Genomic DNA, 57,886 nt, shown 5'->3' with positions numbered 1-57,886 from the left:
CCCACCACCCCAGCCCGTTCTGCGGGGTGGGGGCTAGGTTTTGGGGGGCTGCATGGGGAGGCCCCCCCCCAGCCCCCCCCCCCCCCCCCCCCGGCCCCCGGGCACTGACTTTTCTAGGCTTGTCTCTCCTGCTTCCTTTCTAGTTGCAGGGACACCAAAGTCTTCCCATCTACTGCTTCTGGCTGTTTTCATGCTGACCCCTCTGTCTGGAGAATGTCTTCTCCATGCAGCACCCCAAACCTAGCCCCCATCCTGCAGAACCACCTCTCAAGCCAATTCCTAGTCATTCTTTAAGATTCAGCCCAGTGTTAACTTCCTCCAGGACACTTGCCTAACTGCTTGATCCTTGGTTAGGAGTTCCATCCTTTTGATTCCCATAATACTTTCTTTGTATCTCCATAATTTCATCTACTACATGATAAACTGTTTTATAAATGTCCCTGTAACCTCCTTGGGATTCACTGCTGCATCTTCAGTGCTTAGCACAAATGATTAAATTTGAACAGAAGCTGCTCTTAGTTTACATATATATAACCTCACTGAATCCTCACTATGCCCTTTGCAGTAGATACCAACAGTATCTCCAACTTACAGAGGAAGAAACAGGCACTGGGGAGGTTAAGTAATTTGCCCAAGGTCATGTGCATACTGGGTTTCAGGTATTCACTCCCAGTTAGCCTGGCTCCACATTTGGCATCTGTCATCACTATATTACATTGCCTGTCTATAGAGTGGACACTCAGTAAATGTTAACAATAATAGTTATGCTTAGTGATTGCATGAATACGCACCAGGCTCTGTGCTAAGTGCTTTACCTGGACTATTTCAACTCCACAACGACCCTATGAGGTGACTACTATCATTATTCCCATTTTACATAAGAAAAAACAGGTTTAGAGAAGTTTGGCAACCTCCCCAAGGTCCTAGAGCTAATGAGTGACATAGCTTCACTCACAACTAGTCTTAAGCACTATATTCCACCATTTGAGACCAACAGCTCAGGAATGGATTGACATCCAAGATGAAGACTAGACCTAGGACACCTACCTCTGAAAACATAGTTCAAAGCCTCAGGCATAAAACAGAATCCCTTACAAGTGGGGCAGAAAGCGACCGGTCCAGAAACAGTGACCCAGAATCAAAAGGACATAGACATAGATGCCAGCACAACGAAAGCCCCTCCTTGACCCCATGCCCCTCATCTCTAGGGGCTCAGGAGTTGAGCGGCTCAAGCGGCTCAAAGGTCTTGACGATGGCGAACGCACTTCCTGGGATCCCAAAGCGGTGATCCCGTCAGAGTTCATTCTGAGCCTCGACAGCCTGGTGCAGACTCCGTGGCTGCCAAGGAGGGTTAACCACCCAGGAGGGTCTCCACGCGGGGCGGGACCTCGGGGCGGGCGCTAGAGGGTAACCGTCCGGGGATGGGTCCTGGGTGGGGGCGGGTCCTCGGGGCGGGGCGTGCCCTCCGCAGCAGCGACCCTACTGGAGTGTAAACCTCCCGCGAGGAGCCCCGCAGGGGGGTGGCCACGGGGCGGGGCGCGACCTGGGGCGGCGACGAGAGGGTTAACAGCCCCGGAGGGCCCCGTGGGGGCGGGGCCTGGGGGCGGGGCGAGGCCGAGGGAGGTGCTGGAGGCGGAAGCGGCCGGCAGTCTGCGCCCTGCGCGGTTCGGCTATCTTCGGCGGGGTTCCTCCTGAAGGCCTGTGACTCCCGGCCTGGAAAGCCAAGCGAGGTGCGGGGGCGGTGACGGGGCACGGGGTGGGCGGAGGGGACGACCCCTGGAGAGATCCAAAGGGGGTGAACCCGCGAGAGTCTCGGGAGACCGGGACAGATGGGCGAGGGCAGGGTGATGGGCCTAAGAGCTTTGGGGCGGGGGTGGGGGGCGAAGAGGGAGTGGAGCGGTGGTGGGCAAACATGCACGAAAAGATGAGACGCCTGGGTGAGGGATCCCCGCCAGAATCCCGCCCTTTACACCCTCTTCTCTCCCAAGTCCTCTCCAGGTCAATCCCGAGCCGGAGATCAACTTTCAGAAGAGAGGAGCCCCAGCAAGATTCGGGGAGTCCTCCAAGCTCCTCACCTCCATGGGCCAGACGGCCCTGGCAGGGGGCGGCAGCAGCACCCCCACCCCACAGACCTTGTACCCTGACCTCTCCTGTCCCGAGGGCTTGGAGGAGCTGCTGTCTGCTCCCCCTCCTGATCTGGGAGCCCAACAGCGCCACGGCTGGAACCCCAAGGACTGCTCGGAGAACATCGAGGTCAAGGAAGGGGGGTTATGCTTCGAGCGGCGGCCCGTGGCCCAGAGCACTGATGGGGCCCGGGGTAAGAAGGGCTACTCGAGGGGCCTGCACGCCTGGGAGATCAGCTGGCCCCGGGAGCAGAGGGGTACCCACGCCGTGGTGGGCGTGGCCACGGCCCTCGCCCCGCTGCAGGTTGACCACTATGCGGCGCTGCTGGGCAGCAACAGCGAGTCGTGGGGCTGGGACATCGGGCGGGGGAAGCTGTACCATCAGAGCAAGGGGTTCGGGGCCCCCCAGTATCCAGCCAGACCTCAGGGTGAGCAGCTGGAGGTGCCGGAGAGGCTGCTGGTGGTTCTGGACATGGAGGAGGGAACTCTGGGCTACGCTATTGGGGGCACCTACCTGGGGCCAGCCTTCCGAGGACTGAAGGGCAGGACCCTCTATCCGGCAGTAAGCGCTGTCTGGGGCCAGTGCCAGGTCCGCATCAGCTACCTGGGCGGAAGGAGAGGTGAGGCCTGGGGCAGGTGTGGGGAGAGTGTTCTGTTACTGGTGGCTGTGGTTTGGGATGGAAGCTCATCACCTTACAAGAGCAGAGGGAATAGCCTGACCTGCCTCCAGTGTGGGGAATGGCTAAGGGTCTTCACGCATGTTACCTAATTGTCCCAGCAGCAATAGAGGTGAAAGTGAGGCTTGGGAAAGCAACTTGCTAGTAAGTGGTGAGTCCTCACAACAGAGGGAGGCGCTCCAGGGATTAGGGATTCACCGCAGATATCAGCTTCCGGAGCAAGAGGTGCACAGGGTTAAATGGGTGCTGGGCGAGGGAGGTGTAGGAAGAGAACTGGCAGTGCCAGATGCCCAGGGTGTGTACCAGATTCCCTGGGTTCTGATCTGTCTGTGCTACTTCCCTCCTCAAACCCCAGTAAGGGGCCTTTGGGGCCCTGGGCACCTGGAAGGAGAACACCCAAAGAGGCAGGGCCCTGGGAGGGGACTTTAGAGGAGGGGCCTCCTCTAGAAGGGGTTGGGGCCAGAGCTTGGGGCTGGTTGAACTGTTCTCTTGCAAGTTGCAGAGTACTGCTCCTCCCGTCACCCATGGCCAGCTGTTGTAGAGTGGAGGAGGGAGGGCTCATCAGCCCCAGCTCCAAGGCTTTACGGAATCAAAACCTAGAGGAGCTCCACCACTGTCAGAACTTGCTTGGCCTGTTGCTTGGAGGGCCTTAGCTAGAGCTTCACCCCCAGCTGCCCGGGATGTGTGAAGTTTGCAGAGCCTCCCAGCCCCGGGGGGCCTTAGATCTCCCTCTCAACGAAGACTCAGGGCAGGAAAGCAGAAGAGAACTTGGGCAGGACCCCGTAGTTTGAGGAGGTCGGGCCAGTGGCTGCACCCCTACTTACCTTCCCCTCCTTCTCTCTCCCAGCGGAGCCACACTCCCTTCTGCACCTGAGCCGCCTGTGTGTGCGCCACACCCTGGGGGATACCCGGCTTGGCCAGGTATCTGCTCTGCCCTTGCCCCCTGCCATGAAGCGCTACCTGCTCTACCAGTGACCCCTGGGATACCACAGATTGTGCTGGGGCCTTAAAGCCATCCCTCCCCTGGGGAGTGGGGAGGAGGCACCGCTGGCCTAGACCAGCTACTTAAAGCCAGGAGGTGGGGTGGGGGGAGGTGAGGCTGGGCCCCTCCCCCAACCCTAGCTCTGGGGAGCCCTAAGGCCCTAGAGCCTTCCTGAGGGGCAGAAGGGAGGGAGCTGTTATTCGAGGCTATGGTGGCCTGGGCCTGGTATGCAGGACATTTTTTCAAGTAAAAACAGTAAGAGATGTGCTGTCGTAGAAACCTGTTTGTGTTTTTTTTTTTTTGTTTTGTGCACAAGTGTCCTACGGCTGCCTCAGAAAGGAAAAAGAGGGGATGTGGGCAAGGACAGTGAAGAAGGACACACCACAAGGCTTAGTGCCAGGTGTTTATTTCCCCCACACGTGGGACTGCTCACATATACAACACACACAGGCGTTGGCACCATGGGAGAGAACAGCACCCCTGGCCTCTGAGGGGAGAACAGGACTTTCTCTCAGCCCTTGGCCTCATGGTGGGAGATGGGAGACGAGGATGGCTTCTCTCTCCTGCCCTCACTTGGGGACCCATGAGCAAATTCCACCCCTTCCACCTCTCAGCCAAGGAGGAGCCACCTTGGTGACCTGTTTAGTTCCAACCACTATAGTCAGTGGAGAAGGGATTGGCCTGGTCCCAACCATTACAGGGTAAGGTGTAAACAGTAAGGAAGAGGTATAGTTTGGCCACGAGGGGAGCAGGTGACACCATCAGAAGCATGTGCGGGGTGGGCATGTGTGTGGGGGGATAGGAGCACAGTCACTGGGCTTCTGAGCTACCTAGTCCCTGGCTTAGCAGGAAGAGGAGGGGAGACGGATGGGCTTATTGTTTGGCATTGATGATATCCACAAACTCAGGCTTGAGGGAAGCCCCGCCCACGAGGAAGCCATCCACATCAGGCTGGCTTGCCAGTTCCTTGCAGGTTGCCCCAGTCACAGAACCTGGGAACGGAGAAGAGAGAGGGAATTGTCAGGGATGGGATAGGAGGGCTGAGTCCACCCCCATCTCAGGCTGGAGCCAAACCCACTTACCTCCATAGATGATACGGGTGCTCTGAGCCACCGCGTCAGAGACATTGGACTTAAGCCATCCCCGGAGCTTTTCATGTACTTCCTGGGCCTAAAACAAGACGCCAGACTATGTAAGCCTCTTTCTGCCTTTCACTCAAAGGCTAAAAGACCCTGGGCCCCACTGAAGAGAGGCAATGTGGTTTTGGGACAAGAACCCTGAGATCTGGGTCAGAATACCACAGCTCCAATTCCACCCAGGCCCTGGAATAGATGTCCTTGGACAAATCACTCTCCTTCTCTAGGCTTGGCAGGGGGTGGGGGGTGGGGGGGGTCTTCATTATTATCATTATTATTTGGGGGAGATTTTATTTTTTTTATTTTTTATTTTTTTATTTTATTTTATTTTTTAATTTTTTTAAACATTTATTTATTTTTGAGACAGAGAGAGACAGAGCATGAACGGGGGAGGGTCAGAGAGAGGGAGACACAGAATCTGAAACAGGCTCCAGGCTTTGAGCTGTCAGCACAGAGCCCGACGCGGGGCCCGAACTCACGGACCGCGAGATCATGATCTGAGCCGAAGTCCGCCGCTCAACGGACTGAGCCACCCAGGCGCCCCGAGATTTTATTTTTTAAAGTAATCTCTATACCCAATGTGGGACTTGAACTCATGACCCCGAGATCAGAGAATCAGACACACTACCGACTGGGCCAGGCAGATGCGCTGGGGGCTCCTGTCTAAAATGAGGGGTTGGCTCAGGTGATCTCTGTGGCAGTCTAGTCCTACTGAGGCAGGGTAAGATAAGGGCAGAATTCCTGGGCTTGGTTACCTGTTGGGGTGTTGCAGTCTTGCCAGTACCAATGGCCCATACAGGCTCATAGGCCAGGACAACCTTGCTCCAGTCCTTGACATTATCTGTGGGACAGAGATCACAGATGGAAGGGTGAACGGGAAGGAGCTATCCAGCCCACAGCCCAGGGAATGATGAATGATGGTGGCCTAATGCCCCCTGGTGGTTGTTGGAGGAACTCCAAGTGGCATCTATACCATCCAGGCAGGAACAGAAGTGGTATGGATGATGCAAGGGTTCTAACCTTCCTCCTTCCTTTCCTGTATCAGCATGGGATGGGGATCAAATTAGGCTGCAGGGCATCTCACCCCACCTTCTGTGCCTCCATAGCCCTGTCCAGGCTCAAAGGTCCCTTTCTACTGAGTTACCTGCGATGACCTTGGTTTGCTCGAAAACGACCTTCTCAGTGATGCCAGCTTCCCTCTCATCTAGCTTCTCCCCGATGCAAGCGATTACTCCAAGTCCCTCTGCCAGGGCGTGGGCCACTTTCTGTCCAATCAGCTGTTGAGTAACAGATTTGGTGAAGACGCCCCTCTTGGAATAAGGAATCTCCTACCTCCTCTCCTGATTACTAACCTCGTCAGACTCCCCAAAGACATGCCTTCTCTCCGAGTGCCCCAGGACTACCCAAGTGGCTCCACAGTCTTTGATCATGCCAGGGCTAAAGGAAGAGACAGAAAGCCATGCTTCAGCAGAGAGCCCACCCTTTGGCTTTCCCCTCAATGAGGAAAGTGAGGGCAGAGCCCCCACACACCCCTCTCCTGCCTGCATCTCACCTGATCTCCCCAGTAAAGGCTCCATTAGTCACTTTGTAGCAGTTCTGCGCAGCCACAGCAATCTTGGGATCTAGCTTCTGCCTGGCAAAGTCGATGTAGGCGGTGGGGGGTGCACAAACCACTTCTGGAGAGAAGACAGCACAAGGGGATGAAGTCATAAGGAAGCCATTCTCCAGACTCCCATCTTGGGTTTTGGAGTCCCCTCACCTGATTTCTTAGTTCTGCTTTCCACTCCTTTTCATCCCAGCAGGATAACATTTGTCCACTTGCCAGTCCAAGCTGGGCCTGTACCCAACTCCTTGAGCCTTCCAGGTGTCCCTGGGAGGCCATGGCCCTTGCCCTGCCCTCTGCTCTTTAACAGCTGTGGTTCTGATTTCCCCAGGCTATTCTGGGCCTGGGCACCTCCTAGACTCAGCATTCTCTTGGAGCCAACCACGCCTCCCTTCTAAAATAGCCCATCCTTACCACCCCCAGGCAAGGATTTTTAGCAAAAGCAGAAGCAGCCAACTCCTGGGTTTGCACTGGGGTCTTTGGGGAATAAACCAGGGCCCGTTTTGATGAGGCCCGTGGTTCTGTGATTTAGGTGAGTGGGAGGGTAAAGACTCTGCCCGTGGGTGGCAGTGAGATGACTAGCTCATAGAGAGGCCTTGTGCTTTCCCGTTTCCGGCCTGGAGAAAAGTGTAGGATAGCTCCTCATTCCCAAATGGCCCATCTTGTTTAGCACCTGCTCAGCCCCTTCGTCGGAAGGCAGCAGTCATCCAGGCTGCCGAGGGCAAAGGATAGAGCGTGTAGTTCAGCAGGCAGCAGCCGCTCGTCTGGGGGACTCGGCCCTCCCAGCGAGGAGCAGGGAGGAGTCGTGGGCTACGTGCGGCGGCGCACGGAGCAAACGGTCGAGGGGGCAGGTAGCTGGAACCCTGCACGCAGGCTCAGCCTCCTCCCCCACACTCTATGGCTGTCACCAGCCTCCTGCGATCGTCCGCAGGGGCTCCGCTCCTATCCCCGGCTCCTGTTGGGTGCAGCCCAAGCCCGCGCCCCGGGGCCATCTTCCTCCCGGTGACCTAAGAAATCCCTTCCCGCCCCGCGGTCGGAGGGCACCATTAAATGTGGCCCCACCTTTCTTCCTCCGACGCACCCCCGGTATTGCGGCTGCAGGGTCGAAGTCCGGACCCCCCAATAGCCCTTATCCTCACCCCTGCATCCGGGTCCACGCGGACACCCGGCTAACCGAGCTCGGGAGAGGGCGCTGCCACGCCCGACCTTCCCCACACCCCGGCCCCGGCCCCGGCCCCGGCCCCGATCCCTACCCCGACCCGGCGAGGGCTTACCGGTGTCGGCCGGCACCTTGGCCGCGTTCAGAGTGGTGATGAGTTCCCCCAGGTTTTTCTTCCGCCCATTCATCTTCCAGTTCCCCCCGACGAAGAACTTCCTGGAGGGCGCCATGGCGCTGGAACTGACACACTGAAGGTCAGTATCACCGCGCAGCCGCTGCCACTGCCCTCTTATATAGAGGGCCGTGAGGCAGAACTCCGCCTTCTCCCCGCCCTCGGCCATGGTTAGCCCGGCCCCCAGTCTGGAAATCCTTCCCGCCGCCGCCCCCACCACCTCCCTCCCGCCGCCGGTGTTGCAATGTTCTGACGTTGCCCCCGTTATTGTAGCAACGTTCCAGGGGCGTCCGGGGCTCAGTGGCTTCAGCATCCATTGCGTGACTTTTGGGAGAAGGCGAGAACCTGACTCAGAAGAGCCCCCACTTCACGACTACAGTCTCCCAGAGGGCCAGAGGTGGCCTGAGATCACATTGCTCGCTGGACGGAGGAGGCTGTGAGGGGCACCTCTCCAACTCTGAGAAAAAGCCCTCCCTTCCCCTGTCAGAGGGGGAAGGACCGCCCACATTGCCTAAAAAACTGGGCCGCTAAGAGGGAAGCAGTTCAGAACCCCCCCACCCCTCCTCCTCTGGGTGTCCCACTCTCTGCTCCAGCTGGCCAGCCCAACACACCGCAGGGCCTAGCGGATCTGGGACACTTGGGAAATACCCACTTGGGCCCCCTCCCAGGGAGACCGCCGGAAGGAAAGCGGGGCTCTTCACCCCCCATCTTTGCTCTGACAGCCCCCACCCCCCCGCCGTCTTCTTTTGCCCCAGTGCTCACTTCACCTCGTCTCACACCCAATTTCCCAAGAGCTCTAGAACTAGTGAAAAGTTGAGAAGTGCCAACGGAGGCGGCAAGGGGCAGGAGAGTGTGCGTGGGGTCGGGGGGGAACCTGGCAGACCCACTCACCTGCTAATCTCCCTTAAGGTATCAAACAGGACACAATTTAGCCATTGTACTTTTATTCACATCGTGTATTTTGGCATTTTCCAGAGAAGGGCAGGGAAGAGACAGGGTGGGGGAAAGACGGGCGGGAGGGCGAGGGGGATCCCCATTTCCCTCCCAGCCCTCCTTGCCTGACCACACAGGGAGCAAACACAAAGGGGGAGGGGAGGCACAGACGCCCCCTCCTGTGGAAGAGGCTGCACAAAGCTACACCCACGCGCACACACAAACAAGCCCCCCTCCACACCAGGGGCCGGCAGGATTACACAGAGAAGCAGAGCACTGTGGGTTCAAGGGGCGGGGAAAGCAACAAAGTCTCCTCACTGACAGGTGGCCAGCCCCTCCCATCCCCTTCCTGCCCTATCCCCAAAGTCTCTGGAGTGTCCCCCGCTTTGCCTGGCCATTCTCCTATGGCCTCTAGCTTCTTCCCTGCTGCTGAGGACAAAAAGAAAAAGGGAACAGAGCAGGGGTGGGGCTGAAGTCCATTCCTCAGCCCCTGTCCCGCATGCCAGATGGTCTGTCCCCTGTCCTCAGTGGTAAGGGGTCAGGGCAGGCTCTTAGCTGGCCACTCTCTGGTAGAAGTAGATGTAGCCCAGGTCCTTGGGCGGCTTCTCAGAGGCACACACTTTCTGGTCATTGTAGATCACCCATCTGGGGAAGCAGGGGAGGGAGAAGAAGGATGAACACACAGGGCATCCACTCTGCATCAGCTTAGTCTCTGACATAGCCCCTGATCTTGGTCCTGCTGATTCTGGAGCACAGGTTCCCAACATTCTCAGCCTGGGCCCCCACAACCTACAGTCTAGCTGCTACCTGCCTGAAGGGGGCATCCCGTTCTCATTCCCTACTCCAAGCCTTCAAATCCTCCAGTATCTCTACAGCCACCCCCACCCAGTCCTGCCAGGCCCCCGTCAGGTCCACAAACTTTTTCTGTAAAGGGCTGCACAGTAAATAGTTTAGGTTTTGGAGGCCATCCGGTCTCCCACACAATAACTCAATTCTCCTGTTGCAGCATGAAAACAGCCACAAATGATACATATGTGAGTTAAGTGCGGTTATGTTCATTAAAACTTTATTTCTGGGGCTCCTGGGTGGCTCAGTCAGTTAAGCGTCTGACTCTTGATTTCGGCTCAGGTCATGATCTCACAGTTCATGAGTTGGAGTCCTGTGTCCAGCTCTGCACTGACAGCACAGAGCCTGCTTGGGATTCTCTCTCTCCCTCTCTCTCTGCCCCTCCCCCCTGCTCATGCACACTCTCTCTCTCTCAAAAATAAAACTTAAAAATAAAAATAAACCCTTTATTTACAAAAGCAGGTGGCCAGATGCAGCACTTGGGCTGTAGTTTGCCGATCCCTGCTGTCAAACATTCTAAAAATGTGTGGTGTATCTGTGCCCCCCACTCAGCAGGCCTTTGCCTTCTCCTGCAAATATTCTAAGGGCTCCAAGGATGCTCCCACTCATTCTCACCACCGCTCCCCAGTTTGGAAGGTACACGGCCAGCCCCTCACCTGCCTTCCTTCTTGATGTGGCAGACATAGTGACCACACATGGTAGAGGTGCCCATGTGGCTGATGAAGGCAAAGAGCTGATACTCTAGAGAAGGGGGGTGCAGAGAAGACACTGAGAGGAATCCTTGAGCGACATCCAAAGGTACATCCAACAGCTCAAACTCAGGACGCAAGTTTCAGGGAAGGTGGGGCATGTACTGAGTCACAAGTCTGTCTCCAACTCCCAGAATCCCCCCTTCAGAAGCCATGTCAGCAGAAAGAAGCTTCTGCCCCCCCCCCCCGCCCCCCACCCCCACCAGAGTTGCCTTGGAATGAGGATCTGGTAGCTGACTGGCTAGATTCCACTGGCCTGTTTCCCAAGGACACTCACTTCCAGGGCCATCCCGGACTTTAGGTCCCACTGGTACAGACTCGGAGATGGAGTCAGCAGCCGAGCGGCCCTCCGAGATGTCCATGGCGGCTTCCGCATCCAGGTCATCAATGTGACTGAAGATCCAGTCCACAGCCCTTTCTAAACTATTGTTCTTGGAGAGGAGGGAAGCATTGCTCTTTCCAACAAGTTCGGGGCAAGAAAAGCACCAGTGAACGGCTCAGCTCCTTCACCACGGCCACCAAAGGGTGGTGCCTCAGCCCTGGCCATACCACACCGGTTGCCCTCGGTCTTGTTGACAAAAGATGGAACCTCACCCGCACCCCCTTCTTTCCCACAGGCCCCCCAGTCCTCAGCCAGGGGACAGCCCATACCGTGGCCCGAAGAGCTTTCAGGGCCTGGTCCCGGGAGAAGCCCATGGAGACGATGGTGCTCACGCAGTCTTCCGGCGGGGGGTCAGCTGCCGCACTGGTGGAGCCAGGCCCGCTGGAGCCAGGCAGGATGAGGGGGTTTGCGAAATCTGCGGGGGTTGAAGGGGTTGAAGTGTGTGGGGGAGGACGGTGGCCCTGTTCTGCCCTGCTACCCACCCCCGCCTACCTGGATCGTCCATGTGTGACATGACCCAGTTCATGGCGGCCTCAGCCCCACTGTTGCCTGTGTAGTAGACAGCTTTGCGGCAGGCGTCCATAGGGAAGCCCATCTCCACCAGCTGGATAATGACGGACTCATCCAACATGGGTGCTGTTGGGGGCAGAAGCAAGACGGTGACCCGACTCCTTGGGCCACGATCTGTTCCTTCTCCCTCCCGAAGTGCAGTCCCCCAGCCCTCTCCCAACCACCACTCCTCCCCTCCCCCCCGCCCCCGTTCCATGCATTTTTCTTCCACGGGGTGGCACCTTACTCCAGAACCTAAATGACAGCATGACGTAACATGGGTCCAGCAGTACTGAAGATACAGAACTGAGGCTAAAGATCTCCCATGGAGATCTTGCCGTTTCTCACAGAATGGGCCCTATTTCTGGAGTATGATGCCTCGCCCCACCCCCAAGCAATGAGGTAACGAAGTAGAGAGGCAGTTAGCCAGTGCTGCTGCAGTCCACACAGACAATGTGGCTGGGAGCACTCTACTCAGTCCTCACATCCATCAAAAGAGGGCAGGGGAAATTGGAAAGGGAGGACAGGAGAAAATACGAAGGACAGGGTCAAGGGGAGGCAGGCAGAGAAGACCCCCATCGGCAAAGGAGAGAGACAGGCAGGAAGAAGAGTCACTAACATGTCGGAGAGGAGAAGTGAGGGGAGCAGAAGGAGTCTTCGTCTTCGTTGCCATAGAAACCAAGGCTACCTTTGGGCTCATCCGGAGTGACCAGGGGTGGGGCAATGTCAGGCAGCTCCTCCTCTCCAGGCTGCAGCCCTGTACCCCTCAACTGGGAGATGTCTAGTTCCTCGGGCATCTCGATGGACACATCTGTAATTGGCATGGCAGGAAAAGGGTCACTTCAGCAGCTCCCTGGAGCCCTCCCTGAAAAAGCACTTTGGGAATCTCAAAGCCCTGCCCCATACCTTGGCCCTGCTCTGTAATAAGTTGCTGCTCAGAGCAGCACAAGTCTTAGGGGTCCTGGTGTAATACAATGGTGGGCCTGGGAATCCGGAGACCTGGATTCTAGTCCTAGATCTACCACACATGAGCTATGGACAAGGATAGGGGCTTCCCACATGTACAACAGGAAGACTTCCTACCTCTGCAGGCTCAACTGATCTAAGGAAATGAAGTTCAATTAGCAGCTCTCCAAGTCGGCAGGGGCTGTAAGACTCATGAGAACTGTTTCAAGATTATCTAAATGACAACATCTTCCCAAGTGTAAACGTAAAACTACGAAAATCGCTTTGAGTTGGAAATCACTGCTATGACAATCAAGTGCTTTCATAGTTTTAGTCTACGCTTTTCAAACGTGCCTTATCTTGAAACACTTAGGGTAATGTTTTCCTCCTTCAGAGGAAAGTTGGAGAAACACTCGTTTATACATGTTAAGGTCCCTTCTTTTTCTAGCATTTTCTGCTTCACCTCCCTCATTCGTCCCAGCCACCATACCCAGTTTCTTGGGCACCCAGTCCAAGCCGAAGGTGAACTTCTTGATCTGGATGACCAGATAGTCAGGGAAAGAGGCAAATCGTGTGGTCCTGGGGAAGAGAGAATGTCCTAGTACCCAAAGAATCCCAAAGTCCTCCTCTCCTGAAACCCCCACCCTGAGGTTCAGCCTCTCCCCGGTAGAAGCCCTGATGCCCAGAAGATACTCCACATTCTTATCTTGCCCTTGGCAGGCATCAGAGCATCTGCAGACAAGGAGCAGCAGAAGCCAGGGGCCTGTCAAAGGGTAGGGGGTGGGGGGTGGGGTGGAGTGGGGAATGGCTGAAATCCCTTGGAACCAAAGCACTCCTTCAGATCCCAAGCTTATGCTCATGACACAATTGGGCCCAAACTAAGTCCATTTGCTAGAAACCCAAATTCTGTCCACAACGGACACTACGTGCTTTCACCCTGACTGAGTGGACAAAAGGTGCACTAAAATGTGACCCCATACCACAAGAGAAGAGGGAGCCTCCGGCAGGGGCAGGACAAGGTAATATGGTCCATCATCTGAGTCTACTCCTGCCAGGGCCTCTTGATTCCCTCAGGGCCAGATTACCAGCCCCAACTGATGCTAGCTCTGAGAATCCAACCACAAAGGGACAGAAGGATGGGAGAGAGGCAGACAGAGTCTTTGGGATTACCCTGACATTGGCCCGAAACCTTGGGCGCAGACCAACTAGACTTACTTGACGGCTACTGATTTGGCCTGCAGGGCGGTGCTCCAAAAGTCATCCACCTGCTCAGGGGCCCCATAGGCCTCCAGGCAGGAGCTGAAGGGCACCTGGGCCCGAACCAGTTCTGGTAGTGGCAGCTTCTCCTCTTCGGCTTGCCGCTTCTTTTCCTCATACTCCAGAAGCTCCTCTGGGGACAGAATTGACAGGTGAACCCTTCAGAGGGCACTGCCTCTTTCCCTCCTTAGCCCTGCCAGACTGGCTCTCTGTCCGTGACTACTTGGGCTCCTCCACTCTCCCCAAATCCACCTGACACACATCCACATACGATCTTGCCTCTCTTCCCCAGCACAGGTCTGACAAGCAAAGGTGATCCTACCTCCCCGAGATGCCCCAGCTTCGGCCCTCCAGCTGGGGGAGCAGGGCATACTGTGGGCTCCGCTCCCATTAAGGGGCCCAAGCACTCCTACACCCTGGAGCCCCACTGCACCCAGGCCTCACTGAGGGCAACCTGCCTTTGTTAAGGGCCGCGTCCATGGGCACAGGCAGCTGCATGATGTAGTCCACTCGCTGGGTGTACTTCACCTTCTCTGTGGCCAGGCACTTGATCTTTTCCTCCACCAAGAAGCGGAACACTTCGTTAGGATTTTCAGAGCTCCGGCAATTCCTCTATGGGAAAGAGGCAGGGTGGGGAGGTCTGGGCGGCCAGGGAACGAGATGGGGGCCTGAAAGGGTCACTAGGGGCTCAGGGAGAGAGAGAGAGGAGCAGAAGGGAGTCTACCACTAGGAGGCTCTAGGGACTCAAGAGTAGAATCCTTCCCTAATTAGCTCCCCCTCTCCGACTCTGGTGTCTTCATGGCACTGGGAGACTGTGGTGGAACACGCTGGTATTTTTCTTTATAAGCAATAGGCATCTCCCTATCAGTTTCTTGGGTGCATCCTTCATTAGGCCGCAAGCTCATCCAGTGTAAGGATCACTGCTTGGCATTACTGTCCTCCCCAGGGGCAACTGCTACTCACAGGGAAGGCCCAGTGCATGCCCGCCGCCAGGTTCCAGGGGTGGGGCTGGTGGGGGCTGACAGGAAAGAATGAGCAGGAGGCAGAAGGGAGAGAACCACGGGCAGATGGAGGGACCGTGGAGTGCCCTGCCTTGCCATCTTCCCGGCCCTTACCTCCACCATGTTGATAAGGTGAAGAAAGAACTCCTGGGCATCCTGCTGCCGGTTGGTGGAGAACTCGGGGTGACCCTTGCCAATGAGGGCCTTGAACATCCGAGGGGCAATGCCATCTTGAACTTCCTAGGCACAGCCAGGGCAGCGATTCAGCTGGGGCTCAAGTAGGCCACCAAGGGGCCTTCTTTAGACATCTCCCAGACCTCAGTTTCCCCATAATTCCAGAGCCTGAAAGGGATAGAGTCCCAGACTCACCTTTTGTTCTGGCACCTGCTCCCCATCGCCTGACTCCGGTGCTGGCTTGGAATATTCTCCCGAGAGAAGGCCATGGCCCAGTTTGGCCCTGCATTGACATCCAAGAGAACCACTTAAGCTTCAGTCAACTGTTGATCGTCTGACATCTATCTGTGCCTTTTCCTCCCCAACTCAACCCCGGCATATAGACCTCAGACAACTCTCTAGAATGTGAAAAACCTGAGATTCCCCAGGAACCCAACTCAGGGCAGACAGCATGGCCAGAGGCAAACGTCCTGAACTGCTGCCCACTCCAGGTGGTCATGGAGGAGAACGAAGGCATACAGGCTGCGAGGCTGTACACAGGACCTGGCTACATACACCTGGGTGCTGAAGTCCTGGGTAGGGTCCGTCGGGGCATTCTGGAAGATCTTCTCCAGCTTGTCCACATACCTAAGAGCCAAGAGAAGGATAATTGGAGGTGCTCTGGCATGGGTTCCAAGGAAAAGGGGACTATTATCTATTAGATCGGGGGAACAAGCAACCTTCAGAGTAGGGAGTCATGTGGTTAAAACACGGGAGTCCATTTCTTTCCAGCAACCTGCCCTTCCTCCCCTTCTCAACTATGCCAGCATGCAGTGTACCCTGATGCATTTTTCCCGCCCCGGCCTCCTCCCCAGGAGTGAGCCAGGGGAAGGGAGAAAGTTGCCTGGAACAGAACGTGTCACCACATTGCTAAGTTTTCACATGTGCATCAAGTCCTTCTCAATTAGAAAGCAGGCTCACTTATGCTCAGAATCTGCCGTTTTGGTACCTTAGTGACCCAAGCCCTCCCCTCCCCCAAGTGCTACATGTCCATGTCAGGTACTCATCTGATGTCACTGGCCTCAAGTAAAGACCACCACCTCACCCTTGAGTAGTCAGGAAGCCAGGGAGAGCCCCAGGATTTGGTGTTCTGCTCCCAGTGGGGCTTGTGTGGCTGGGTGACAGTGGGGTGGTTCTAGAACTAATGGGAGAGCGCTAGCCACAGTATAACAGGAACAAAGACGGAGCTAGCACACAGAGGTACTGAGGGTGGCTGAAGGAGGAGTGTGCCTAGAGGCTGGCGTCCAGGAGGAGAGCTGCGGAGTCAGGGGTACAGGGCCAAGGGGCCAGTCATGGGGAGAGGGCACCACTCACTTCCTCTGGAAGTCGGGGATGCTGAAGAGGACCTGGACCACGGAGTTGAGGTAGCAGCTGTTACCCAGGTTCCGGATGCCCGTGTAGCCAGGCCCAAACAGGGGCTTCAGTGGCACACTCGACTCCTGGATCAGCTCCCATTCGCCAATCCGCTGGTTCATATCTATCTCCAACTCAGTCATGGTCTTGTCCGTCTGCAAGGGAAGGGACGCTTCAGACAGGGCGAGACACTCAGCCCTGAATTTTTTACACTGATCCTTCACAGGGTCCGGGACGCTACCCTGCTGGAGCTCAGAATGTGTTCAATTATGGCCTCTAACATGGAAGACGCACTAGCTATTTCCAGTCCAAGTTCCAGAAGGCCTTGAGCGATTGTCCCGGAGGCAGTTTAGTGGTCAGGCCTCTGCCTGGGGGAGAGGAAGAAATGAATGCGAGTCCCTCCACTTGAAGTGTTTTTTTCCATTCCGAAGCTGCCCCTTCTCACCCTTCAGGTCTCCGCTCCAGGTCTTCCTGCCATAAGCTACTGCAGCACCCTCTCGGTCTCTTTCACAGCGCCCTTCGGTTTGTGTTCATTCACTCATGTGCCTGAGCATGTGATTAATATCTGCCTTTCCATCTAGAGTGTAAGTCCCTGAAAGGCCACACCTGTCTTATTCACGCAGTGACTAGCACAGAGCAAGTACTCAGTAGTGGTCAATGAATGAATAATGGATTCTAGAAACCTTTTCAAAGGAAGCCCACATGTGTTGGGGACCGGGATAACCGTGGCAGCTCGCTCCAATGCGCTGCTTCAGCCTCAGGCGAGGCAGGGCCTGGCGGGCAGGGACGAGAAGAGTCTGAAGCTGCAAGGGGTCTCACCTTCTGCATCTTCAGCATGTCGATGCCGAAGTGGGACAGGTGCTCAGCCAGGTTGGGGTCCAGGACCATGTCATCCTCATCATAGGAGTACACATCTAGGGCAGGAGGCAGGGGTATCGTCAGAAGCGGTGGCTCTGGCCTGACCACCAGTCCCACTCCTTGCCCCAGGGTTGGGGGGGGAGGGGGTGGAGCGCTGGTGGGACAGAAGGATGAGCCTGTAAGGGTAACCCTCTTGGCTCCCTGACTATTGGTGAGGTCACAAGCCCTTCTGAGACTGGCTGTCAGGGAAGACGGGGTGAAAAGAGGCCAAGGGCTGGCGTTTCTTGGGGGCCCACCCCCAGGATAAGGTGCTGGGGTCAGATGGTTTGGGAAGGATACTCACTACACAGATTATCTTGGTAACCTCTAAGGAGGGGGACTCGTATTTGGGGGGTTTAGCTGAAGCTCTAGTCTCGTCTGCAACATTCTCATTGTTTATCAAGAGGAGGTATTCCCGTGCTCCCCGAGTAACGGTTAAAGCCCACTCTAGCGTGGAGGCGGCCGGAGGAGGGGAGGGAGTACCGGCTCCATCAGGTGTGATGGTGCCCAGCTTGACGGCCAGCGGGTAGTTGGTCTCTCTGTAGTGTTCCACGGCGTGGTTGTTGCCCCCGCTGCCATCGAAGTAGCGGCGGCCACAGAGAATGGAGCCGTCTGTCAGGTTGAGCCACAGGTTCTCTCTCATGTCACACTTGGAACACTTCCAGCCGCTAACCAGGAAGAAGAAAATATGCTGAACTATGGGGAGGGGGATATATGGGATTGGCCTTTCCAGTGTGAGAGCTCTCTCTGCTCCTCTCCTCTGGACGGCCCCTGGCTGAGTTCATCTCCCTCAGCGCCCCCCTCCTTAGCCTGCTCCCGATGCTCTCTCCCACCAGATCCCCCAGGAGGGTGGCCTCTTTGCCCCTGCTCTGGGGGTGGTGCCCCAAGGTGGAGGGGCCAGGCCTCACCAGGGAGGGATTCGAGCAGGGTTGTCCAGCTGCTTGAGGTTGAAGGCATGCTTAGACACCTGCCGTACTTCCCCATCCCAGGCCTGCACCTCCTGCTTGCGGGAGGCCGAGTCGGCTGACAGTAGGGCCTCCACCGCACTGGTCACCTGGGGGAAGCAGAGGGTCAGAGACGGGACCCAACCCCCCGCCCTCTAGTCCCTCTAGCCCCTCAGTCTCCAGCTTTCTCAGTGCTTGCCCAAGACGTCACTGCTCTGGACCTGCCTGCCCCAGAGTCCCCGGCAGGGCAGGAAGGCATTCGTACCCGGTCTCTGACAATGTCAGGCAGTCCCCCCAACCCATCTCGGGCAATCTCCAGGTAATCCGGCAAAATAACAATCTTCACATCCTCATCATATTCATACTTCTCCTCGCTGAGGTCAAACCCGCCTTCAACACCTGGTGAGGCAGGGAAGAAGGAGGAGGGTAGAACAGCCACCACGGGTAAATGTCCCTCCTCCCAAACGGCATCTCGTTTTGTCCCCTCCAGAGCTCTAGGGCCACTGGTCAGGCCCATTCTTTGGGGGCCTTTCGAGTGCTTCTGAGGCCAGGAAAGACCAGCTCGGGAAGAACAGGGCTGAAATGGTGCTCACCAATAGCCAGCCGGGTGGGCTTCTTTCGGGGGGGGTCTCCAGTGCCTGCTGTGGTGTCCTCCTCTTTCTGCAACAAGGCAAGAAGGGCAGGATCAGCAGTGAGTGCCAGGGAAGGGGCAAATGGGGAAGATGGACAGGATAGGGTGGGTTAATCTCAGAAGGGAGTGAAGCTAAATAAAACATGTGTGCTAAGTTTTAATGATACCAACAGAAACAGGCAAGAGGGGGAAATGCGGCCTCTGGGAGGTCAGAACAGAAGAGACAGATTCAAAATGAAGACCAGTGGGATGTGCCTGAAAGTCCCCGGGCCTTGCCCCCAGCTCCATGCCTACCGGGCGCCGGGTCCTCCGGAGGTGCAGGTAGACGCGCTGGCCCGTCTTGTTGAAATGTCTCTCCACATACTGTTTCCCAAAGCCCAGGAATGTGTTCATGCAGATGTAGAGGCCACCCTCAGACTCCTGCAGTGCAACAGGTAGGGGAGGAGACACAGGGAGGATGAAGCCTGGCTAGGTGGGGAAACCAAGACCTGGGGTCAGAAACTGGTTTCCACAAGAAAGGCTCTGTTCTCTACCACCATGTGGCTGTTGGCAAGTCATTTAGCCTTTTGGGACCTGGTACATGGCTAAGATTCTCCCCATTCTCCTATGACTTTGATACCAACCAACAAGGACACCAGGAGCTAAGCAACACCTGTCAGTCACCATTCCTCTTCCTTCTCGCTCCTTCTTTGGGCTTTGGAGCCTTCCAATCAATTGCAGAGAACTCCCTTTACGAGGCCAATGGGAATCAAATACCATGGACTTCCAGGGCCAGTGCTTACATTCAGAGGGAAAAAGGGTCCTTTCCCGGGAGAGGAAAGACCTGCATGTCAGACACTGAACCTACTCCCCACACACAACAAACCCTGCCTAATCTCCAGGATTCAGAAAACTTTCCAGACTGGAGGAGCAAAGATTCTAGCACCTGAACAATACACCCAGCTCCTGAGCCTGACAGGAAGACCAGACTTCTCCTTTACAACATCCTACTAGGTCGTCAAATCCTGGTCCATGCTGAGTCCTCTCCCTCCTCTCCTGCTAAAGCCTGGATCCAGGCTAACAGTGCCTTGTCTGGGGCTCACTGTTATACCTGGACCTGGTTCAGCAGGGACACGAAGACCAGCATTCTCCAGGCACTGCCCTGCTGCCTCCCCTCTGACCAATAACTAAATCCTGCACTGAAGTCCATCAACTGCCAACCTCAAAGCCAATCCCTCTCTAGAATAATCTAGCAATACCTGCTGAGACAACTCAAACACATATAACGCAGGGAGAAAACAGGGAGAGAAGGGTCCACCCTAAATCACAGCTAAGGAGGGAGGATGAGCTTCTCAAACACTGAGCAAGTCTCCCAGTGTCTTTGTGAATAGTGATGGATAAGGTAGAGGAGGTAACTGGAGAAAACAACAGTCTTCCTTCAGATCCAAACAACGACAGGCATCTTCTTCCTCGAATAAATGCCTCAGTGGCCTTGAAAAATTCTCTGCTGCGATATGAAAAATAGGGCACCGTCTAAGGCAGTTCTTGGTCCCATAGATTGCTCTGTACCACTCCCTAGAACAGTGTGGATTACAATGTTCATGGGCAAATGGAGCATTTTTCATCACAGGGGTCAAACAAGCTTTCTACCATAAACTGAATTTGAAGATAATCAAACATGCTGGAAGTTGGTCAGGAAAGCAACAAGGCCACATTGGAGATCTCTTGACTTGGGATAAAAGAAGCAAAGTATAATAAGCTTACAAAAACACCATTTGGATTATTCGAAGCACTTCCTAAGGAGAGGCAGACAGGAGTGTGAAGAGGGAGCCACTGACTTCTACCATCTGTTGGTAATTAAGAGAAACCTTTCTCTCCTGAGAAAGACAGGACCAAGCCATGCACTTGATGAACTAGATGGCATGCAGGAGCTCTGCAGTAACCAAACTCCTCTGCTGGAAATAAAAATGCTGGGTTTCCCCAAGTCTTGGGAGCCCTGGAGCTCTGCTCTGAGCAGTCAGTCCTCTTTTGGCTCTGCCAAAGCCAGACTCCAGAGAAGCAGCAAACCAAGCAAACCACAAATCACAGTGATGATCCTGAACTGGGCCTTAGATCATGCTGCTATACTCAGCACTTGCGATGCATTAATGAAGCCTTTCCACTCTGACTTGCAGTTTTCCCTGCCACGAGCTGGTCTGGCTGAACACCCTGGGCAGGGCCCAGCGACCGCTTGACGGGAGGGGTGGTAAGGGGGGCGGATCCCAACCAGGCTGCTGTTGCCTTCTCAGCTCAGGCTCTGGCCAGGCCAAAGGCTAGTCTCTGCTTGACGGTGACACAGGAAGGCAGAACTGCAGGAAGGGAGGTTCCGGGTGGAGCCTACAAAACGTGAAGCATGGTGTGGGTGGAGGCTTTGTCTAACCAGTCAAGAGTGGGAGCGGGATGGGAAAAGGGTCTTAGTATCCTCCACGAAAGACACCGTCTCCCTGGGAATACTTTTAAAAGGGTTCCCTGTACTCTCTGTGATGGGCGGGAAAAGGGGGGCTGCGGCCATAGTTCACCTCAAAGGAGAAACGACTAGAGCTTTCCTCCCTTCTTTCCTCTCCTCCCTACCACCAATGACCCACCTCCCCGCCCCCTGTCCACATTAACCATGGGTGGAGTCTAAGTCGGCCTTTCTCAGAACCGCCCTTCTTCATGGTCACTTCCAGACTACTAGGCGCCCAGGAACTGCAATCCCCACCCTCCAACCCAAACCCCGGCCCAGAACAGTGCAGGGTCGCCCCATCCCTCCCACACGAGACTACAAAACCCGGAGAGCCGCGCGCGGCAGGCAAGGCCAACTCCCAGGCTTTCGCAGGGGTCCACTTGGGGGATGTAGTCCAGCGAGAGGGATGCGCCTCTACCTTGGAACGGCAATGAGGGGAGTGAGCGACTACGATCCCCACAGTGCTCCACGAGACGGGGAACGGGTGGGGCGGACGCGGAGGCTTCCGGGAGCGGTAGTCACACGACAGCGCCAGCTAATTAAAAGCAACGGCAGGGAGGAGCGTGGGAGACTACAAGTCCCATGGTGCATCGCAGGGAGGCGGTAGCCCAAGCCTTGCAGGCCCCGGCAGAATGACCAGGGCGATGGAAGGAAGTCGTGCTCGCTGCGGGCGTGGGGAATGGGCTTACCGGTGTGTCGAAGGAGAAGGCGCACTCGTCTTTGTGGACCCGGTCTCCAGCCTTAGGAACCCGGATCGTCGGTAATACTGACAGCAGCGCCTCCTCACTCAGCTCCGCCATGACACCGGCAGCAGCTCCTCCACACACAGCGGCTCCCACCGTTCCCAGTCCCCCACCCCCTAGTCTGGCCGTCCAATGAGCACTACTCGTTAGGTGCATGCGCTAAAAGGAGGACGCGCGAGAATGGCAGTTGGACGCAGCCTGCCTACTAGTGCTCCGCCCTCTGCCCTACTCTTGAGTAACGCCAATGAAAAGCGCTTCTAATGCAACCGATGGTCGGAAGAACCAATCCCACTCTTCCAGGGCAGAGCGCATGTAGAGCAGCGAGGTGGGTCCGGGAGTTTTGGACGCTTGTACTCTGGGACCCTTACAGTCCTTTCGCGTGCCTTCTATCAGAGCAGAAACTGACGGTTGTTTAAACCAATCAATCCCAGAAACTTTCCTGGGTCTTGTCCAATCGGAAAATAGAAGGGCAGTTGTAGTCTTTTTATTTGAAAAGGGGCTGTCCAATGAGGCGGAGTTTGAGAGGGTTAGTGTCGAGTGATTGATAACTCCGTCGACCAATACGGATTACCATCTCGCCTCAGAAAAACCTTCATAACTACAGCGCCAGCCAGTTATGTACATAATAGCGTCATAATTCATGATTCTATTTTTTAAATAAAATAATTTGGTTCTGAAACTGGAGGTCTGAAAACCGAAGACTGGCACTCCTCAGAGTCTCACGATGGACAACTCGCAGCCGGTGGTGGAACAAAAGTCCCGTATTCGGGGAGGTGTCACCCCTGAGCAAGCCAGGCCGCTGCTCATTGGCCCCACTGTCCTCATGACAGACGTCCTCCGAGCCCAATGGCCTCCTCACAGGAGGCGGGTCTCATATAGGGGGCCTATTGGCGTCTGCGTCGGCTCAACCAATAGAGTCAAGGCAGGGGGCGTGGCGGGAGGTTTGAAACTCGGCGTCGGGAGTTGAGGCTCGAGCTTCTGTGCATCCCAAAGAGGAATTGGGGCCCGGTAAGTGATTGGAATAAATTAATAAGTTAGAGGGCCCAGCAGGCTCGCAAGGAGCTGGCTTGTCAGCTGCAACAGTCGTTGTTTCCACAGAGGCCTCTGGCCCAGCGGCGGGGAGGTTCCTGAGCTGGGAGCAGGGAAGATCGGGTGGTCTGGAGGCAAGAGATCGGACGCGGTCGCGGTAATGGCTGAGACCTGAGTCATTTCTCACAGGCGTCCCCTCCTCGCCCCGGGCCGGGCCCCGCCCCACCTTCTTTCTCCTGGTTGAGATGGGCTCAGCCAAGAGCTCCCCGGTCACTCCGGCGCGGCCTCCGCCGCACAACAAGCTTCTGGCTCGAGTGGCGGACCCCCGTTCACCTAGTGCCGGCATCTTGCGCACTCCCATCCAGGTACTCTGGGGCGGAGAGGCGGGGAGGGACGGGGGCAGAGTCTGAATTCTTGGGCCTCTGCCTAACCTGATTCTGAGAAAGCCCTCACACCCTCCTCCTCCCTCTAATTTGACACCTTATTTTCCACTTTCTTAATCCGGTTGGGGTAGGCTGAATGCCTGAGGGCCCTGGCAATACCTGCCTGGAATATCAGCCTGGGGCTAGAGACCTGGGAGGGAAGAAGAGTCGGGGTCCAGACTTGTTTTAGCTTTTGGTTCTGCCAGGTGGAGAGCTCTCCACAGCCAACCCTACCAGCAGGGGAGCAGTTGGAGTGTCCTAATGAGGCCCAAGACTCAGATCCCCGCTCTCCTACCCTTGGCATTGCACGGACACCTATGAAGACCAGCAGCGGAGGTAAATGGTGGGCCCAGGGAATTTTGGTAAGGCTGTCACCTAGCACCCTTGGGTTGGGCCAATGAAGCCATTTGCCCAGAGCTCCTGCTCAAAGGAGCCTCCATTCTTTTGATTGAGCCAATCTCACTCTTCTCTCAACATGTTCTCCCTCGATTTCTCTCTTCCCAATCAATCCCTCACCCACTAGAGCCTGAGTCCTAAAGTTCCTGTATGTATTCTTCTTGCTGAATGATTTGTATCATAGGGTCACTATCTCACTTGACTTCTGTTTAGAGCCCCCAAGCCCACTGGCGAAACAGCTGAATGAAGTCTTTGAGAAAGAAGCCTCCAAATTGAATCTTCCTCCAGAGCTTGTTCTGCCCCTAGAGGCAACTTCACCTTCCGAATTGAACTTGCCTCTGGGCACCCAGTTTTCCCTTGAGGACCGGATGCCACTCTGGAGCCAGACTGAGCTCCCCTCCAAGCAGGTGTCCTCCAAGGAGGAAGCAGGACAGCCCTCACAACCCCCCACGGCCAGCCAGGGCTCAGACAAGCCCTTAAGAGACCCTGAGACTCCCCGATCTTCAGGTACAGAACCTAAGGGCAAGGATAGGGAAGAGAAATTGGGATAATGTCCACGGATGAGTGTAGGAGGAATAAACTGTAAACCCCTAATTTGGGTTTTGGCTTTAACTCCTTACCCACCCTAGGTTCTAAGCACAATAGACGGAAAGGAAATGGCAAGGTACTAGGGAGATCTCCCCTCACCATCCTACAGGATGACAACTCCCCCGGAACTCTGACACCACGACAGGTAAAAGGAGAGAGGGTGAAAGCTGTTACTAGGAACCCCAGGATAGAGAGGTAGAGGGTGGGAGTCCTTTCTACCCAATCTTCCCTGTCCTGAACAACCCCCCTCCCTCCTCCAACTCACACACTGCTTTTGGCAGGGTAAGCGGCCTCCTCCCCTGAGTGAAAATGCTAGGGCACTAAAGGAAGGGGCCATTCTGGGAACTGGACGACTTCTGGAAACCGGAGGCCGAGTGTGGGAGCAGGGCCAGGACCAGGACAAGGAAAATCAGCACTTTCCAAACTTGGTGGAGAACTAGGCCGTGCGTGGCCCCAGCACCGGGTTCACCAGGAGCCTGGTGATGTTGTGTCCTCACAGCCCCTTCTTTCCCTGGGAGACTGGAAAGGCTCGTTGTCTTCCACTCCCCCTAAACTACCAACTCGGGGGACCGAGCACTTTCTTAGGCTTTATTTGTGTCTCGTGTGTTTCTTGTATATTAAAGAAAGTGATTTTAAATTATGCTTTTAAGTGTTATGCCTAAACCTTGTGCTGGGCTTCTGTATGTAGAAAAGCAGCCTGGGAAACTTGCGTTCCCTGTCCTCCAGGCCTCTTCTACACACTTCCCTTAAATCCTAGTGTTCCCCCGGGGCTCTTTCCTTGGCCTTTTCCTCTTGCTCTCTCTAGGTGTTCACTTCTAGGGTTTAGGTATCACTTTCTTATATTCTAGTAACTTCCAGATCTCTCTATCTAACCCTGACCTTTATCCAGGTGCCCCAGGCACTTCACAGGTAATTTGTCTACAGTTGAATTTGTAATCCGCCCTCCCCCCACCCCTGCCACCCCCAAAGCTATTCTTCATCCCCTGCTCTCTATCCCTGTAAATAATAACCACGTTATCCACCCAGTTGCCCAAACCTGAACCTTGGCCATTATCTTGAATCCTTCCCTCTTAACATCCCATATCCTGGCACTTGGCATTCAATCCTGGTGATTCTGTATTCTTTAACCTCTTCCCCATCCCTTTCCCTGCCCCCTGTCCTATGGCTCTTGCATTTCTTGCCATCTACCTCCTGCCTTGTTTCTAGCCAGTCTCGACTCTCACCTTTTCATCAACCTACACCGCTGCTAGGGCAACCTTTCTTTTTCTTTTCTTTTTTTTTTTTTTAGTTTTCTTTTTTTTTTTTTAAGTGGTATTTATTTATTTTGAGAGACAGAGCGTGAGCAGGGGAGGGGCAGAGGGAGGGAGAGAGGGAGAATCCCAAGCAGGCTCCTCGCTGTCAGCACAGAGCCTGATGTGGGCCTCGAACTCACAAAATGTGAGATCACGACCTGAGCTGAAATCAGGAGTCGACCGCTTAACCGACTGAGCCACCCAGGCCCCCGAGGGGTGACCTTTCTGAGAAGCACGTGACCGTGAAACTACTCTGCTCAAAACTCTTCAGTTGTTTCCCATTGCCCTTAGGATAAAGTCTACACCCTAGCCTGGCATTCAGGGTCTTTTATAACCCCATTCCTTCTCAACATAACCTTCCTGTAGAGACGCACCATAGGCAGGTTGTAGTGAACCATTGTGTGTATGCTCCCCCAGCCACCTGGTGAGCACCTTCTCCACCTGACCTGTCTCAGGCCTTCTCTGTGAGGCTTGGGCTTCTGCCTCCACCCTACTCTGCCCACAAGCTGTCTTGTACCCAACCTTCATCCCTGCACCTATAATGTTTTATTACTTGAGTTAGACCTGCATCTTTTTGGAACAGAAGTGGGGCAGAAGCCAGACATCCCAGACATCCCAGGCCTGTACACTTTATTGCAGGTGCTTTATGAGAGAAATAAAGAAGGTAGAAAAGGGAGAGATCATGAAGGAGACAAGGGACAGGATCTTAGTGGTGCCAGAGCCATAGTCACAGGGCTGAGTGCTCTCTGCCACCCAGATCTGGATAAAGGTAGTGGCTCTTGGGGGAGGAATTCTAGGGCCTGGGGCCTCAGACTGGAAGCCTGTTAGGCTTGCCAAGGGCTGGGGAGGGGTCAGTTGTCCCTGCTTATTAAGGGAGAAGCTGCAGGACCGTGGAGAGGGGAGACCATGGGAGGAGATGGGGCAGTTCTTTGCCCCCGTGTCCCTGATAATGCCTCCCAAAGGCAGACTCCCCATTTTTCCCCACCGCCCTCAAGGGACAAAGCTGGGTGGGAATGGCAGCTAGGGTATGGAAGAGAAAACTTAAAGAAACCTTAGAAAAAAATTGGGCAGGGGAGGGGCAGCTGAGTGTCTTCGTGGCCTTTTACCTCCCCTCCTCCAGCCTCCTTAGTTCCAGACTTTGAGGAAGCTGTCCCAGGAGCCGGTGGCCACAGCCATCCCGTCAGCTGTGACCCCCAGGCAGCTGACCCTGTTGTCGTGGCCAGAGAGGACGCCTGAGAAAGAGGGAGAGGAGTCAGCCTGCTTTGGCAGACAGTTCATGTGCACATGTAGGAATTCTAGGTTAGACTGGCCATGGACTCTGAGCCCCTGGTGGGGACTGAAAGAGGATTAGCCCTAAGGGGCAGGATTTCTCTCAAGGCCAATGTCTGTGGAGGGTGGGCGGGGTGCGGGGCAGGGAGGGACAGGAGAAGGCTGGCCGTGTCAGTGTGCTGTGAAAAAAGCCAGGGGCACCTTGATGGGCCCTAGAAAATGGGGAGGTAGCTCTTTAGTCTCATTACTATGTTTCCAAATAAAGAGACTGAGGCCCAGAGAGAAGTGACTTGCCCGAGGGCCCTGAGAGCCTAAGGGACAGAATTCAGATTTGGATCCTGACCCTCTGGCCAGTGTTGTTTTCATTCAGCACGTGGCCTCTCCCAAGAGAAGAAGCCACCCCATCTGATTCAACTTCAGACCAGGGTGGTCCTAGATAAAGCCCCTAGGTTGGGGTCAGGGCCCTCAGGTCACTCTAGACCTCCCTGATGGGGCTTCTTGCAGTTTCCTGAGATTGCCCTTTCCTTCAGTGGATGCCCCTGAAACTGCAGAGGCCCTGGAAATCCAGAAGTGACTGGACATTCAAGGTTCACAGGTCTGGGGTGACACAGAAGCTCCTTTCATGGGAAGCAGCTATCTCATTAGGTGGTGGAGAAGGGCCACTAGAGAAGATGGCCCTAGATTGGGAGCCAAGGGGGACTAGATTCTAGGGATAGAGCTCAGAGTCATCCAGGAATTAGGGAACAGTGGTGAGAGGGTCCCAAGGAAGGGAGCTAGTAGGAAGGTCCTTCCAGCTGAGATGGCAGAAGTGTGGGGGGGTGGGGGCGGCCCTTACCTACACGCTCGCCCTTCATGGAGTCCCAGATGTTGCAGTTGAAGTCATCATAGCCTGCGAAGAGCAGGCGGCCGCTGAGGGAAAAGGCCACAGATGTGATGCCACAGATGATGCTCTCGTGGGAGTAGGCAGTCAGCTCCTGATCTGCCCGCAGGTCAAACAGGCGGCAGGAGGCGTCGTCTGAGCCTGTGCAGATGGCCTCTCCGTTGGGGAAGAACTGAGGGTACAGGTGGCAAGGGGGTCAGGACTCAGACCTGGGCAGCCCGCTACCTCTCCTGCTCTCTCCCTGGCTCCCGCCCTGGTGGCTCCAGAACAGGCTCTTTCCCTCAGCCTCTCTGCCTATCCGTCCCCCAGCGCTCTTCACCGCTGACATTTATCCCACGCCAGCCACATGCCAGCGGCTCCCCTACACCCTTCACCTGCCCCTCACTACAGCGCAGCAGGCAGGCTTTATTTCCACATTGCAGGCGAGAGCCTGAGGCTGAGGGAGGGCGGGCAGCTTGCCCAGGGTCACATGGCTAGAAGGGCGGCGGCTGTCCCAGACTCCAGGCTCCAGGCTGGATCAGAGCGTGGAAGTACGGGGCCAAGTGCAAATGCATGACCTGAATCTCATCACGATGAAATGTCAGATAAACTCAAACGGACGGAAAGCCTAAAGAAAACTGGTTTGTACTCTTCAAAAATGTCAGTGTCACGAAAGACAAAAGTAGAAAAAAAGTTCCAGTTTAAAGGTAACTGAAAAGATATGGCAAGGAAATGCAATACACATCCCTGGACAGAAACGAAACAAAGCCAAACCGTTGCTATTATTTTTGGGATAACTGGTGAAATTTGAATATAGACGATAGACTATATCATGTCAATGTTAAATCTGATTTTAAGAAGTATACTGTGGCTACAGAAGAAAATGGCCTTGTTTTTAGGAAACATGCACTGAAGTATTTAAGGGGTAAAGAGTCATGATAATCTGCAACTTGCTCTCAAAAGACCGAGGGGAAAAAACTAATAAAATGTATCTGTAGCCACATCTAGGTGTATGTGTCTGTCTGTCTTTCCATGCTTCCTTCCCTCCCTCTATGGAGAGAGAACGATAGAGCAAATGTGGTAAAATGTTAGCAGTGAATCCCGGTGAAGGGTAGACGGGAACTTTTTTGGTTACTCTGGAAACTTCTGTAAGGTGAACTTATGGCAAAGAGGAAAGTTAAAAAAGAAAGGGGTAGGGAGCTTGGGCCGGGATGAAGGATGCATGTGTTGGGTGTGGTGAGGGGTTCCCGGGAGCTGGGGTGCAGAGCGGGGCTCACGCAGATGGCGTTGATGTCCGACTCATGGCCAGTGAATGTCTGCCGACAGGTTCCCTCCCGCACGTCCCAGAGCTTGGCGCTGGCGTCACAGGCCCCCGAAATGAAGAGTTTGAAGTCAGGAGAGACGGCCAGACTCATGCAGTCCCCTGTGTGTCCCACAAACACAGTCTTCTGCTGCCCAGTCTCGATGTCCCACAGAGCACTGCCGGAGGAGAGGAAGCTGTCACACTGTCACAGAAAGGCCAGGACAGAGCTGCGCCCCAAGCCCCGGCACCCACGGTGTTCTGTCCTCACCAAGTGGTGTCCCCGGAGCTGGTCACAATGTTGTTGTCGTCCAGGAAGCGGCAGCAAGACAGATAACCTGGGGGTGGTCAAGACAGTGCCCTGGCTGCAGGCCCACAGCACCCTGGTGCTGGGGCTTCCCTGGGCTTCTCGCAACAGGGACTGGAAGAGAGGGTCTGTCTCCCACTTACCTGTGTGAGCAGACAGCTCCCGGCTGACCTTGACATTGCCCTCACGGGATTTGAGGCTGTAGATGGAGCACATGTTGTCCAGCCCCCCACATGCCACAAAGTTCCCTGACGGGGCATAGGCACAGGTCATAACCCAGGAAGAGCGCAGGGGGATGGCATGCACCTGTGGGAGGGTGGGCAGAGGCAGGACCTGAGCAGAGCTCCCAGGTGGGGAGGGCAGGGGAGGGTAGGCACAATGAATGCCCCAAAGGAAGGACAGGGGGATGGAGGGGTGGGGGGCAGCTACCTTATTGGTGGTATAGGTGTCCCACACGATCAGCTTCCCGTCTTGCGAGGCACTTACGAGCAGCCTGGGCAGAGAGCACCCCACGTCACCCAAGCCTCTCCTTCCTGCCTCCCCGCCCCCAACCTCTGGGTGCCTCTCAAGTCTCACTTGGAGTCGGTAGCCCAGTGCATGGCATAGATCTTGGCCAGGTGTCCCCTTAACGTCCGCCTTGTCCTCATCTGGACTCTCCCCACGACCTCTAGGCCAGACACCAGCTGTAGAAAAGGGGGCACTAGAAATCAGGGTGAGTAGAACACCTACCTAGATGTCAGTGTCGCAACCACTGATCTGCACAAGTTTCTGTTCTGTGCCAGGCTCTGGGTCAGGCCTCCAGCCTTAGAGAAATAAGTCTTTGCCTTGGAGTGGCTTCAATTGATGTGGGAGAGACCATGCATGGCTAGCGGCACGTCGCTAGGTGTTTGACAAGCACCTCTCCAGTGCGGGGTGGGGGAGGAGGAGACAAGAGAGAATGATTTCTGGCATGTAAATAGTCCCACCTTGACCAGTTTCAAGCTGCCAGTGTGAAGTCACCAAACACGGACTTGGGAAGAGACGCACACATTCGCGGTCCCAAGCCACTGGGAGCTGGGTCCCATACAACACCTACAGCATGGTTATCTCTTTCCCTGGGCACCCAGGGCAGCCCTATGACCCTGAACAGCACCTCCTGAAATTTGTGGTCCTATGTCTCTTAAACTCTATCCAGCTTCTAGACTTAGGCTCAGGCTCGAGTCAGTGGCCTTGACCTGTCATTTACTTGCTTTGGTATCTTGGGCAAGTTACTCGCCCTCTCTGATCCTGTTTCCTCATCTGCAAAATGAGGTTTGTAGCATCAACTCATGGTGTCGTCGTGAAAATTAAACGCAGTTACGTATCTAAGCAACTTAGCCCAGTGTTTGGCTCACGGCAAGTGTTCAGTAAATGTTCCCTCTTACTATTAACATATTTAATCCAATATAAGGTGCCACCAACTCCTAGAAGCACCAGGCATCTAGGTATCACTGAGAAAGAAAACATGTTGCCCATTATAAATGTAAGGCATCATCTATTTTTGGACGCATCTTGATCTCAGAGATGTCACAATGTGAAAAGATGTGCCCTTAGAATTGGTGAAGGACACGATTAGAAAACTAGTAACTGGTCTATAAGGGCTTTGTGATTTGCAAAGCACCGTCCCTCTCCTCATCCTCACCACCCTGTGAGAGCATGTGATCATTCTTGTGTTATGGGTGAGGATAGGGACATCATCTGCATTCTTAGCTTCCAGTAAGGGGCCGGCCCACAGCAGATCTCACTAAATGTTTGTTGAATGAATTAATCAATGTGGTTCCTCATTCTAGGGACACGCTGTACTAAAGCTTGGGCACCAGGGAGCTTCCCTCCCCTCCCCTGCCGTGCCCTCCAGCCCTGCCTTAGCGGGTAGGACAGGAGGTCTCACCTCTGCCAGAGTAATGTCAGCACAGGCTTTCCGGGCATCCTGGGGAGGGGGCAGGTGGAGAAGCAGACATCAGGGGAGCATCAACACAAGGTGAGGGTAGTGGGTGCATGAGCCTCTGAGGTAGGTGGGCTTCGGGGCTCTAGGGTTTGGGGGACATCTCAAATTTGAGATCCACGTTCAGAAAGTCTCTGGCCACTTCCAGGTCAGGGGTCTCTAAGGTGTCACTCAAGAGTAAATCCAGCCCCCTTCCCCCACCCCATCCACACTCCCTCGTGTCCCCGGTTCCATGTTTTCTGGGGTCCCCCTGTGGAAGGGCTCTGGGGTTACGGCAATCTGCTTCTTGAGCTGCTCCGCTTCCTGCCTCAGCTGCTCCATTTCCCCCATGGCTGATAGGTTGAGGGGTAGCTCCGGCTCCTGTCGGGAACAAGGGGTAAGCATGGGGGGGGGGTCCCCACCAGGCCACGTTTCTGTCCTTTCCCCCGCACCTGACTCAGGGGCTGGAACCCACTACAAGAAATTGAGAGACGACTGGGTGGCCTGCACCACCGCCCCACCAACCCCTTCATGTTTGGAGCCCTGCACAGCCAAGCCCAGCCCTGCCCGAGCCCTCCCTGCAGCCCCCAGCCCCAGACAGCCGAGCCAGGCCAGCCCCCTCTTACTTGGACTCTGACTGGACCTCTCCCAGGTTTCCAGGCGCTTCCTCACTCCCTCAGCTGCGACGCCAACCCGTCACCTGCCCCGGCTCTGCTGCCAGAGGAGCTGGCCTGGCCTGGCCCCAACTCTGGGGGGGGGGGGTCAGGGGGAGCACTGACAGAGAAGGGTAGGGCAACGACAACGACGACGTCAGGCAAATGAAATCAGCTGGCAACAGTGTGGGGAGAGGGCAGGAAGGGAGGTGTGCGGCTTCCAGAGAGACTTGGGCCCAGCCTGGGGCGGTGGGTAGGTGGCAACAGGGATGTGGGGCTATAGAGAGGAGCAGTCCCTCACAAGCCCTGGAGGGAAGAGGGGCTGAGGGGTGCTTCCTGGGCCAGTCTCCCTGTAGGCAGAGATAAGAGCATCAGGCCCCATGGGATTAGAGCAAAGCTGTGAGGATTAAAATTTGGGGTTTGGGAGGGGGGCAGAAGAGCAGAAGCAAGCACAGCTCCAGCCCCCCCACCCCCCACCCCGCCAGGCCCTTGCCCCCACCAACGCTGATGATCGTGGCAGTCAGGGCCTGCCTAGCAACCAGTCCAGGAGCCAGAATAGGAAGGTGAGAGGTGGCTCATCGTCAATGCCCAAGATTTGGACTCTTAGTTCAGAGTTGTGGGGAAGGGGGGTAAGAGGGTTACGGTGAATATGGGGAGGGTGCAGGCAGGAGCTGAGATTAGAAGGGACTGATCTGGATAATCCTTCTTCTCAACAAACCCCAACCAGCTGCCCCTGGGTCTGATCCTGGGGGGTGGGGAAAGGCATAGGGGATCCAGAGAGGAAGATGGACGGGCCTGTCCCTGCTTTGAGTGGACCAAGGGTGGGAAGCGGGGAGCAACCCCGACCCCGCTCCCATCTGGGGTTTGGCCCACTCCTTGCCCCCATGACTCACGGAGTCCTGCTGGGGCTGTGAAGGCTGGAACCAGAGGGATCAGGCTGCCCTATGTCTCGGTCAAGCTCAGAGAGGGAAGACAGGGCTTAGAGTTGGAGGCCCAAGGAGCAGCTGTCAGGGGTTTAGGTCCATTTGCATGCGGGGAGCAGGTGGCCGAGATTTCCCTGACAAATCACAGGCTTTGAGTGGCCCCGCCTCTGGGAGGCCCAAAGACACCTGTCTCCTCCCAGGCCAGCCACAGCCACTCCCCTCTGCAGACACCAGAAAAACTGTGATACACTCCATCGGGCCCTGGCTGAGGGATCTTCAGCTCTTTATTACAGGCTGGGACAGGGCACTGGGGCTATCCTCCCTCTCATCCTCCACATGGGAAGCAGTCGGGTCCTAACCCTGCCATTTCTTTCCAGGGAGGCATAGTGTCCTCGGTCTGTCCTAGGGCTGGAGGTCCATCAGCCAGGCCTCATGAGCTCTAGGCTCGTCTGTGCACTGTCCTCTGAGTCCAGGGCTGGACAGCCCTCGTGATCCCCAAGGGAGTAGGGGTGCAGGGACAGAGAGCTCGCTGTTCTGCTCTCATCACATGGGGGCTTCTCGTGGGTCCTGGCATCAAGGTGGCCCTTCACAAGTCAAGTGGCCACCTCCCCAAGGAGCTGGCTCAGTCCCTCACAGCTCCTCTCGGACCCGAGGTGGTTTCCCAACTCTGTCCTGGACCCGCTGAAGCCTGCGGCTGGGGGGTTCTGGGGAAGGGTCTCTGCTTGGCGTTTCTTCCTCTTCCTCCTCCTCCTCCTCTTCCTCCTCTGGCTCCTTCAGTAGCTCTTTGGCTTCTGTCCACTCCTAGGGAGTGGGGAGGAGAGTCTGGCCCAATCCCCTGCATCGCCTTGCCCCAAGGACCCTCCCTGGGGCATCTCAGCCCCTGCCCCTCATCCTTCACACACCAGGAGGGCCATCCCTTCCTGCTCCCGCTCCTCCTCACCTGCTCCCTGTGCTCAGGGGCCCAGGTGTGCCACAGTGCCAGGGCGCAGCGCCGTCCCCGCGTCACAGCCCACACACCGTGGGGATTCTCCCCACCGGAGCTGAAGGCCACGAGGCGTCCACAGCGAGGACGAACCTGAGCCTGGGGGGTGAGGGCAGGTTCAGCTCCAGGGATAGGTGCTCTCAGAGAACTTGGCCCCGACTGCCTAGAGCAGGATGGGGGCAGGGGCACAAAATGTTCAGCTCTCCTACCCATCACTTCCCATTCCTGAATTCAGAGCCTATCTTGGGAGAAATGAGAAATCGGCCTCAACCTGAGGAGCACAAGTGCCAGACCAAGGCTAGAGGAGTTGGGAGCTAAAGAAAAGGGGCCTCCATGGAGGGCCTCCTGCCGGTCCCTTCCCAACCCCTGCCCAACCCTTTGGACCCAGGGTGATGCAATCTGAGGGTGCGAATGCAGTACCAGACTCTGGGTATTGGGGATAAGGATCTTGGGGACATTTTTCCACCTCAAGGAGGCCTTGGATTATCAGTAGCTGGCATTAACGGAGAAGAAGCTAAGTGGGTAAAATGGAGAAATAAATGATGAGAACTCACTGCCCCTCTCCTTCTGCCCAATTCTAGCCCCTGGTTTATGCCTGGAATAGGGTTGGGGGTCCTGTGCTTTACCCACTCTACCTAAGGAGGTGAGGAAAACACTGAAGGCAGGGTGTGGAGGGGCCACTCGAGATCCCCTGAGGAAGGGTAATCAACCTCTAAGAGAGCCCCTGAACACAGACCAGTGGTGGAAAGGGCTGGGGAGGCCAGGAAAGGAAAGGGTTAAGGTGGTCCCAGGCCATTTCCCTGCATTTGCCTCTGGGAACCTTCTGTTTTGAATCCTGAGTCCACAGCTGGGCTCCCTGTGACACCCCCACACCCCCTACCCTGCTTACTGTGACCGTGAGGGCGTTAGGCTCTGTGAAGAACAGGTCCCCACCATGGAAGTCATCATTGAGGTAGAGGAGCCCACTGGAAAGGGAAGGAGACAGCAGGCAGTGAGACCCCCAACCCAGGCCCGCCTGCCTGACCCCTGGGGGTGGGGGGCGCCCACCTGTAGTCACGATAGGTGTAGGCCGGGGGCTCCCTCCAGCACTCCCCAGTGTCGGGGTCCAGCACGCAATTGTCTGCGTGCACCGGGTGACTCAGGTCCATGCGCTGCTCTTGCTCTCCTGGGAAGCAAAGGGGCCTGGTGAACACCCCCGGGGCCCATCCACTGCCATCCACACCCACCCTGCGGCTTCGGGGGATCACTGCCGGGCCGAGCAGCCAGGCCCTCACCGGGGCAGGGGAGTCAGAAAACCCACAGAGTGCGGGGGCTGCTGAGGGTGTGCAGTGCCCAACAGGGGCTCGAGGTTGGGGAGGAACAGCTGGGGTCCCTGGCGATTACCTTCTATGGCACTCCGGCACACCAGGTGGGTGAAGGAAAGATGCAGGGGCCGCTCCGGGGAAAAGTAGGCCTGTGTCAACGTCCGGACGCGCTCGCTCACCTCCAGAAGCAGCTTAGCCCCCTGACTGCCCACGGCCCCGGCCCGGGCCAGCTGCAAGCGGAGAAATGAAGGGCGGGAAAGGAGGGGACCATGGAAGGACAGCCCAGACCCAGCCCCTGCCCTACTTCCATTGCTCTCCACCCACGGGTTTGGAGTCTCAGCAACAGGCTCTGTCCATCAGCCCAAACTGCCCCTTCCATTGGCTCTGTGACCATAACCCAGGTCCCTACGTCTCAGAACGCCTACCCCACCCCCAACTCTAGGCAGAGGACTCGGGTACTCTCGGTCTCTGGAGAGCCCTTCCACAGGAGAGGCCCAGGCCCGGGTTCCCAGCCTCCTGCGTACCCTCTTCTCCGGTTCTGGGCTTCAGACAAGGGCAGGGGGGCTTCCTCTCACCTGTGCAGCCTTGAGCACTGTGAGCCCCTCAAAGCGTTCATGGGGGGTGTGAGGGGAGCGGCGGCCACGATAGCCGGACCTGGCTCCAGCCTCAGCGGCATCCTATGGAGGGAGAGAGTCGGCTGTGGAGTCATACTCCCTGGGTCCCAGGCTATCTCCCACCTCACTGCCCACAGGGATACAAGACCTTCCTCCAATCCTCCCGCTTCCTGCAAGAAGCTAGAAGCCCCCAAGGTTCTCTGGTGGCCCCCCTCCCTGAGCTGCTGCCCTTCACGCAGAATGACTATCTTCATGTCTGTATTGTCACTCTCTGGTAAAGATATGGAATCCCACTCACGGGGCTTCTATGCCCAGAACGCTGGAGAGCTTCCTACAGTGGGGAAGGGGCCTCTGAGAGGCTAAGGGCTGTTGGGGAAGCGGGGCAGGAAGGGCTTGAGCATTCACTCCTGATGAGCTAATAATACAGGAGTCTCTCCAGAAACAAGGCCCTAGCAGGAGGTTTGATAGTCAGGCGAGGTCCCAACCAGCTCAAGGTGGGGAGACAGCAGGTCTCTGACCTTTTCCCACCTGACACACTCTTGGAGAACGTGAGGACCCTTGATGCTGAGTCCCAATTACCCAACCACCTACGCGAGTCTCATTACCTGGGGGTCTCCCGGTATTTGGATGTCCTTTTCCTGACACCTACCTGTAACCCTTTTTGAAACCACTACCTGTAACCCTGCATATAAACTCCATGGTCACCCAAGCCATCTAACCTTCTCTCCTTGTATTTATTCATTCAACAAATTTGTACTGAGTGCTTACTATATGTCAGGCACTGTTCTAGGCACTGAGTACACAACTGTGAACATGAAAAGGTCCCTGCTCTCATGCAGTTCATATGTTGAGATAATAAATGAATAAACAAGCCAGATCAATTCAGATGGTGACAAGTGGTATAAAGGAAAAAACGGAGGCATCTATGTGGCCCAGTCGGTTAAGCATCAGCTTTAGCTCAGGTCACAATCTCATAGTTTGTGAGTTCAAGCCCTGTGTTGGGCTCTGTGCTGACAGCTCAGAGCCTGAAGCTTGCTTCCGATTCTGTGACTCTCTCTCTCTGCCCCTCCTCTGTGCATGCTCTGTCTCTCTCTCCCTCAAAAATAAAATAAACATTAAAAAATTAAAAAAAAAAAAGAAAGAAAAGAAAATTAAAACGGGGTTTCAACCTTGAGAGTACCCAGGCAGTGGTTAGGGGACAGCTAATTGATGAGGTGACATCCAAATTGAAAGCAAATGGTATGAAGGAGCCACTTCAACATGTGAGAGAGAAAATGTTCCAGGCTGCAGAAATAGTAAGTGCAAAGGTCCTGAGGCCTGAATGAATATAGTGTGATGAAGGAACAGAAAGAAAGTCCGATACTTGGGAGTTATCCCTGACTCTATCCTTTAGTCCTGAACTTCTCTATCTTTGACTTTCTAAATATTTTCTCATCTGTCCCCTCTCTCCATTTCCTTGCAATAAAGATCTAACCTAAGGCAGTGGCATGCTTGCATCACCCCAGAAGCCTCTCCCCTTACTTTCCTCGCCCACTGCATTCTCCACAGTGCCACTAGAGGGATCTACCAATTCTGCAGGATGGTGACTCAGGACCCTGCTCCTGCTGAGGGATGGGAACGTAAAAGTCAACCCCTCCTTAAATTCTCCAATAAGCTGTCCACCACCTACAAACTCCCTGGTAGGGTACAGGAGGCCCTTCGCCATCTCTTCTGTACCTCCACCTTTGGGTTCTCTCCCCTGGACCTCTTCTGGATGATCCACAGCCTGATGATAATAGCGATAATACATAATAGATAGATAATAGACGATGGCTAACCCTAAGCACTTTTTATATTCTTCTAACACCTTTACCATGTACTACCTCACAACAACCCTAAAAGAACCACTGCCTTTATCCCTGTTTTACAGCTCAAGAAACTAGGCTCAGCTCAGAGACATTAAAATCACTCACCCAGGTAATCACTGTCCCATGCTCTTAACTCCCGTGCTCTACTGCACTTGCCAGAGTACCCCCTGTCCTTCTCCCTTCCAGCCTGGCTTTCTTCCCCTTCTCTGCTTGTTAACTCATCCTTAAGACTGAGCTCAAATGCCAGCCCACCTCCCTCCGCCCAGTAAGCCTTCTGTGACTTTGCATTTTGGTGCTTCTGTTTGGATGGGTACATGTAGCAAACTTACCCCTCGCTCTAATTATGTGTCTCTGTGTCTGATTCTTTCTCTATGCAGTGAGGTCCTGAAGGCAGGTCTACGTTCATCTACCTCCCCCTGTAACCCAGTAGTTCTGAGTGCACAGCAGATACTCAGTGAGTGTGTGTGGAAGGCACACTGAGACTCAACCTGGTGAATATGGATCATTCAACCCAAACGAGCAGGGGATACAATGGATGGAAGAAGACGCCTGTGCGTCTGCTAAGCTATCAGCCAAGCCGATAATTAAACTCTCGGCTAATCAAGGAATCCTCGCCTGCACACTCACCCTTTTTTATCCCTTCATGGTTTTTGTTTTGTTCTTCCTATCAATTTCTAGCAAAATTCCTTTGTAAAGAGTGTCCACCCACCCCACCTCAGCTAAGAGGAAAGGAACTTGTCCACAGCGGTGAGGTAGTGGCAGGCGCAGGGCCCCTGGAGAACCAGAGATGGCAGAACAGGGGGCAGGCTGGGTGTGCTGAGCCTGAGGTCCCTAACTAGCCAACAGTGCCTACTCACAGGTCTTCTTACCTTGGCCAGCTGCAGCAGCAGCCCACACTCAGCTGGGGTGAGCAGCCCATCCAACACGGCCCGTTCTGACCCATTCAGCTGTCTTGCATCCTGGGTCAGGGTGACTCCCTCCAGGAGGAGGACATCTGCAGGGGAAGGAACAGGACAGAGAGTGTTGAGTGCCCCCTGGGGGCAGACCCAGCAGTAGCTGGCGGCCCCGGGGCCCTCTCAGCTCCTGCTTCCTGCTCTCCTGGGAACTTACCCTTCCAGTGGGTCAAGGGCTTTGGCTGTGGCGGCTCATGGTCCCAAGGCCTCTTCTCTTGATCCTCTCTCAGGGGTGAGAGACATACTCAGTGGATGCACAGGCCAGTCCAGACCTTCCAGGACCCCTCCCTCACCTTCCAGCTCAGGCCAGGCCACTCCCACCACAGGGCATCTCCTACCTGAGCTTTTCTCTAAGTGCCTCTGGGATGACAGCTGCTGGGGTCCAGGAATCCTGGGACAGTCAGGAAAAGCACCATCACCCACCACATCCAGCCCGAACCCCTGACATTAGACTCTGAACTTTCAGAGAGGAAGGTAGAGGTGAGAAAAGCCCCAGACTCATTGTCAGGAGCCCTGGGTGCTGGGCCAAACTCTGTAACAACAACTGCTTACATAGAACTATTTGTCAGGTGCTGTTCTAACAACTTTATACACAAAAGTGGACTACATGAAACTTTATTGTTTAATGTCCACAATAGTCTTATGAAACACCTTTTATGAAAAAAATTTTTTTTAACATTTATTCGTTTTTGAGAGAGCGAGAGAGAGAGAGAGAGACAAAACATGAACAGGGGAGGGGCAGAGAGAGAGGGAGACACAGAATCCGAAGCAGGCTCCAGGCTCTAAGCTGTCAGCAGAGCCCCACACAGGGCACGAACTCACAAACCGTGAGATCATGACCCAAGCCGAAGTCAGATGCTCAACTGACTGAGCCACCCAGGTGCTCCAGTCTTATGAAACACCTTGTCTTAATGTGCCCATTTTACAGTTGAAGACTCTAAGGAGTGTCTAGGTGGCTCAGCCAGTTAAGTGTCCCGACTCCTGATTTCAGCTCAGGTCATGATCTCACGGTTCTTGAGTTTGAGCCCCACACTGGGCTCTGCACTGACAGTGTGGAGCCTGTTTGGGATTCTCTCTACCCCTCCCCTGCTCATGGGCTCTCTTTCTCTCTCTCTCTCTCTGTCTGTCTCCCTGTCTCTCTCAAAATAAATAATAAAACTTAAAAAAAAAAAAAAAGACAGGGGCACCTGGGTGGCTCAATCAGTTGAGTGTCCAACTTCAGCTCAGGCCATGATCTTGAGGTTCGTGGGTTTGAGCCCTGAGTCGGGCTCTGTGCTGACAGATCAGAGCCTGGAGCTTGCTTCGGATTCTGCGTCTCCCTCTCTCTCTGCCCCTCCCCTGCTCATGCTCTGTGTCTGTCTCTCTGTCTCTCTCTCAAAAATAAACAAACATTAAAAAAAAAAAAGACTCTAAGACACAGAGAAGTAGAGTAACATGCCCAAGATCACACAGCTAGTTGGTGACAGAGTTGAGACTCAAACTAGCTTTAGAGGGGCACCTAGTGGCTCAGTCAGTAAAGCATGTGACTCTTGATCTTGGGGTCCTGAGGTCCAGCCCCATGTTGGGTGTGGAGCCTTCTTAAAATCCATCCATACATACATACATACTAAACTAGCTTTAGAGGCTATGCTTTGAACCAGAGGATCTCAAACAAGGAGATTTTGCCCCACAGGGGACATTTGGCAATGTCTGGAAACATTTTTGATGGTCATGACTCAGAGAGTGCTATTGACATCTATTGGGTAGAGGCCAGGGGAGCTGCTGAACATTCTACAATGCCTAGGAAAGCCCCCTTCTGCTCCCCTACAAAGAATTATCAAGTCAAAAAAGTCAATGGTGCCAAGAAGGTTGAGAAAACCTGCTTTATATGCTGTCATCCTAGCAATGAACAAAACTCTGCCCTTTCATTTCCTCGTATGACTACAATAAAAAGAACAGTAACGAAAGCAGCAGCAACAGAACTTTCTCTAATTTCTAGCAAGTGCTATGGTTTCAAGAGTCCCATGAGACAGGTGTGATGTTCCCATTTTACAGGTAAGGAAATTGAGGCTGAGGCGAGTGAGGGTCCAGAGCTTGTTTATGGCAGAGAAGAGACCAACACCTAGGCCTGCATGACCCCAAAGCTGCCCTCTACTACAGGTAACTGTCTCTGTCCCTGAAAAACTGGGAATGCAGACTCCTCTCCAAGCCTCCCAGGGAGGGTGGGAAACAAATGGAGGGCATCACTGTTCTCCTCCTCCTGGGGGCGCACTGAAGGGTAGGATGGAGAGAAGGAGAGATACTCACAGGATCCTTGAAGCTGGTCCCCAGGTGCTCCATGGCGTAGTAGAGCTGTCTCTTCTCCCCCAAGGATCGAAGGATGAATTGCCGGATGTCCTGAGGCAGGGTGGGCAGCAGGGAGAAGGGGGTGAGACAAGGAGAATGGGGCAGGGAAGTTAAGGCTGGAGGATGGTGGGGGGAGGAGTGTGTGTGTGTGCACGCATCTGTGTGCGCGCACAGGAGGACACATAAGGCAGGGGCAAGGAGTGGTGAAGTTCAGGGAAGGGGGATGGCTGGCACATGGACTCGGGAAGGAGAGTCTGAAGTGGGGAGCAGGGAGCGGAGACAAGTCCGATGCGGATCTGGGGTTGCCTGTAGTGGACCAGATGGGGAGACAGAGTCCGGGTGACTCCGCAGGTATATTTGATTTCGGGTTACCTCACAGAGTAAGGATGGAGCAGGGGGTTACCTCTCTTGGCCCGAGGCCAGGTCTCGGCTCTCCCAGCTGGGCCTGATACTGGTTCAGAGCCTTCTTGGCAGCCTCATCTTCCGGGTAGAAGAGCAGGACACTCAGGACATTTTCCATAGCCTGGGACAGATTCCCCACTGGAGACAGAGCAAGAGGGTGGGGGCGGGGCCCAGAGACTGAGAAAGGCAGTGATCCCTGGGCAGAGGCAGAGAAGACGGGGAGACAGAGGCCGAGCCAGAGAAGGTGGTCTCCCAATGCCAAACGACTCCAGAGCCCCCATTCCCCCTGGAAGACACACTCATCCATTGCTTCTTTCCAAAGCTTACTCAAACATACCTGAGCTGTACAGGCAGAGTTCAAAGGGGAGGAAGAGAGGAGAGATTAAAGGAAGGTGAGAAGCAGCAAGGGCAGAAGGAGCCCTGTGACCCATCTCCCGAGCTTTCCACAACGGCGCCAAAGGAGAGCAAACGAGAGTTCTCCTGAAGTGATGGTCCCCACGGAGCCCTGACCGACTAGAGATCCAGAGACAGATGGGAGGGATGCAGAGATGGGGCTCAGGATACCATCAGAGGCAAACCTTCACTTCCCCTGTTTCCAACCCCAGTCACCCTTCCCCAACTGACCCTGAGCATGGGCCTCGTGCAGCCGCCTCAGCTGGCTGGGAAGGAAGTCAGGGACAGGGAAGCTGCGGCCAGGACGTGTGGCTGCGTCCCCCACACAGCGCTGCCGGCACTGTAGGACCCGAATCCAGTGCCCTGCAGAGGACACAGGTGAACCATTCAGCTTGTGATGCCTCTCTCCGTGGCACCACGAACCCCCAGCTCCTTACCTGCAATGGTCTCATAGAGGCCCCCCTGGCCTCCAGTCCCTTCCTCCTCCTCTTCCTCCCTTTGCTGCTCCTCAGGCCCCTCGCAGCCAGCCCGGCAGCTCTCCACCTGGGCCAGGCTCTCCTGCAGGGCCTCCTCTAGCCGGGGCAGTGCCAGTCCTGCTTCCTGACGCCCCAGTAGCTCCAGGCCATCGTCATAGGCTGCCTGTAGGGGAGGGGGGTGGGCGGTCACTCGAGATCCTGGGGGCAGGGTGCCAAACAAGATTGGGGGGTAGAAAGAAGGGGTGGGGCGTTGGTCTCATTTGGGGCATGGACTCCAGACCCCACTTCACCTTGGGGAATATAGGGTGGGTCTCAGGATCGGAATGGTAGAACACGGGACTTGAGTGATCCTCAGGAAGAAAGCTAAGTCCCAGAGAGGGACTCTCCATCCAGGGTTACTGAGGACACGCATCTCCTGACACCTGAGCTACACAGGTCAGAGCCCAGTGAGCCCCATGGACCTAGCCAGTCAAAGAGTCTCACCCAGTATGGGGGAGTCTCCAGGTCCCGGAAGCTCTGGGGCCGCACCCTAGACATACGCCTGTACTTGGCCATGTCCTCCCGCATCTGGAGGTGTGTTGGGTTTGCTACAAAGAAGGTGTGTGCTGCGGCGGCTGCCAGGTCCAGCTTCTTCAGCTGAGAAGTGGGAAGGATGAGGAAGTTAGTGCCCTCAGGTATTGGTGTCAGACCTCTCTCTCTGCCCCTTCACTGGCCTTCCCATTCCACACGCACAGCAGGAACTGCCCCGAAACCATCTGGAAGACTTGTCCATCTCTCAACCTCCAGACCCCCTAGAAACCAGTATTCTGGGGAAGTTCAGGAGTCTGGTTGCTAAGGAAAGAGGGGTTTCAAGACTTTGGAGCAGGTGCGATATGGGCAGAGGGACCTCAGGGCCTCAGTTTGGGAGATAAGGTGCAAGTGATGGCTAAGTGCGGTAGGGAAGTGGGGGAGACCTGAGCGGCCAGTAAAACCCGCAGGTCTCTAGGACCCTGAGCTGAGGTGTGTGGGACCAGCGCCCCCCTCTCCCCAGCCACGTAGGCATTAGCTACTGAACTAGTAGCTGCGGCCCGCCCCCCAGACGTCCGGCCTCACCGCTCCTCAGCTTTGCCCCTGCCAGGCAAAGGCTCACACTCAACGCACCCATCCCCCCCCCCCCCCCCCGCCAATACTTCCAGTCCAACGGTGGGGTTTCCCCCCATCCCCTCCGCTTCGCTCCTAGGAAGAGGCTGCTATCACCCCACGTAGGTCTCAGGAAGACCTAACATTTCAGGCCCGTTCCCTCCGTCTCCGATCTATTTCCACCCTGTCTCAGGAACCCACCCAGCCCCGCTCCAACTTTGCTCCCACTCTCCCTTAGGCTGTCCCTCGGCGACCGCAACAGGCACTTGACGTGGTTTTCATGGGACCTGCTCAAAAGGAGAGGTCCGTTGACCGCCCTCACCCCCCCCCCTCCCAGCCCCACCCGGAGTCCCGGGCGCCGGCTTTCCGCCCTCTCCTGGCGAGCTCCAAGTAGCAGCGCAGCGCGGGTCGGGGCAGGACCCCGGAAAGGGCCCGGGCGGCTCCCGCACCTGGTAGTAGGCCCTCTGTAGGTAGTTGTAGGGCTCCCGGCGGCGGAAGGCGTCCCGGAGCGCGCTCCCCACGCGGAGCCGCGCCGCGCCCCCGGGGCCCAGCCTCTGCACCCCGCACTGGGTCAGGCACTCGGCCCGTCGGAGCGCGGCGCGAAGCAGCAGCCGCTCCCAGGCCCCCTGCGCCGGGCCGGGCCCGGAGTCCGGGGCGTCGAGCAGCACGGCGGGGAGTGCGGCCCCCGGTTCGGCCGCACAGCGCGCCCCGCAGTCCCGCCGCGCGCGGCCCAGGGCCGCCTGGCTCCGCAGCGCCTCCCGCAGCAGCGCCACGGCCGGCGCCCAAGCCCCGGCCGCGTAGGCGCGCAGCCCGTCCGCGTAGAGCAAGTCCGGGGCCTGGGGGGGCGCACCCGGGGACAGCCGGGCCAGGCCTGGGGGCTCGGGGGACCCCGGCGGAGGCAGCAGCAGCAGTAGCAGCAGCAACCGGAGGAGCCGGAGCATGGTGCCGGAGGCGCCGGCCGGCTGCCGAAGCGGAATGCGGGAGCCCAGAGGGAGAGAGAGGATAGGGGGATGGGAGAGGGAGGGGAAAGGAAGGAGAGAGGGAGAGGAGGGAGGAGAGATAGAGAGAAGGAATGAGCGGGGCCAAGGAGTGCTGATGGAGCCCAGATTCAACCCATATTGGCCACTATGAGAGCCAGAGAAGTCAGGAAGCCTGGCAGCGAGTGGAGAAAGCAGTCTTTAAGACGAAGGGTAGTGTGGGAGGCCGAGAAACAGGCGGGCCGTGAAGAGCAGATGGCAAAGGGCTGGAACTGGAGCGGGACCGGTGCTTTGGAAAACAGCATGGGGAGCCTGTTAGGACCCTCGACTCCAACCCTGAGGCCCATGGGGTGAATGTAGCTACCGCAGCTGTGTTCCCCTCCACTCTGTGCCCCGCCCACCCCCGCCCACACACTGTTGAGTCCAGGACGAGGAGTGTGGAAGCCTCCCATACACCTACCCACACACACTTTTGGAAAAAGACCTTTAAAATGCAACATGGGATGCAGGCCTGTGATACCAAGTCAGGCCCAAATCCTTTCCTGCCCAGAAAGTGAGGCCTTAGGTGGATCTGGGGGAAGGAGGAGAGCTGGAGCATGGCAGATGGAATCACACCCTGAAACCACCTTCCACCAATCTGAACAAAGATCCTTCACGCCCCAAACCAGCACACTCAAGTGTCCCCCCATGCCCATGCCCAGCACAAGATGCTCTTATATGCCCGTCCCTGTGGATGTCTTCATGTTTGAGTTTGTCCTTCTCCGGGTGTATTTCTGTGCCTCTGTCCACAGCCCCTGCTCTATTTTGTCCTCGCTGAGCCATTCCACCGCCCAGCCTCCAATCATATCCTTTACCACTCTAGTACAATGGACACCAAGGTTTCCATGGCAACACTTCAGGCTTTAATACAATTTGCTAAGGATGATGGAAGGTGAGTAGGACATCTCTGGTCATCGAGATAGGAGACAGCGGGGGCTCCGGGCCCCAGATCCAGCGCCCATCTCCCCGGAGTCTGGAGGCAGCTGCCCTAGGCTCAGGGCCAGAACAGGTGATACTCAGGGCCCCTCATCTGAGTCCTGAAGGCCCACTTGGGCTCACAGCGTCAGCTGGGGGAAAATGGGATTACCTGGGCCCCAGGATCCTCCCCAAGGTCTTGCACTCCCCTCACCTCCTGTCAGGGAGCAGCGTCTCCCTGCACTTAAGCCCAAAGGAAGTCCAGCGGCTCTGCTGTCAGGGGACCCAAGGGAAAGCCTGCGGGGTGAGAGGCCCAGGGGCCTGGGCCGGCGAGGAGAGGGCCCCGGCGAAGCAGTTGGAGAAGGCAGAGGTGTCTCATCAATGAAGGTGGTGATCTCTTCCCGGAAGAAGCCAGGACCCCGTGGGGGTCCCCCACCTGACCCCAACATCCCACCCTCCAGGAACTGGCGAAGGCTGGCCAGCCCCCCACCTTCAGCTTCTTCCTCATCCTCCTCATCCTCCAGCCTTTGTCTTCGTCCCAGGTACTCAGGAGGGCCCCCCAGGGCTCGGCTCTGGGCTGGGAGGACCCGGATGTCATCAGAGGATGACCACTTATGTAGGATGGAGCCTGGTGCCCGAGGTGTAGAGAAGATGTTGGTCTCATCATGGGACAGACGGCGGGACAGGGGGACCTGGGGAGAGGAGCAAGTAGACCCAGAGGGGCTATAGGGACAAAGGGGGTAAAGGCAGGAACCTAAGTGGGGATGCTGCAAGATGGCTTCACCCCCTTAAACTTTTGCAAAACATCCTCTGGGGGCTGCTGGGTGGCTCAGTTGGTTAAGCGTTAGACTCTTGATTTCAGCTCAGGTCATGATCTCCGGGTTTGTGAGTTGGAGCCACGCATCCGGCTCTGCGCTGACAGTGTGCAGTCTACTTGGGAGTTGGGGATTCTCTCTCTCCCTGTCTCTCTGCCCCTCCCCTGCTCTCTCTCAAAAATAAACTTAAAAAAAAAAAATCCTCTGACGGGCAAACCTGGTTCTGAGAGGTCTGAAGGGAAGCCTCTCTTGCCACACTTTTCTTTCACCTACCCCTTAGGTGCCCTGCAGGCCAGGGCTAGGGAATGGGGAGTCAGGATGGCTCTCAGAGACTGGACACGAGAAGAACGGGGATACCCAGAATAGGAGATTCATTCCCTAGTCCCATACCTGTAAGTAGTGGACCCTCTCAAGAGGGGGAAACAGCATGTGCCTTCCAGGCAACAGCTTCACCTGGGTGGGGTCCCTGCCCCCTGGTCCTGTGGCACCATTAGCATCAAAACGAACTTTGCACACTCGGCCATCTGCATAGTCATCACAGCCGCCATCTAGGAGAGAAAAGGGGCAGAGTGGTTACAGGCAGGGAATACCCACTCCCCTCCTCTCCCCCCCTTAAAACTTCCTGCGCCCTTTTTAAGCTCCCCAGAGAATCCTGTTCACACTAGTCTGTAAGCTCCAAGAGGAAAAGCAGGAGCGTCTAACATCTGTTGCATTCAGTGCTTAGTCCCTGGTGCTTCATACATACAGACGTATTTATTGAAACAGTTACAAGCCCACCCCCAACAACTGTCCCTGTAGCTGGGGGTGTGTCTCAGGGAGGCTAACCTCCCCTTAATTCCACAGCCTTCCTTTATGGTTGTGTTAGGACTCTGGCCTGTTTCTCAGGCACTCTTCCTGGAGAGTGGAGGCAAAGCTGGGTAGTGTGGGCTTCCAGGGGGGAACCGACGCCCAGTGGAGGGAGCTCCCAGTACATCTGGTTGCGTGATTAGGGAAAAGGGAGCCTGGAGTCAGCCCAAGGGTGGCGCGGGTTCCGTCCAGCAGGGGGCACTCAAGGACAGCCCATCCCCACACGGAGAAGGGCTGGTAGAAATGGGTAGAAGAGGGAGTCCAAGCCCCCGGGAAAGCCAAAGCCCGGTCCCTCCTCTGACCGTCGTCGCCATCCTCCTCCGACATGATGGCCACGCACTGCTCCCACACAGTGCGCACGTCGGCACGGTAGCGCTCGCAGGACCAGATGAAGGAGGGCAGCAGCAGCGTCTGCGCCATGGAGCACCACAGCACAGCCAGCACCATCCACGGCGGAGCCGAGTCCGACTTAAGGGAGAAGAAGCTCACCACCTAGCGGGAGGATGGGGAATGGCGCGGGGTCACGACCCAGAGCTCAGAGGTCCCACTTGACCCCAGATCCAATATCCTAGTGCAGTGGGTGGACAGGAAGGAAAGGACGGCCCGGTTCACAGAGGATCGTGACAGAGGCAAAGTTGGAGGTGGAATGGGATGAACAGAGGGGAAGGGACTGATTCAGAGGAAGATCAGGGGCAAGTAGTGAAGATAAAGCCCCCGAGGGGTTGGGGGAGAAGCAGAGGTGGTAGAGAAAACTTGAACACAGAGAGAAATTCAGGAAGAGGGACTAGACGGGGATGCAAAATGCTGGGGTGGTGGGTGAGCTCTCTGGGGTTTCCACCCAGAGTGCTGAGAGGCCCTGTGGTAACCGCAGAGTGGCAGGGAATGGAGAATGGAGGTCCAGGGGCTGAAGCAGGGAGACACAGGGTACCTGGTGGAGCTGGAAGATAGGTGGAGGCAGTAAAGGACGGATGACAGGGTTGAGCAGCAGCAACTGGGAAACAGATGATGAGGCTGGGGGTGACAGGAACCAGGAGACGGATGATAGAGGTGGGGAGCTCACAAATGTAGCAGGGGTGGGCAGAAAAGAGGAAGGTGGACGGCGGAGCTGCTGTATGGCTGATGACTTCGAGGTCAGGTGGTTGTGCTGGGGCCTGGATATTAAGGATAGCAGGTGGGGGACCCCAATCTCACCAAGATGGGCACCCCTGTGAGTGAGTCATAGAGAAAGACGATGGCGCTGACCAAGTTGGTGACCTGCAGGGATGTCTTGGCCGACTCAGAGCCGTCCAGCGAGGACCGCCGCTTGCCTCTGGCATCCTCCACCACAATGGCTGGCACCTCAAAAGCTGGCCGGGTACCCAAACCCCCTGGCCCACCCCCCTTGGCCCCACCCCCAACCCCCGCTCTCCGGGCCAGCCGAGCCCTCCGGGGCCGGGCCCACAACGTCTGGTAGAAGGTGATGGCCACACAGACCAGCCCCATGACAATGCCCCCAAGGAGCAAGAGGCTGAAGCAGACGCCAAAGCCCAGGCCAATCTTGGAGACTATGAACTGGCAGCCACGGGCGTAGTACCGCTCGCCATTGTTGTGCCAGCCAATGGAGGGCAGCGTGGAGAGGATGAAGCTGACCATCCAGATGCCCATGACAGCATGCAGCGCCTGCTTCTTGGCGTTGCTGAGGCGGTAGTTGACGGGCCAGCGCACCATCCACATGCGATGATAGGAGAGCGAGGCGACTGTGAAGCAGGTGGCCAGGGCCAGTGTGTAGTAGGTGGACACAAAGACCTTGCAGATGCTCTCGTTCCAGTCATAGTCAGAAGAAGCCTGCCGCCGTAGCTGCACCACGGCGAAGGTGGTGAGGGGCACAGCCGCCATGAGTATGTGTGTGCCCGCCAGGAAGCAGAGCAGTAACTCCAGCGGCTTGTGCTTTTGCTGCTTGGCCGAGATGCTGAGGATGATCCAGGCATTGGCCAGCAGTGCCAGGAGCCCACAGGCCAGCCAGGACAATGCGTTTGAGCGCAGGGAGGCCTCCTCTGCCCCTGCCCCGCCCCGAGCCATCCTATCCTCGGTCCCCCCACCCCCCCTTGAACTCCTGGGGGTGGGGGCTAGGTCTCACCCTGGAGCCCCACTCACACACACACCCATTATGCATACAATCCTTGCCCTGTAGTGAAGCAGGCCACGGCTAGGCCTACCTTCCTGCTCAGCATTGCATGACCGACCCAGCTAAAGTCAGGTGTGGAGGGCAGGGGAGGAGGCTGAGGGTCAGCAGAGGTGATCCTCAGCCTCCATACCGGGTGGGGCCCTTCCTGAAGTATCCCTATAATTGAGGGGAAGGGGGAGGGGGAGGAGGAGCGGGAGGAGCAAGCTGACTGCTTTCCCAACTACGAGGCTGGCTGAGGAGCTCTGGTCCCCATGCCGGGACTTCCAGTTCTCTTCTTCCTCTGGTTCTTGACCAGCCTGGGATCTTCTGGGCACCCCAAAGGGTGTGGGGGTAAGGGTCAGCCACCTGGACAAACTGCAAAGGAGAAACGACATGTGGTGGGGGGAGGGCAAAGGTAGGGCTTGGGCTGGTCTCCAGCTGACTTCCTGTGCCCCCTTCTCTGGAAAGTATACGCAAACAACCTATTACTAGGGGTCATAGGGTCATTCAGAACATTCTCCTGGCTTAAACCAGATGGCCAATCACATAGCCCACACAGGTAAGAGCCCTGCTTTCCAGACCTTCAGGGAAAGAAGATATTCTGACCTCCTGTCTCCTACCCTTTTTCAGCCCTTTTTCCTCCCTCTGTCATTCCCTGGTCCCTTCTTCTTATATCCTCTGCTCAGTAGTATTCAATCCCTATCTTCATGTCCCTGAATCTCTCTTCAGGGCTACTGATGGCAGATACATGACTTGTTTCTTCTTGAGGGTTCATGGTAAACTGGGATATGTGTGCTAATACAGCTCCTCCCCGATGCTCCAGCTCCTGGGCCCAGGGCTCTTGGTGCTCAGCCCCATTTCCCCCAAGCCTGCATGATCCCCCTCTAGCTCACTAGGGACCTGGGAAGATGGGAGAAAGGAAGCCAGGGGGGGGGGGGGGGGGGGCTAGGGAACCCGAAGGCGGGGAAACCGCTGACATCAGAAGCATCCAGAAATGGAAAGATGGGGAACTAGGGGGAAGGAGGAGAGTTTGAGCAGAAGAGAAAGAAGGGGCAAAGTGATAGTATCTGAAAATAGAAGGAAAACCCCAGAGACCCTTCACAAGAAGGCTTATGAAGGAAGAGGGGTTGCATGGAACGAGGGAGCAGGAAATAGGAAAAAGCCCAATGTTGAATAAGGTGCAGCATCCCACTGGTAGACCTCCACTCTTTCCTCCCATGCCCCAGCCTCAGTTTCCCTCTGATGGGAAGGAGGATAGTCCTGAATTTCCTGAAGCTGAGCTTCAGTGAGCCCTTGGGAGGGGACTAAGAGGAAATCAGATGAAACCCTGAACAGAGTGGAGGCAAGAAGGATGAGCTAATGGCTTTGGGGGCAAATAGGGGTAAAAATGGGGCACAGAAGTGAGAGGGTCTACTTCCTGTGGAAGAATCTCAGATCCTAGCCCTCCCTGAGAGGTCCTAGTCGCCCCCCACCTTTGTTCCCTCCGGAGCCCAGTATACCCTAGTTGCCATGGCAATGGCCAGCCAGAGGGAGGTGGAAGGAATTGGTCAGAAGCGCTCCCCCCCCACTACTCTCCCCTACAGCCTGGCACCCCTTCCCACCTACCCTCACCCAGGCCCAGAGGGTGGGTTTAGGAAAAAAGAGATGGGGAGTCAGAGAGGGAGGGAGGGAGGAAGGATGTGAAGGACAGAGAGGAGGTGAAGGACAGAGAAAGATCAGAGGAAGGTGGGAGGGAGGATCTGGGGGACTCCACCGCTGTCAGGGGTCCCTCGCCCTTCGGGGTGAAGGGGTAAGGTCAGGCGACTCCTCCCTCCTGCCACCCACCGTGTTCTCCAGGGCAGTGACAGCAGGTGGCTGGGGAGGAGGGGCCGGCCGGAGGGGAGAGAAGGCGGCTGGGGTAAGGAGAGGAGGGGGCCGCGGGGGACAGGGCAGGGGTCGTCTTACCTCTGGCTGTGCCCGGCACTGCCATGGAGACCGCACTCCCGACGCGGCTCGCCCGGGCTCCCGCCGCCCGCCGGCTCCAGCTCGCCCGCCCTCCTCCTTCCCTCCCTCCTTCCCTCCGGGCCTCCCTCCCCCTCCTCGGTCCCAGCCTCCCGGGCTCGGTCCGCCGCTCACTCAGTCTCTGCCCTCCCCAGATCTGTCCAAGCCCCCCTCTCCCGGAGGCATGCCGCCCGTGAGCCCCGGGTCCGGGTCCGGCAGGGAAGCGGCTCGGGGGGCGCGGGGGCGAGTGCGGGGCGGGGAACTGGACGGCGGTGACTTGGAGGGGGAGGGGCAAGGAAGGCGCCGGCAGGGAGGGGGCGAGGACGCTGGCGGGGAACCGGCTTCATTGGTGAGACGGTTCGTGTCCTGCCCCCACCCCACCCCGGTTTTCCGCACGAACACAGGCTCAGAGAGGCAGCTGGTGGTGTTCGGGGACTGAGGAGCTGGCTGTTCGGGCGGAGGAAGCGTGTGTCACTGTGTGTATCCGTGAGGGCTGCGCCCTGGGTGTAGCTCAGTGGGGTATGTGCTGGAGGCTGTGATGGAGCTGGGGCTGCTGGGGGCGGGGCTGGTGGACACAGGTCTAAAAGAATATATCCACCCCCCACCTCCCCCCACACACATACCGCTTCCTTCTCCTGGAACACAAACTCACACTTCTGTTGGGGATGCACACCATTAGCATGCACACATTACAGTTTCTCTTGGTCCTTTTTTCCCACCACGCACATGTATGTGTAGAGCACACACAACCCCTGCGGCCTCTCCCTCTCAGTACATCACACGCACAGGATTACAAGGTCTTGGCCTCCTGCACACACAAGGCCCTGTGGGGTGGGCAGGTGGGTGATGGGCCTCCAGAGAATTTTTCCCTCCCGGAGGGAAACTTCATCTCCTTTCCCTGGAAGCCTGGCACCTCTCCTCTGGGTCTGTCTGATCCCAAAGATTGGGAGATCCAGGTAGGTCCCCAGAGACGAGTCTGTCTGTGGCTGTCTGTCTGTCTGTCTGTCTCTCTCTCTCTCTCTCTCACACACACACACACACACACACACACACACACACACACACACAAAGAAGAACATCTTCTTTACAGTAAGTTTATTGTATTTTTCTGTCAGCTCAGGGAGGCAGGGCGGGAGCAGGCAGGAATACGAAGCAAGCAGTGGGGAGCCTTGGTGTGAACTGGGTGTCCTCCCTGGAAGGGGCAAGCTGGAAAGAGAAGACAAGGGAAAGGGGGTAGGGACTGACACAGGTGGTGAGAAAGGGAAGGAAGGAAAGGCAGAGGAGGCTGAGGGTTCCTGAGAGAGATGGTTCAAGAAGAGGAGGAAAAATACTTGTAACCCCAATTTTCCTGCTTCCTGAATGGTTTGGAGGAGGGATGAAGGAAAGTGCAGGGCAGAGGGACTGAACCCTTCCACGAGGTCCTCTCAGAGTATTCTCTCTCCAGCCAGCTCCTCGCCCCCTCCCCCTGGCAAAGCTCACCTTCCAGAAGGTTCCGCAACAGGGTGAGTGGTAGGTCACTGGTCACTCTCTCCCACAGGGCCTGTGTTCCCAGCCTGTGCTCTGGTTAGGAGAACTGCCAGCTTTTGTCCTCTGGTAACAGGATTCTGCCACCAGCAGGTGAGAGAGAGGGATTTTAGGCAGGGAGGCCCTCTTCTGTGTTTCTGAACTCTCTGAGGCAGACCCTGAGTGGGGTGGTGTGCTTTTATGAATCCAAAGGTGGGTACTGGGCATCAGTGACTAAACAGATGCAGAGATTTGCGTGGTGTTTGTGTCTGTGTTCAGGAAACAGCCACAGAACTAGGGGTTAAGAGACCTGCGCTAGTCCTGACTCTGGCACGTACTAGCTGTGTGACCTTGGGCAATCATCTGACCTCTCTGAGTTCCATTTCCGGTCTATAAACTGGAGATGCTAATCTTGGTCCTGTCAGTACTAGCTCCGTAAGAGTTTCATAAGGTTTAAACAGACAAAGGATGTGAGACTGGCTCATAAACTGAGACGTACTGCTTGGGTGATAAAGGAATTGTGTCTGTGCACAAGGGTGGGCTATGTACATGGGTTTGTGTCCAGCGGTGCCTGTTTGTGCACAGGTCAGGATGTGAGTCCGTGCCCTGCCAAAACAGAGTGAGGAAGCGGGGAGAATGGAGCAGTGGACACTAGCAGTCAGGAGGCTTTTGATCTGGATGTGCCCTTGACTGCCTGTGTGATCTCGGGCTAGTGCCTGTCCCCTCTGGTCCCAAGGTCCTGTCCAATAAAATGGCAGCCCTATCCTTCATGCTTCAGATACCCACCCTTGCCCTCCATGCCAGGTACGGCTGGTCGCATGTGATTCCCTGGGCCCAGGAGGCAATGGGGGAGGGAGCTGGGAAGAAATCATGGATCAGGGGTAGGCTTGATGCAAAGGAAATGGGGAGGAAATGGTGTAAGCCTCTGCAAGAGGAGAGCCAATGGCCAAGTGTGGACAAAGAGAGCAGGAGACGGCCGGAAATGTTGGGGTCTGCTACATTCATCTGGTCCGCAGGCCCAGAAGCCCAGCAGGAAACGCAAGGGGAGACAGCTGGCGAGGCTGCACTGCAAGTGGGAAGCTCCCTGGTCCTGTGCCTCAAATGGGATTACATGTCTTCTGTAACCGGCTGGAGGAAAAAAGAAGAGCAAGTTTATTCCTCCCCAACTCCTTTGCCTCCTCACAGCTCCGTGTCTCCCATACTGCACTTTCCCTTCGTGCAGTGGTGGCCTCTGGGCCACAGCTGTAGGGCCATATCCAGAAATATCCCAGGCCCTCGGCCCCTTCTCCTCTGCCCTCCTCCTTCTTCCTGCTTCCTACCCCTGCCCCCCCCCCCTCCCCCGGAGACCCCATGTGCCCTTCTTTCCTCATCCATCACCTCCCTTTAACCCCCCTCCCCTTCCCCTGTATCCCTCCTCTCTTTCTTCTTTCCCACTCCTGCCCTCCTCTTCCCCTTCCCACTCTCCCCGGCCCCCTCAACCCATTTCCTTACTGGGAGCATTGGCAGGTTTTCTTCTCACTGAGGAGTCTCTTGATCTGAGACATCCGAGCTGCCTGGCGCTGTCCAGGAAGAAGGAGAGGAGTCATGAGGGTCCCAGGCCTCCAGAAGGGAGGTGCCCCTTGGAGGCAGGAATGGGGAGAGCTGGGAGAGGAGAAGCAGTTACTGTGGCTGAGGCCATCTGTCCCAGAATTAACCCTTTGCTCTTTCCAGTCTCTCCCTCTGCATGGGACCTGGGACAGGGCCCAGTCGCCCGTGAGGGAACTCGGTGCGCGGGCGGAAAGAGCCAGAGCACGAGTGCGTCGCATATACAGGAGATCCTTGTTGCTGTAAAGGTCTCCGGTGTTCACATGCCCTGTGGGAAGTGAAAGGGGGTTCTGGGGAGGCTCACTCACCCTGCGGTGCCAGCACTTAACACAGCAGTAGGCCCAGAGCCCAGTGAAAAGCACAAGGCCTAGGACCCCGCCCAGCACGATGGTCAAGAGATTTGTCCAGGTCCTGGTGAGCACAGGAGGCAAAACTGCAAGAGAGAAAGATGTGTTCAGCTCACTGCCCGCTGTCAGGGGGCCAGGCATTCTGGAGGGCCCTAGGAAGGCCTCACCGCCCAGTTACGCTTGGGTCTCATCCTTGGGCTGGGAGAACAGGATAGGGTTTGCAGGGCTCTCGTGACCCCCAGGGCTGAAGGGGAAAGGCTGAGGAAGGGGCCTTAAGGGTTGAAAACCATACAGGACACCCTGGGGACTAGAAGCAGCGGTTTCAGGCTGTATACAGTGCATGCGTGTGTGTGTGTGTCCATGTGTCCGTGTGTCAGGAAGGAGGCAGGGCGGGGACTCTTGGTCAGGTGGGCCCTATTCCAGGGCTGTAGAGCTTAGGGAAGTGGGAACTTGTGGGACTCCAGGTAAGAACCTCACCTTGCCTTCCGTCCTGGCCTCTGTGTGTCCAGGCAGCATGAGAATAACCCACCTGTCTCAGAGGGATTGGGGCGCTGGGACTCTGGGTGGTGTCCACCAACCTGGGGAAGGTCCCACAGATGAAGAGAGAGGGGCTTGGGGTTAGGCCATGGAACCTGGATCCGTACTCACCCTCGGCCTTGGATGCCAGCAAGACTTTGTCCTTGTGACTCAGTAGACATTGCCATGTTCCCACCTCGGCGTCCTCCACCCTTACCATCTTCTGCTGCTTTGAGACCTTGGCAGCCTGCTCTTCGAGTTTCAAGCTCAGCGTCAGCTCAGGGGAGGTGGGTCCCAGCACCTCACAGGTCAAATTGTTCCCAGACTGAGTCACTGCAGAGGGACAAGAGCCTGAGGCTGGGAGCCTGGACCTCTGAGTTCCTGGCACCTCCTTGCTCTAAGGGGATTCGGTGGAACAATCAAAACACTTTACATGGCTACTCTTCCTTGAGCCTCTCAGAGCGCATTTTCTTGCGGTTGTATAAAGCAAATACAGCTTTTGAGGCCGAGGGTCTTAGATTTGGATCCCAACCCCACTGCTTGCTGTGTCCTGCAGTCACCTGACAACCAAGCCTCAGAAAACAGTTAAATACACAATAAATTCACAGACACATGTAAAACGCTGGAGTGGGTCTGGCGTGTACTAAGCAGCAAGTATTAGCCGTGATTATTTGTGGAGTTATGATGATGGGGGAGATAAGGAAGCAAAGAGCTCAGTGGGTAGCCTGACACTACCCTCATCACGATCACCCTAAGAGCAGATTTTGTTATCTTCATTAGAAGAAAGAGGCCCACAGAGGCAGGGAGTTCAGTCAGGATCATAGAGGGTTGGCTGAAGGCAGAATTAGAACCCTGGTTCTCAGCTCATGCCCTTTGGGGATTCTCAGCAGATCCCACCCCAGGCCGGCTCATGGAGGTCAAGGAAGGACATGGGGACTCCAGTCTCAGTTTGAAACCAGAAGACCCTGGATCAGCTCTGTCGGGCCACCGGGCCTGTCCTGCTGGGCCTCACCCCTCCACCTTCGGCCCCTCTCCTCTGCTGCTCGGCCTAACTCCTCACCTCTCATCACCACGAGTTTTACTTCCTGCTGCAACTGTCCCTTGTCAAGGACCAGGGTCAGGTTTCCAGAACCGGCATAACGAGACAAAACGTTGGGCAGGGTAAAGTGGAGCGGGAGTGAGTCCTTCATCTGGAGTTTGGAGTACTGGTCAACCTCTTTCACAGATATCTTCTTGTTCTTCAAGGTGAAGGAGATCCAGAGCAGGGAGGAGGGAGCCCCCTCTGCCTTCCACCTCAGCTTCCCCGTCAGGTTTTCATCTTCGAAGTTGAGCGGGAAGGAAAACTCCACCTGCTCCCCTTCTTTCGCATAGACCGTGTTAGAGACCTTCTGGAAAGCTGGAGGTGGGAAGAGAGAGAAGCTGGGTCAGGAGATAGGAAGATGAGGGTGTATGGGGTAGGGAGGGCATGTGGTGGGGGCAGCAAAGAGATGGAAGGGGGCCAAGTGAGTTCAAACACTTAGGTTGCTATTTCTGGCCCTTAAATTCCCATCTACCTCTCCAAATCTCTCTAGTCTTTCCACCCCAGCAGATTCCCAAGGCAGCACCTCTGCCCCCTGGAAGCCCTCGTAGAACAGCCCAGCCACAGGGTCCACTCTGTTCTCAGGATCCCTGGAGCACAGGGGATGTTTGGCATGTGCTACTTAGGTGTATAATTCATCAGCCTTCGTAAGATAAGAGCAAATGCCCGACTAGGGCTTACTATGTGCCATGCACTGTTCTAAGTGCATTACATGAATCAATTCTCGCTGTAACACTACAAGGGAGGTATTATCACAGCGAGCATCATCTCTGAAACCAAGGCACAGAGAGGTTCAGTAACTGGCCCAAGGTCCCCCGGTGAGGTCAGAGCCAGGACTTAAGTCAGTCTGTGCACTTAGCCACCACATTACACTACCTTGTGTCACATAAGTACAGAGGGCAGGATCTGGGGTGGGACTTGCCTTCTGGGCTCTTGGTACCCGGCATCCCCCAACCAGGGTGCCTGGCTCACGATTTAAATTTTTTTTTTTAATGTTTATTCATTTTTGAGAAAGAGAGAAAGAGAGACATACATGAGTGGGAGGGCAGAGAGAGACGGAGACACAGAAACTGAAGCCGCCCCCAGGCCCCAACCCCCAAGGTGTCAGGACAAGGCCCCAAGGGGGGGGGGTGGGGGGGGGGGGGGGGGGGGGGGCAGATCTGAGATCATGACCTGAGCCAAAAGACAGAGGCTTAACTGACTGAGCCACCCAGGTGTCCCCCACCTCCCCCGCCGGCTCACGATTTAAAGGAGCAATGTAGAATTTCATCAGGGCTGGCTTGCTGGTGTTAGGGTCCCTAAGTAAGTGGATTTACAACTTAGTGGGACTGGGGAGCTGAGACAACAAAGAAAACAGATGCCCTTAACGTTGTTCCTCCTTTGGGGCCTCCTCCAGGGGGTTTGGGGTCCCTCACATCCGAGGCAGAGGGGAGACGGCAGGGGAGAGGAGCCCCTCTTACCCAGCACCAAGATGTTTGTGTTGAACACCAATGTCTTCTGGCTCTGGGAGACAGTGCATGTGCAGGTGCCACTCTCCTGCAACTCCAGCTGGGACAGTGAGAGGCTGTGGACCCCACTCTTGCTTTTATTCCCTGGACCTTTCCATTGCACCGAAGGGTTACTACCGGAGGGGCTCTCCAAGGTCAGGGTCAGGCTCTGCCCTTGCAGCAGGTGGATGCTGGTGCTGCTGCTGCTGCTGCTGCTGCCACTGGGGTCCACCTTGGCAGTCACTGTGGAAAGGAGCAGGCCACCTGTGTCACATACACACTATCCCCAAGGGGAGGGAAGACCAGGAACCAAGAGTGTCTCTCCATCACCCTTGCTGACACCTGTGGGTCCAACCCCACCCCCACCCACCCAAGGCAGAGTTTCCTCCTTCTCCTCCTCTCCCTCCCTTTCTTCTGTTGCCTCTCTCCCTCCTTCCTCTGCCCCCTGCCCCTTCCCTCCCCCCACCAGGTTTCTTCCTCTCCCATTGCCTGACCCAAGGCCTGA

General features: G+C 56.0%; 8 protein-coding genes across 13 annotated transcripts; 2 read left to right on the top strand and 6 right to left on the bottom strand.

Moving 5' to 3' along the window:
* The first annotated feature begins 1,626 nt into the window (after positions 1-1,626).
* Positions 1,627-4,026, top strand: LOC125917994 (SPRY domain-containing SOCS box protein 2). Its single transcript, XM_049624057.1, has 3 exons — positions 1,627-1,730; positions 1,989-2,743; positions 3,648-4,026. The coding sequence occupies exons 2-3, from the start codon at positions 2,080-2,082 to the stop codon at positions 3,773-3,775; spliced, it is 792 nt and encodes a 263-aa protein (XP_049480014.1). The 5' UTR covers positions 1,627-1,730; positions 1,989-2,079; the 3' UTR covers positions 3,776-4,026.
* Positions 4,027-4,172: 146 nt separating this feature from the next.
* LOC125917993 (triosephosphate isomerase) lies at positions 4,173-8,053 on the bottom strand. Its single transcript, XM_049624056.1, has 7 exons — positions 7,796-8,053; positions 6,471-6,594; positions 6,271-6,355; positions 6,063-6,195; positions 5,674-5,759; positions 4,865-4,952; positions 4,173-4,774 (listed from the first exon to the last, which is right to left on the bottom strand). The coding sequence occupies exons 1-7, from the start codon at positions 8,019-8,021 to the stop codon at positions 4,656-4,658; spliced, it is 861 nt and encodes a 286-aa protein (XP_049480013.1). The 5' UTR covers positions 8,022-8,053; the 3' UTR covers positions 4,173-4,655.
* Positions 8,054-8,779: 726 nt separating this feature from the next.
* On the bottom strand, positions 8,780-21,915 carry LOC125917989 (ubiquitin carboxyl-terminal hydrolase 5). 2 transcript variants are annotated; one of them, XM_049624048.1, is made up of 20 exons: positions 21,706-21,915; positions 18,847-18,972; positions 18,515-18,581; positions 18,187-18,320; positions 17,886-18,031; positions 17,461-17,645; positions 16,900-16,994; positions 16,042-16,235; positions 15,244-15,315; positions 14,884-14,971; positions 14,629-14,754; positions 13,972-14,125; positions 13,472-13,646; positions 12,747-12,835; positions 11,931-12,122; positions 11,255-11,398; positions 11,032-11,177; positions 10,658-10,811; positions 10,288-10,372; positions 8,780-9,430 (listed from the first exon to the last, which is right to left on the bottom strand). In XM_049624048.1, the coding sequence occupies exons 1-20, from the start codon at positions 21,913-21,915 to the stop codon at positions 9,337-9,339; spliced, it is 2,676 nt and encodes an 891-aa protein (XP_049480005.1). In that variant the 3' UTR covers positions 8,780-9,336. The 2 variants fall into 2 exon arrangements, with proteins under 2 accessions (XP_049480005.1, XP_049480006.1); XM_049624049.1 differs by having other exon boundaries at positions 12,000-12,122.
* Positions 21,916-21,959: 44 nt separating this feature from the next.
* On the top strand, positions 21,960-24,834 carry LOC125917991 (cell division cycle-associated protein 3-like). Of its 5 annotated transcripts, none has more exons than XM_049624051.1 (6): positions 21,977-22,084; positions 22,978-23,153; positions 23,417-23,546; positions 23,820-24,113; positions 24,236-24,339; positions 24,476-24,834. In XM_049624051.1, exons 2-6 carry the CDS (start codon positions 23,034-23,036, stop codon positions 24,632-24,634), a joined length of 807 nt encoding a protein of 268 aa, XP_049480008.1. In that variant the 5' UTR covers positions 21,977-22,084; positions 22,978-23,033; the 3' UTR covers positions 24,635-24,834. The 5 variants fall into 5 exon arrangements, with proteins under 5 accessions (XP_049480012.1, XP_049480008.1, XP_049480009.1 ...); XM_049624052.1 differs by having other exon boundaries at positions 22,858-23,153; XM_049624053.1 differs by lacking the exon at positions 21,977-22,084 and adding an exon at positions 22,106-22,767.
* A 1,505-nt stretch (positions 24,835-26,339) lies between these two features.
* Positions 26,340-32,209, bottom strand: LOC125917990 (guanine nucleotide-binding protein G(I)/G(S)/G(T) subunit beta-3). Its single transcript, XM_049624050.1, has 9 exons — positions 31,787-32,209; positions 31,128-31,541; positions 29,798-29,904; positions 29,651-29,714; positions 29,365-29,527; positions 29,186-29,252; positions 28,892-29,093; positions 27,591-27,807; positions 26,340-26,718 (listed from the first exon to the last, which is right to left on the bottom strand). The coding sequence occupies exons 3-9, from the start codon at positions 29,866-29,868 to the stop codon at positions 26,612-26,614; spliced, it is 891 nt and encodes a 296-aa protein (XP_049480007.1). The 5' UTR covers positions 29,869-29,904; positions 31,128-31,541; positions 31,787-32,209; the 3' UTR covers positions 26,340-26,611.
* A 37-nt stretch (positions 32,210-32,246) lies between these two features.
* On the bottom strand, positions 32,247-44,456 carry LOC125917988 (prolyl 3-hydroxylase 3). Its single transcript, XM_049624047.1, has 15 exons — positions 43,601-44,456; positions 42,516-42,668; positions 41,994-42,195; positions 41,788-41,919; positions 41,165-41,301; positions 40,723-40,812; positions 38,775-38,827; positions 38,594-38,661; positions 38,353-38,477; positions 35,598-35,699; positions 35,102-35,252; positions 34,766-34,883; positions 34,608-34,683; positions 33,677-33,817; positions 32,247-33,537 (listed from the first exon to the last, which is right to left on the bottom strand). Exons 1-15 carry the CDS (start codon positions 44,090-44,092, stop codon positions 33,367-33,369), a joined length of 2,211 nt encoding a protein of 736 aa, XP_049480004.1. The 5' UTR covers positions 44,093-44,456; the 3' UTR covers positions 32,247-33,366.
* Positions 44,457-45,007: 551 nt separating this feature from the next.
* On the bottom strand, positions 45,008-50,950 carry LOC125917985 (probable G-protein coupled receptor 162). Its single transcript, XM_049624045.1, has 5 exons — positions 50,831-50,950; positions 47,935-49,261; positions 47,046-47,235; positions 46,288-46,445; positions 45,008-45,774 (listed from the first exon to the last, which is right to left on the bottom strand). The coding sequence occupies exons 2-5, from the start codon at positions 48,799-48,801 to the stop codon at positions 45,223-45,225; spliced, it is 1,767 nt and encodes a 588-aa protein (XP_049480002.1). The 5' UTR covers positions 48,802-49,261; positions 50,831-50,950; the 3' UTR covers positions 45,008-45,222.
* A 1,000-nt stretch (positions 50,951-51,950) lies between these two features.
* On the bottom strand, positions 51,951-56,095 carry LOC125917986 (T-cell surface glycoprotein CD4-like). The gene is made up of 6 exons (XM_049624046.1): positions 55,877-56,095; positions 54,949-55,149; positions 54,262-54,386; positions 53,861-53,928; positions 52,346-53,497; positions 51,951-52,072 (listed from the first exon to the last, which is right to left on the bottom strand). The coding sequence occupies exons 1-5, from the start codon at positions 56,004-56,006 to the stop codon at positions 53,467-53,469; spliced, it is 555 nt and encodes a 184-aa protein (XP_049480003.1). The 5' UTR covers positions 56,007-56,095; the 3' UTR covers positions 51,951-52,072; positions 52,346-53,466.
* Positions 56,096-57,886: the final 1,791 nt, after the last annotated feature.

The sequence above is a fragment of the Panthera uncia genome, unplaced genomic scaffold (assembly GCF_023721935.1).
Source record: "Panthera uncia isolate 11264 unplaced genomic scaffold, Puncia_PCG_1.0 HiC_scaffold_354, whole genome shotgun sequence".
In the NCBI taxonomy this organism is placed as follows: Eukaryota; Metazoa; Chordata; class Mammalia; order Carnivora; family Felidae; genus Panthera; species Panthera uncia.
Note: the sequence above shows the minus strand (reverse complement) of the source record. Positions and strands in the feature narration are given on the sequence as shown.

What these genes read in the sequence shown, in the direction of transcription:
- LOC125917991 (XM_049624051.1), top strand. Translation starts at nt 23,034, where the DNA reads ATGGGCTCAGCCAAGAGCTCCCCGGTCACTCCGGCGCGGCCTCCGCCG. An exon ending in TGAGACTCCCCGATCTTCAG is followed by an intron (nt 24,114 to 24,235) that starts GTACAGAACCTA and finishes TACCCACCCTAG; the next exon opens with GTTCTAAGCACAATAGACGG. An exon ending in GAACTCTGACACCACGACAG is followed by an intron (nt 24,340 to 24,475) that starts GTAAAAGGAGAG and finishes TGCTTTTGGCAG; the next exon opens with GGTAAGCGGCCTCCTCCCCT.
- LOC125917986 (XM_049624046.1), bottom strand. Translation starts at nt 56,006, where the DNA reads ATGAAGGACTCACTCCCGCTCCACTTTACCCTGCCCAACGTTTTGTCT. An exon ending in GCTGGCATCCAAGGCCGAGG is followed by an intron (nt 54,387 to 54,948) that starts GTGAGTACGGAT and finishes TCTCTCTTGCAG; the next exon opens with TTTTGCCTCCTGTGCTCACC. An exon ending in TTAAGTGCTGGCACCGCAGG is followed by an intron (nt 53,929 to 54,261) that starts GTGAGTGAGCCT and finishes CTTCCTGGACAG; the next exon opens with CGCCAGGCAGCTCGGATGTC.
- LOC125917994 (XM_049624057.1), top strand. Translation starts at nt 2,080, where the DNA reads ATGGGCCAGACGGCCCTGGCAGGGGGCGGCAGCAGCACCCCCACCCCA. An exon ending in CTACCTGGGCGGAAGGAGAG is followed by an intron (nt 2,744 to 3,647) that starts GTGAGGCCTGGG and finishes TCTCTCTCCCAG; the next exon opens with CGGAGCCACACTCCCTTCTG.
- LOC125917993 (XM_049624056.1), bottom strand. Translation starts at nt 8,021, where the DNA reads ATGGCCGAGGGCGGGGAGAAGGCGGAGTTCTGCCTCACGGCCCTCTAT. An exon ending in TCTTTGGGGAGTCTGACGAG is followed by an intron (nt 6,196 to 6,270) that starts GTTAGTAATCAG and finishes GTTACTCAACAG; the next exon opens with CTGATTGGACAGAAAGTGGC. An exon ending in AGACTGCAACACCCCAACAG is followed by an intron (nt 4,953 to 5,673) that starts GTAACCAAGCCC and finishes GTCTTGTTTTAG; the next exon opens with GCCCAGGAAGTACATGAAAA.
- LOC125917988 (XM_049624047.1), bottom strand. Translation starts at nt 44,092, where the DNA reads ATGCTCCGGCTCCTCCGGTTGCTGCTGCTACTGCTGCTGCTGCCTCCG. An exon ending in GCACGAGGCCCATGCTCAGG is followed by an intron (nt 41,302 to 41,787) that starts GTCAGTTGGGGA and finishes CTCTGTCTCCAG; the next exon opens with TGGGGAATCTGTCCCAGGCT. An exon ending in CTGGCCTCGGGCCAAGAGAG is followed by an intron (nt 40,813 to 41,164) that starts GTAACCCCCTGC and finishes ACCCTGCCTCAG; the next exon opens with GACATCCGGCAATTCATCCT.
- LOC125917990 (XM_049624050.1), bottom strand. Translation starts at nt 29,868, where the DNA reads ATGAGGACAAGGCGGACGTTAAGGGGACACCTGGCCAAGATCTATGCC. An exon ending in CACTGGGCTACCGACTCCAA is followed by an intron (nt 29,715 to 29,797) that starts GTGAGACTTGAG and finishes CTCTCTGCCCAG; the next exon opens with GCTGCTCGTAAGTGCCTCGC. An exon ending in AGCTCCGGGGACACCACTTG is followed by an intron (nt 29,094 to 29,185) that starts GTGAGGACAGAA and finishes CTCCTCCGGCAG; the next exon opens with TGCTCTGTGGGACATCGAGA.
- LOC125917985 (XM_049624045.1), bottom strand. Translation starts at nt 48,801, where the DNA reads ATGGCTCGGGGCGGGGCAGGGGCAGAGGAGGCCTCCCTGCGCTCAAAC. An exon ending in TCACAGGGGTGCCCATCTTG is followed by an intron (nt 47,236 to 47,934) that starts GTGAGATTGGGG and finishes TCCTCCCGCTAG; the next exon opens with GTGGTGAGCTTCTTCTCCCT. An exon ending in GGAGGAGGATGGCGACGACG is followed by an intron (nt 46,446 to 47,045) that starts GTCAGAGGAGGG and finishes TTTCTCTCCTAG; the next exon opens with ATGGCGGCTGTGATGACTAT.
- LOC125917989 (XM_049624048.1), bottom strand. Translation starts at nt 21,915, where the DNA reads ATGCACCTAACGAGTAGTGCTCATTGGACGGCCAGACTAGGGGGTGGG. An exon ending in AGCAGGTGCCAGAACAAAAG is followed by an intron (nt 14,755 to 14,883) that starts GTGAGTCTGGGA and finishes GGCTGTGCCTAG; the next exon opens with GAAGTTCAAGATGGCATTGC. An exon ending in GCCAAATCAGTAGCCGTCAA is followed by an intron (nt 12,836 to 13,471) that starts GTAAGTCTAGTT and finishes TCTCTTCCCCAG; the next exon opens with GACCACACGATTTGCCTCTT.